Source organism: Erpetoichthys calabaricus, chromosome 8 (assembly GCF_900747795.2).
Source record: "Erpetoichthys calabaricus chromosome 8, fErpCal1.3, whole genome shotgun sequence".
In the NCBI taxonomy this organism is placed as follows: domain Eukaryota; kingdom Metazoa; phylum Chordata; class Cladistia; order Polypteriformes; family Polypteridae; genus Erpetoichthys; species Erpetoichthys calabaricus.
Genome location: NC_041401.2, coordinates 66,841,803 through 66,913,891, shown reverse-complemented (window position 1 = coordinate 66,913,891; position 72,089 = coordinate 66,841,803). Strand labels below are relative to the sequence as shown.

Here is a 72,089-nt window from a genome sequence, read left to right as displayed (position 1 = left end):
AAGTACAAGTAAAAAAGTAAAACATGATTAAACGTAATAAAAAGTAAATATAAAAATAAATTACATTAACGCCTTGTCAAAAATAGTATTATGAATTACTTTATCTTCTAACTTACATTCTACAAACATTGCTTTTTTACATTTCTGTTTGTATATTGTTCAGGATATTTTTCTCTTTTTTATTTATTGGACGATATTTGTTCTTGATTTTTATGATATGCCGCTCTTTTTTGTTCATTTTCTTTTTTTCGACATTCATTATCAGCTCTTGCTGCTGTTTTTCTATCACAATCTAAAATTTGACGTTCATGAATAGATCATTTGCTTTTCTGCCTTGCCATTATAACCAACTGCGTTGAAAGGCGAGTTAGAACTGAGAGAGTCACGTGGTGGTACGGAGAGAGGATGTGCGCAGTAGGAGTAATGGTTGGGTGAGCCATGTGGAGGGCCGTGGTCAAGGCTGGATAACACGGACACTGAGGAAAACATTTTTAAATATAACAGAGATTAAAAGTGGTTACCTGGGTATTATCCCAGCTTTTTTGGCTGTTTTCCATAGTCTGCTTTCCCAGCTATAATTACAGGAGAAAGAAAAACTCAAAAGGCACACAATAAAGGCAAAATGTATGAGAAAATGATGAAGTCAAAATGATACACAAATGTCAAAACCAAGATAAAACTTTTTTTTTTTTTTGCGAAATATGGATTAGAATTTATTACAATAAAATGCTGTTTCCAGACCTTGACCTTTCAATTTGTTTTTTTGGATTTTGTTTCTGGAATAAGTTTTGATCTTATTAAATAAAAGTTTCCTTTAAGTTTGTTTTTGTCATGATTCATTTCCATGTGTATTTTTTACTTTAAATTTAGTTTTTTGTGTTTGTACGTTTGTGACGTTCCATTTTGTTTGTAGTTTTTTACTACAGGTGACACCATTTTGTATTTTCCATGTCAGCAGCTATGTTCTCCACAGAGAGTCTAATTATTTTTATTATTTATTTTGTGGATTCCTCTGGACTGATTTAATTTACGTACTCATTATGTTTGTAGTTTTGGAACACAATGATTACAAAAATAACCTTTATGTATGTTGTCACACATGTGCGATTAGGGGACAGTCAGCAGGCTCTATTGTGCGTGAAACTACAAGAAATGGGGATCACGGTACTAATGCTTTTCTCTCCTTTTCATCTACAGAAAGACACCTGAATAAAAAGTCTGTACTTCAATGAATATACTGATCTCCACCACATTTCCGCACCATGAAGAAAACGCTCCATTCCGGCCCAGGGAATCACCTCACTTCCAGTCCCATCCTGGCGACTTCAGTTCCATCCCTGCACTCCTGACGTCATCTGCAGCTCCATCCGTCTTCGTCACTTCCATTATTTTTTTTTGTACCTCCTGACCCCTACGTTTTTGTCAAATGTGTCAAACGTTTTGTTGTACACTTGACCTTGTTGCTGATTACTGGAACCAACAACCAATATACGGGGAAGCTCCCCAACCCTTAATCGGTCCCATTTGCTTTATTTATCATGTCTAACTGGAAATTTGAGAAAGTTAGATTATTTTTAGCATTATGTCACTACCCAATCTTTGCTTTGCATACGGTTGCCACTATTTCCCCTATTGCCAGGGGACATAGTCACAGAGATTGCAATCTCTGACAACGTTAATACAATAGGTTAGAAGGTCAACAAATTTTTCATCCAAATCCCAATGTTAACATACAAATCTTTTGATAAATTGGTTCTTGGATTTAGAAATTTTCTCTCCTTATAAGGTACCTCAAATTTTGGTTAGCCTTTTAATCTTGATGACAGATTGGCCTAAATTTTGTGTTTGACTTTGGCTTGTTCCCTTACTGGGTTTCACCTCCTTCTCACTAAAAAATCTTACTATTTCACTTTGAATCGGTATTATATGCATATTCAGAGACTTAGAACTTGAGAAGTTTTTCTTCAAGTACAATTTCTTGTTTATGTTTTGGTAGTTTCAGTTTTGCTTTCACTTTCTGACTAGTGTTGATTAACGAAATTAATCAAAAGTGTTTTTGGCAGCAAATATTCTATATCCCCTGGAAACCTTGTTTGCTGAATATTTTTTTCTGGAAATTCACCATGCAGCTGATTGAGGTAAACATTTTTTTCCAAGCACCTCGTGTTGATTTGCAAAGCTAGCATGACATCACAGAGCTGTACTACCCATGCACACAACTTTCATGCATGTCTATTGTAAGAACAGAGTGTCCATCAGAGTGACCACAAGAAAAAACAAAATGCCATTTCAGCTACTAAGATGAACTGTAACCATCCACTGAAGCACTTGACAGTGCTGTGCAATATTTTTCCCAACTCTAACTGTGCTCGTTTCTTAAACCTGGTGATCGTTTCAAACCTTAGGGCTTCTCGATTGCTCTAAGCGGGTCATCAGTAAACTTAAAAAGTTAAAATTGGGACCCAAAGCTACAAAGGCAGGTTAGCTTCTAACCTGTTGTCTCTAACACCTGAAAGTAACCTTTGGATGAAGTTTAAACCTGTGCAGAACACAGAAGAAGAGCTAATCAGGCAGAAAAGATACCAAAACTCCAAGAGTGACAGAGAAACAGGGGGTGAGCAGCAAGTATTTTTTTGCTTTCTCTTGGTCGGTGGGCAAGTGAGTGAGCCATGACACTTGAAACACAGTGGTTTAAGACTGTGTGGAAAACAATCTAGGGAACAGTAGGTCTCTTATTTTATCGTTTTTGCACTTCTCTCCGGTGTTCTTCCTCACTTTACTTGATTATTTTTTACACATTTTGACTCCTTTGCATTACTCTGAGCGGGGAGCGCTCACCCATTAAAGTATAAAATGAAGAAAGCTGACATCAGGTATTGATGCAAAAAGCACACCGTGTATTTTAGTGCAGCATCATTCATTTTTAAAGAAAAGCACACTACTGACAGTTATTGCCATTGTAAATTATTAACTTTGAAATCCTTTTAGTTCAAAATGTCTCAAATCTTTATCATACTTGTATAGAAAACTACTACATAAATATTTTATTTTCCAGCGCTCAAAACACTGGAAAATGTTTGGGGTAGCCACCTTGTATATAAAATCAAGTATAGAGAAAATAATATCAAGTCTTTTCAGAAAGAGCTTAAAACAGAACTGATTCAGACTAACAAAGATGGAGGTTATACATGGTGGGAACCAGAAGTGAGGTCAGGAGAGAAGGAACTAGAAGTGAGGTCATCAGATAAGACTTCTTTCTTATGGTCTGCAGAGGACAAAAGAGGTGCCCACTTTTGATTTTTCCATTCTATTGTGGTATGTAGAACATGCACTATCAGACAGACAAGTCTCTCTTCTGTTTGCGAGGTCCAGAACACCCATATTCCTTATATACATTGTACTTCTAAGCAGAGGTGGGTAGTAACGAGTTATATTTACTCCATTACTTTTACTTGAGTAACTTTTTTAAAAAAATTGTACTTCTAAGAGTAGTTTTACTGCATCATACTTTTTACTTTTACTTGAGTACATTTGTGAAGAAGAAACGCTACTCTTACTCCGCTACATTGGGTAACACTCGACTCGTTACTTTTTTCCATTTATACATTAGATAAGAGAAGTCGCCAGTGGATCTGCTGCATGACTGTTTCACCAATCAGACGTAGCAACGATAATCACATGACTCCATTTCACCAATCAGACGTAGCCTTGCAGTCACATGACCACACACAGACTTCCTGCGTCTGCAGCCTGTGAAAGACTTTTAGTCATGTGGGGCTCCTGTTCACTGCTAAACGGTCACAGCTTCACTGCAAGAATTTTGAGAGCCAACTCCTGCTGAAGCTTAACCATCACTTCACTGAGTGAAGAACAAGCACGTTTTAACCAAACATGCACAGACACCGACAGTCATGGTAAAGTGAGACTTCTTGTATGTGCACGAGCTGCCTTGTTCTAATGTTATTTTCTATCAGCTATGCTATTTGGAGGGCAAGTGTTTGACGATGCCGGTCCCCTACAGACTTTTTTCTTTTCTCCTTTTCTTTGATTCCCCCTTCTTTTTTTTTGTGCTGACCTGTATATATACACTCCCGTCTCCATGGGCCTTAATCACACACTGCAGAAAGCCAATGAAGCAATTGAGAACGATCGCACCCACACGTGCAGGTGTGACTCGCTCCAACTACCTTATTAACTCCCCGCGGTCGTGCTATTGCGCCTACGGAGAGTGACACGGCTTTATGGATTTGAAACTTTTTTTTTTTTTTTGGAAGCTGCGAACCTGCTACACCACAAAGTGAATATACAGTATTATACTGTCAGTGTACTGTATATCTTGTCACTGTAAGTAGTTTGCACTGTTCAGACATACTTGTTACCTACTGTAGGTATTGGCTTCAAAAGCTTTGTAGTGAAAAACTGAGATTTGGAACTTTGTGTTATTTGTGCATCTTTATTTTGTAAAGATGTTATTTATTTTTACTCATTTTTTATTTTATTATTTGGAAATAGCAGAATTTGCACATTATTTTATATTTTTGTCTATCTTATTACAACGTTTCTAAAAAATAAATAATTTATTATGTTCAAACAGTTACTCAGTACTTGAGTAGTCTTTTCACCAAATATTTTTTTACTCTTACTTTAGTAATTTTTTGGATGACTACTTTTTACTTCTACTTGAGTAATATTATTTTGAAGTAATGCTACTCTTACTTGAGTACAATTTTTGGCTACTCTACCCACCTCTGCTTAGTAGGTGAGCACTCATTGGGTGACATGCTCTCTTCCTGATACAGAGCGTGTTTGATTTTGTTAAGGGGAGACTAGTTGGACTGAGTCAGTGAGAATGTCACACTATGCAAGTGCCTTGACTTGCCAAAATTATGTAAATGGAGCTTAAATTGCTTGAAAAGTGGCATAATGTGATATGGACATAAAACTAAAGACATCATATCAAAGTCATGAAGAAGTCCTCGACTTTAGCATCATTTAATATCACAATTCTTTTTTCAGATAAGAATAAAACAAAGTTATTAAGCATTACAGACTAGACAAGCAGAATAATATACATCACCCAGTCACATTTATCAGATGGCTACTAGCAGTCAGGCAGCACTAATGTGGAGTTTGCATGTGCTCCTTGTGTCTGCATGTCTTTTATCCAGCATTCCAAATATGTGCCTTTTACATGAATTGGTTTGTCTAAACCGGCTGGTCATGGGTGTCTATATGAGTGTTCCTTCTAAGTGTTATGCAGCCAGTCCTTAGCTTTTTTACATATAGTACAAATAGAAGTGACTCTGACTCTCAATTAGTCTGCAGGGGAAAGAACAGAATCAGAAAAATGTATAGGTATTTACTATGGATGCCTCTTTATTCCCACCTGACTGTTAGTACCAGACAATTGCCTCAGAAAATTGTATAATACAAGTAAATCAGAACTGGGGGGCATAGTTAAGAGATCACAAACTGAAAGAGTACAGCAGGCTTCAGAGGCATGTGCTAATGTCACTCAGGCCAGAGCATGTAGACAGGCGAGATGAGGAGGTCGAAGCCAACATGAACTCCTAGTTTTACAGCCCTGTGGAGCAACTCCAAGGAAATCTGATGTGCCGTGAGCTGACAAAGTGCAGAAAACAGAGCAGAAGCGTATCTGCACTGCATTTAAACTCTGATCTCAGCTGCACGCAGCCGTAGTTGAGCGTCATAAAGAAACAGCAGGCCAAAGGTAGTGAATGGCTTACATTAAGCAACCTCAGAATGCAGGATGCAGCTTTAAAAAAGGTGAAAAGATAGCCAGAGAAAAGGGAACCCACAGGTGCCCTGGCCCATCTCTTTGCTGCCCTAAACTGTTCTAATTTCTTGTTTGATCATTCTAGCATTTAATTTGCACTTGTAGACTTGGTGATGGTAAGCAAAAACTGAAGGAACTGAAGACTGAAGGAATCTCCAGCTGGAGATCTTTTTGAAATAGTAATATTCTAGTCACAGTGAAAAAGACATGGAGCTAATCATAGTGAAAAATCAGTCAATTCAAGACTGCTTATATTGCTTCTAGAATGTTAGTGGTGGTAAAAGTGTTTTGTCCGAGAAAGAAGGGAAGAAGGTAAAGTGTGAGTGCACCATATTGAGACTTGGGAGCAGGGAAATGGTTTATGGTGAGAATGCTTATACTCTTGAATTTGATGAAAGTACTTAGAATGATCTTTGAATGTTTGTTTCACTGATGTGTCTTTCATTGTGTGTAGCAGTTTCTTAGTGTGCTTCTTTAAGCAAAGAACTTGGTCTGTCTGGAATCATTGCAATATTGCATTTGAATCCAAGAATATTTTGTATATTGGTCTAGAATTTGCAATGTTCTTCAAATCAACTGCTAGGCTAATAGTTCAGCCATGCTCAGCTCCATGACTAAGAATGCCATGTACAGTATTTCATCAAATCAACAGAAAAAGTTGGCAGCCTGCTTTACCTTTGTTGTTGTTCAGTTTACTGTTTACTTTAACATTCTGCTTCACCTGCTTTTACAGTGCATGCTATAGCAACTATCTACAATATCTAGAGCAAAGAAGAAACCCACACAGAATAGGACAGATGAGACTTCGTTAAACAAAGTTGGCAATTTTCTAAATAATTCTGAAAACCATAGTCTTGAAGACAGTTGTTGTGTTTTAACTTCCTGTGAAATTAAAATTGTGATAGTTAGCTACATTAGACAACAGCTTCTGGGCAATAAATCTTTCCTTGCATGTAGCAATGTTTTCCATAAACCTGGCTTCTTCACTCAAAATCCAGTCTTCAAACACAGGAATGCTCATTTGAAAAAGTAAAAAAAAATAAGCCTTTTCTAGAAAAAAAGAAAACTCACATTGTGATCTGTAGAATTATGTTTCAGGTTCAAGAGGATTGAAGGAACAGCAGAGTCTTCTTTAGTTTCTAGGCATTGTGGTGTTAAAAAAGACCTAACTGGGTCTGGAATTATAAAAACACTGATATAGCTCAGGACAAGAGTTAGACCATAAGACTCCCTGGTAGCAAGTGCCCTGGCATTGGTAACATTGCCAGTGACAACAGGTCACCAATGGAAGGGGGCACAGTGCCCCAGTACTGGCATTGGGGGAGGGAGGGCAACAACTTGCAGTGGCAACTCTGCACAGCAAAGAGAGAGAGAGTTCAGCTGATGTCACCAGAAAGCACTTCACTCACAGTGTTCAGAAATGGTCTTTGCACAGCTGACTTGTGGAGCTCCCCTATTAGCCTACACTGCACAGAGACCACTTCTGAGCCAGATATTGAAGGTTCACGACTGACCACAAGCAGTTCACCACAGCTGCAGATATTCAAACTGACAAGCTTTGAGGTTTCAATCCACAGTAATTCACTTGGTGACAAGGGTGGGATTTGGGGTACTTGGTTAAGATCTCCATAATAAAGAGAATAAAAGGGGAATAGGGTCACTCTAGGACCCTACCACGACAAAACACTACCATAGAGTTACCCAGATGAAGAGAGATATAGGAAAAACTAGCAAGATGTCGGACTACCGAGAGAACAGAAAAGTATCAAAACAATAAGTTAATGATGAGAGACAGGAAGATGGTCAAAGGACAGAGATAAAGAGATAAATTCAGAACTCTAATTGTCTTTTTTCAGAAAATACAAAGGCTGAAATAATTGTGAGTAAGATTTCAGTGCCATCTATTATATGTAAGAGCATTGAGAGAATATTAATCACACGGAGCAACAACCACCTTGGTGGCCAACAACAATACAGCCATCACCACATAAAACAGAGCAAAAAAACCAAAAATCTCTACAAAATAACACTATTGAAATTCAGTGTAAAAGATATAATGAAAAGTATACAGAAATGACCAGACATAAATCTAGAGAGTCTCAAACAAATTATAACAGCAAGTAAAAATAAGGATTTCAAGTTTTGACTTGTGTGTTATTTTGTAGTTTTAATTCTTTTTTTCCTAGTAATGTAAATAAGTATAAATAACAAAGCCAGTCTATTGACTCTGCAAAACATCCCTGACTATTGTATTCTGGACTCCCAAGCAAAAGCCTTTTGGGATTTCTCTTGTTCACAACCACCACAAAAACAACAAAAACAAAAATGTGTTCCTTCAGACTTCCAGCACATCCTGCCAAACACATAAATGGGCATCTCTCCTCTACCTAAACAAGGGTGACCTGGGGTAGGCCAAGGCGTAAAGTACAGAATTGCAGGGGTACATCAAACCTCTATGAGGAATACAGAAGGATCTAAGTGAATGGTTCCCGAAGTTCTCAATGTCATTCCTGACCCTGGAAATGGTCTCTTCATTTCTCCTGGAAGTGTTTCCTGGCTGGGTCTTAAACGCCCCTTCAGGCCACCAGTATAGGAAACATGGAGTTAGAGGGACGGTTCAACTGGCAGGAGAATGACATAGAAGAGAGAGAGAAGAAGCAAAAGGTATTGCTGTAAGTAGATGAGGAAGGAGGGTAAGCATGCCAGGTACTCCATAACATATTCAGGGTTCATGCCTTTTAGCATGTTAGCAGTGTTATTTTAATTATTGTTTGTGTATTCTGTTTCCTAAACTCCGGTACCTTCTGCTACCTCTAATTGTTATAAAAATTCCTTTTTATTTCATATTTTGACCTCCTTGGCTCATTATTGGGTTCAGGGTCTGAACATGAATGCCCCTGCCCTACTGGCCATAATGCTTTTACGAATACTGTGTGCTTGTATGAGAAATGATCAAAAGTGTGGGACATGCTGCAGATATATGTTAAGGCACAAGCCCACAAAAGAACTTTCTTAGAGCTCTGTTGGCAGGTTAAAGGAATCCATTTCATGCCCTCAGTTTGAAAATGTATACAGTGATCCCTCGCTATATCGCGCTTCGCCTTTCGCGGCTTCACTCCATCGCGGATTTTATATGTAAGCATATTTAAATATATATCGCGGATTTTTCGCTGCTTCGCGGGTTTCTGCGGACAATAGGTCTTTTAATTTCTGGTAAATGCTTCCTCAGTTGGTTTGCCCAGTTGATTTCATACAAGGGACGCTATTGGCAGATGGCTGAGAAGCTACCCAACTTACTTTTCTCTCTCTCTCTTGCGCTGACTTTCTCTGGTCCTGACGTAGGGGGTGTGAGCAGGGGGGCTGTGTGCAGCTGCTTCCTGAAGGACATGCTGCACGGAGCTTCGCATACTTAAAAGCTCAAAGGGCACGTATTGATTTTTTTTATCTGTCTCTCTCTATCTCTCTATCTCTCTCTCTATCTCTTCCTGCTCCTGACAGAGGGGGTGTGAGCTGCCGCCTTCAACAGCTTTGTACCGGCGGTGCTTCGCATACTTAAAAGCCAAAAAGCCCTATTGATTTTTTTTTTGACTGCTTGCTTTGCACTCCTTTGAAGAGGAAGATATGTTTGCCTTCTTTTAATTGTGAGACAGAACTGTCATCTCTGTCTTGTCATGGAGCACAGTTTAAACTTTTGAAAAAGAGACAAATGTTTGTTTGCAGTGTTTGAATAACGTTCCTGTCTCTCTACAACCTCCTGTGTTTCTGCGCAAATCTGTGACCCAAGCATGACATTCTAAAAATAACCATATAAACATATGGTTTCTACTTCGCGGATTTTCCTATTTCCTATTGGCTCTGGAACGCAACCCTCGCGATGGAGGAGGGATTACTGTAATGCATAATTTAAATGTAGTGTCTATCTATCTATCTATCTATCTATCTATCTATCTTTACAGTATATAATAATAATATATGCAGTACTAGAGTACTACAGTATGCCACCTGCTCGCTTTGCTCACCCACCCCCGAGTTTGTTTTACCGGATATACAATTTAAAGAGATTGTTATTTTTATGGGAATTGTTACATATACATTAATTTCACTTTTACTTTAAAGCTTTAGTAAAAACAATACTTGTCCTCTATTTCCGGCCCCATGCGTGGGTACATCTCTTTCTCGCAGGACGTATAACACTGCTCGCGTTGTGAAGGGGGGGGGGTGGCTGAACGCACGCTAAGGCGATGCCGTCGGATCATGTTATCTTGCTGCTGTCGAGCTCCGTATTCTGCTTGTCGCGCTGCGCATCAATCATTTAAAAGCCTGTACAGCAGCTGTCCTTTTGCCACTTCGTGTCTCTGCCGCTCATGTAGTGAAGGGGGGGGGGGGGGGGGGGGGGGGAATAAGGAGAAGCGGTTGGATCACCTGCTGGAGAGCTGTGTGTTCTGCTTCTCGCTTGTCATTGTTTTAAGAGCTGTGAGCACATGAAGTGTGTCTACCAAATGCATTCCAATAACTGCTAGGTTAGATATCCGTGAACTTGTTTTAAATGTTCTCTCACTGCCTTGTCTCACATGACGTTAAAGTGTCTCTCACGAGATGTCAAATTGTCTTCCGAGAAGATCATGTCACTCGTCTCCCTAGTCTCCCTCCCAAGATTTTTTTTTTTATAATAGAGAGATATAATGCAAAGTAAACAGACTCATTATCTTACTCATTGGCAGGTACACCTAAGTTCTATATGTCCTAGAAAGGACATTTAGTTATACCAATATTTAAAGGTAAAAACCACCCCTACAACAGAAAAACTAAATAGCTCAAAAGTTCAAAAACGCTTGTCTGATTTGCTTGAAAATTGGTGACATCATAGAAAAAAATAAACTTTGCCAACCCGTGTTTTTTTTATTTTTCAATTTTTACTAACTTTATGCTAACATACATGCTCTGCAATGCGCTGACAGGGGGCTTTACGCAAATGAAGGACACAGCAGAAGCAATTCTCAGGCTACATGAACAGCACCACTAACCAATAGGGTGGACAGACAACTGAAGAAGGTGCAGTGTCCTGAACAGGAAAAAAATAAACAAGATCATATTTGGTGCATGCAGTCAGTTGTGAAACAGAAGGACAAAGTTCAATGAAGCTCAAGGAAGATGTAAAGCTTAGTGGTTCGCAAGTGCACTATAAACTTCGACTGCTGGTACCAGGCTCTGTGACTGTGAACATAAGTGCTGCTTTGCTAGATGCAAAAAGGGAAGGAGAGTAAAGCAGAGGCAGGAGGGTTGTCCTCAGATCCAATACAAGAACCGATGGTGTATGCTTAAACTTAATGGGTCCCCCACAAGCTACTCTATTGTATGTAGCATACATTCACATATATGGACTTTGACAGAGGTGGGTAGTACCGAGTTACATTTACTCCGTTACATTTACTTGAGTAACTTTTTAAAAAATTGTACTTCTAAGAGTAGTTTTACTGCACCATACTTGTTACTTTTACTTTGTACATTTGTGAAGAAGAAACGCTACTCTTACTCCGCTACATTGGGCAACACTCGAATTGTTACTTTTTTTCCATTATATACGCTGTATTCCAAGCATGCACAGCAGAAGGCGGCCCCCACGTATTCTTTAGCTAAAACTCCCTAAACCATTTCCCATTCATTCTCTATGGTAGTAGTAAACCACTACCAATGCGATCTATTTTCTACCACTTCCGTTTCGGGGGGCGCTGTTCTGCGTTTTCGCCGCTCTGCCTGCCTGCCTGCCTGCAGCATCTGCTTTCGTTGACGTGCTGGGGCGTTTTTCTTTTTTTTCTTAAGTAAATCGTTAAGTTTAAACTGTCGATCGCGGTTATTTATGTTGATTAATTAATGCTTTCATTGATTATAGCTAATACTGTTATCAAGTGGTCGCTATTTTTGCCTGTTGTATACAATCTATCTAGCGTCTTTCATATCTATCTCCACTCTCACTGCCCGCTTGCCTGCGTGCAGCGTGTGTCGATTGATATATGATTTAATGTATTTCTTTTTGACATAATTCTCTGAATTTGTAAAATACATATACATTATATATAAAACGAAACTACTATATAGCTAATACTGTCATGTATCTGTCTAGTGCCTTCTCTGTCTGCCTATTATATAAGTGCCTTCCCTATCTAGCCGTTTATCTAGTGCCTTTCACATGTGAATGTACTCTCACTGCCTGCTTGCCTTTCTGCAGCACCTGTCATATAGTGCCTTTCACATCTATCTATCTATCTATCTATCTATCTATCTATCTATCTATCTATCTATCTATCTAGCTGTTTTTTTTTCTCCTGACAGTTTTATATCTTCAATTATACAGTGCCTTCCCAGTTTATCTATCTAGTAACTTCTCTGTGCATTATTCAGTGATCTGTCTAACAGTGTATGTCTTACAGACCTTAAAAATAAGAACAGTTATAAGGACACTTGTTCATGTTAATTGCAGTCTCAATTTTTTATTTTTTTAAAAAGAGCATCCTACATCTATTATACAGTAACTGTGTCAACTATCTGCGACAGGCCCAGTCAATGTAAAGTGAGACTTCTTGTATGTGCACAAGCTGCCTTGTTCTAATGTTATTTTCTATCAGCTGTGCTATTTGCAGGGCAAGTGCATATGCAGAATTATACTGTCAATGTACTGTATATCTTGTCACGGTAAGTAGTTTGAACTGTTCAAACATACATGTTACCTACTGTAGGTATTGGCTTCAAAAGCTTTGTTGTGAAAAACTGAGATTTGGAACTTTGTGTTATTTTTGCATCTTTATTTTGTAAAGATGTTATTTATTTTTACTCATTTTTTATTTTATTATTTGGAAATAGCAGAATTTGCACATTATTTTATATTTTTGTCTGTCTTATTACAACATTTCTAAAAAATAAATCATTTATTATGATCAGTTACTCAGTACTTGAGTAGTCTGTTCACCAAATACTTTTTTTACTCTTGAGTGACTCTTGGATGACTACTTTTTACTTCTACTTGAGTAATATTATTTTGAAGTAACGCTACTCTGACTTGAGTACAATTTTTGGCTGCTCTACCCACCTCTGGACTTTAATAGGGGACCCCCACCCCACCCTCCAAAATCATTTACATAAACATTTACATCTGTTGACTTTAAAAGGAGACCAAATACAAATAATGAAAAACACAAAAAAGCTTTTTACAGAAGCTCTTTAAACAAATAAATACATAAATAGGTGGATAAGTAAGTAAATAAATAAATAAAGATACACACACCATAGTCTGAACACATAACAGAATGACTATAAAGCAAGAAAATTAAAACGAAAGAAAACATCTGACTTGGCACTGTTGGTGAGGCATTATGCAGACGTTGTGCTGTAGGTATAAAGAAGCCCCAGTTGTGTTTCTTTACACACTGCTGCTGAATAATTTGCTGGCTGAACGTCGTCAGTGTTAGTGTGTCAGAGGGAGGATGTGCAGCTTTGTTTGATAATGGCACTCAGGTTTGTTTTAATTCCCTCCTTTGTACTACCTCTGGGAGGACCAGAGTGCAACCAACTGAGCTTGTTACTTCAATTAGCCCATTGATTCGGTGGGCCTCTCTTGAAATGATGTGACCAGCCCAGCATACCACAGAATAGAAAATCAAACTGGCCATCACAGAGTTTTAAAAGATCTGAATGATGTCATTCCCCACATTATAAGTCTAATAAGGAAAAAGAGCCTGCTCTGCCCTTTCTTATATAGTTCCTCTGTGTTCCGAGACCAGTCCAACCTCTCATTAATGTGAACTCCCAAGTACTTGTAGGAGTGGGCCACCTCTACATCCAGTCCTTGAATAGTAACCAGTCTTAGAGGCTCTTTGGTGTGGTGAAAGTCAATAACCAGTTCCTTGGTTTTGCTGATGTTAAGATGCAGACGATTCTCTTTGCACAAAGAAACAAAGTTCTCCACCTGACTTGTCTATTGTATGTTCAAGATTAAGCAGTTCCAGTGACCTAAGAATATTATTATGTTTCTTATTGGTTGACTGATGTCTTTATTCAAGGCAACATACAAAATTTGAGAAACATAATTGGAGCACAAACAAGGGAAGTGACTTGCTCATGGTTTAAAGTCCTAGGTCCAAAGCCTTAACCACTACAACATACTTCCTGTTGTGGCACCCGGCTGGGGTTCATGCCCGGCCAGGATGCCCAGGAGGACTGGAGGAGGGCTTGTGCCTCCTCCAGACCACGAGGGGGTGACCGCCCTGGTTGCTTTGGGGGCCACAGGTACAGCACTTGGAAGCTCTACCCTGTAGGGGCCCGTGGCTACCACCAGAGGGTGCCCCGATGCCTTGGGGACCCTGGACCCCAGTGCTTCTGCCACACCCGGAAGTGCTGGGGGGAAGAAAAGAGGGGACACCCGGAGTGCTTCCGGGTACGCAGCCGGCACTTCCGCCACACTGGGGAGTGCCGGTGGAAGATTGCCGGGGAGCACCTGGAGCACATCCGGGTGTGTATAAAAGGGGCCGCCTCCCTTCAGATGGAGACAAGAGTCGGGTAGAAGTTGGATGATGTCAGGAGGAAGGCAAGGAGGCGGCCTGAAAAGAGAAAAGGCATTGTGTTGTGTGGCCAGGACTTTGGGGTCTTTGGGGTTTGTGAGCATAATAACTTTGTAAATATGTATAATAAACGTGTGTTGGGTGACATGAGCGTGTCTGCCTGTCTGTGTCTGAGCCAGTCTCCACACTGTCAATAATATTAGCCTTTGGTTACAATGCAAAAAATACATATATTGCATACAGAAACGTACTTAGTTACCTAGTACTTCTGATACACCTGATTAACTAATGGCAGTATACCATTTTCATAAGACATTTCCCAGGTGAAGCTGGATAATACAGTTAGTCATATATATTTTCAAATTTGGAAAATACAGTAGTGCAATTATTGTCATATCCAAAGTTAATCATTTATATACTGTATATAAATAATTTATAAGCATTGTAGTAAGGTTTAAAAAAACAAGCAAATTTAGCCCCTCTATTGTTTTTTACATCTCCCTCTTGGCATTTGACACTGAGGACAACCTCATCCAGTTCTAACAACTACACCCCAATATCCATCAGGCACTTCGAGACTCCCACGCACCCCTAAACCTAAGGCCCATTGTTCCTGCTCTTCTTTCAGATCCACCAACCTCCATTTTATTTTGTTAATTTTTGTAGTACGCCATTCCAGCTGAAATTATTCAAAGAATGTATGGTGAAATCAAAGTATAATTGGTAGGCTTACATTTGAAGAGATAAATGTATGATAGCATATCCTGTGCATAATTATGTGACATAACATAACATTCTCAAAGTTGCTCAGGTTAATTCAGGGTTGTAAAGCTGCCCAGAGCATATCATGGCGGCACTGTGTTCAAGGGAGGAAGCAAGCCTGTACAGAGTACCAATCCATTGGAAGGCCACCAAAACACACCTGCACAGAGGAAAATTTGGAATTGCCAGTTAGGCTAAAACTTTTTAGGGATTGTAACAAGAATGACCATAAGACATTGTGAAGGTTTGGGGCAGCCACCCGTATAATTTTTCCCAGCTGCAAAACTGATTCGAGATGACAGACATGTTCACACGACTGAGTCCAAAACAGAACTGCTTTAGTATCAACAATATGGCAGCTTTAAAGGCCAGTAAGGGAAGTGATGTCAACAGGACCAGAACCGGAAGTGACGTCGTTGGCTGCCCCAGAGCTGGGCGGGATTTCCCTAGAATGGTCTGCAAGTGATGGAGAGAGAGAATTAGTGCACTTCGCCACCACCTGGTGATGGAATTACATGTACTCAAGCCCTTTAGTTGTCTCCTAAACACGCGTGTGTGACAGGGTGAAGGAGGGAAAAACAGAGTATCTGGAGGATAATCCACACAGACACAGTGTGGGCAAGCAAACTACACACAGACAACAACCTGGCACAAGATTCACACCCACAACACTGCACTGAGGGACAGTAACACTACCACTATGCTAGATGAGAGCAACCAGGGGCAGATAAACCATCAGGGCATTCTGGGTGCACTCCCAGGGTCTTGTGATAGAAAGGAGTCTTTTCAGCAAAACACCACAACCCCAACCTCACCGCACTCGATGAAACAATAGAGTATCCACGAGTTGAAATGACCAAGGAGAACACCAACCCTGCTTGATGAAGCTGTTGAGTCTCATGCAGAAATCAACAGCAAGAAATGCCGTTCTGCATTAAACAACGCAGTGTCCACACTCTGCATTGTTATTAAAAGTATAATTAACACTCTGTCACCCAGGAGCATGTGAGGGTCTTAGTCTGGCCTTGAGAACAACTGACCACGTGAATAGTGACATGTAACAAACTGAATACCTTTAGTTGGATTCTACAATTGGCCGACACCTGCCACCCTTTGAAAGCTACAGCACATGGGTATTAAGGATGTTAAATGAGGGGTTGCAGCTTATACAGTATGTATGGTCTTAATTAGGACAGCTTAGCTATTAGCTGAGCAAAGAAGGTTGAGGGACTGAAAGGTCTACTCTCATTTGTCACATTTCTGATTGTCCATCTTATGTTTTTATTTTATAGTTTGCAGTTTCTTATATATTGATGTTATCCATCCATCCATCCATTTTCCAACCCGCTGAATCCGAACACAGGGTCACGGGGGTCTGCTGGAGCCAATCCCAGCCAACACAGGGCACAAGGCAGGAAACAATCCTGGGCAGGGTGCCAACCCACTGCAGGACACACACAAACACACCCACACACCAAGCACACACTAGGGCCAATTTAGAATCGCCAATCCACCTAACCTGCATGTCTTTGGACTGTGGGAGGAAACCGGAGCGCCCGGAGGAAACCCACACAGACATGGGGAGAACATGCAAACTCCACGCAGGGAGGGCCCGGGAATCAAACCCAGGTCCCCAGATCTCCCAACTGCGAGGCAGCAGCGCTATCCACTGCGCCACCGTGCCGCCCTATTGATGTTATATAATTAAAAAAAACACTCATTTTAAAACTAATGATTGAGAATGAACACGAGAGCAACTATTACTGGAATTTATCTGGAGAGAGCATGGCTTTGTCTTATTTGCCTGTTTAGGTGGAGCAAATCATATTGAAAAGTTAAAGTTTTTGTCTTAATTTTAACAGTGATTTTAATTGATATCTTTTGACTACCTCCCTGTCATTCAACCTTTCCAAGACATTTTGGATTGTTCTTCATCCACCATTTCCTTCTAAAGTTTCCCTTTGTGTCAGGAGCTAATCCTCCTGAGGTGGCAAAAGGATATGTTAAATTTTCTCACAAACAACTTGCATATCAGATTTATGTAAAGATTCTGAAGCTCATACAAACGCCTCTCACTAGCACGAAATAAAAAGCCTTTCTATGTCTTGATCAGGGAGTTTGTTTGTTAGCATGCATAAAATAGCTTGCTTTAGGAAGCATGCTTCGACCCCATCCAGTAACACCACCCCTCTACACCAGTACTGTTTTATTAAATGGGATTGATCTATATTGGCTTGTTTTAATTCCAGCAACACTATTAATCACAGAACAATGCCCTTCATTATTATAATGACAAGCCTCAATTAAACATTATATGAAACTGGGTATATGATAGTTGGTGTGAAATTATTACCCAGTGCTGGACTAATGGCAAAGGTAGACATTACTATCTGTCTCTGGTAACACTGTGATGACTTACTCAAGTGGGCAAACAAGCCACCTTTATACAGTGGAACACCATCTCCTGACACTTTATAATAACAGAGATAGCATTCAATTGCTCACAGACAGCCTTTTACAAACAAAACTCAGGCAGGGTAAGGTTATTCATCTTACAAAGTGAGTCAGACTTGAGCACAGAAGCAACGATATTGAGATTTAATGTCCATTCCTTTAACTATTACACTACACTGCCTACTTAAACATGCAGAGAGCATACACTTGTAACAGATATGATATTGTTTAATGTCTGATTAAAGATGGTTTGCTTAATGATATAACTAGCATATTGGATTGGACCAAAATATAAGGAATATTTACTTAATTTTAAAATACTGCATTACATAAAAGAAAAATAGTACTTCATTTGGACACTCTGTTCATTTGTTTTTTAGCATAACTTTTTTTAAAACTATGTTGACTTATACAGTCTCCTGTCATACTGCACATATCTTGCATATTGTGTTTTCTACAAAGATCCTGTCCTGCTGTGATAGCAAGTCTTTTGATCATTTGAAGATGACACTGTTAATAATGCTTTTAAACCAGCAAAAAACAGAGAGATCATACCTTCTCATAATTAGAAACAACCTCAAAGAAGACCAGATAATCTTTTAACAGTTATATTTTGACAGATGAGAATGTGTGACCTGGAGTAGAATCGGACATCGGTATTATCTATGGGCTTTGGGTTTGTTTAGATGGAGTCCATCCAGAAGTTAATGAAAATGTGAGATAAAAACTAAAGGCAAGCATCGCCCTCTTGTGAGGAAACTGAGTATGGACTTCAAAAATGAGTTTTGGCATGTACATGTAGGCCTACAGTGTGATCTTGTGGCTAAAACACTGAACTGCGTGCATTAGGTTTGTTAGCATTCCTGTTAGTGGGCTCTCTTGCCACTCAAGGTTGGTTTGTGCCTTGTGTCTGCTGTTGCCAGGATAGGCTCAGACTTCATGGACAAAGAACATGAAAACTGAGTATAGAAACATAATAAATCACTAACCTGCATAATCCTATTGATATTTGTGCAGGCCAAAGCCTAATCTGGCCACAACATGAAAAAGGTAGGGCCAGTTTATAATCACCAATTAATGCGATTTGCATGACATTGGAATATGGGAGAAAAACCTAAATACCTGGAGAAAAATCCATAAGAACACCAGGAGAACATGCAGACAACACACAGACAGCGCCTGAGTCGAGAATTTGAACCCAACTGTTACATATCTTTTGTTTTGGTAGTCTCAAAAATGCCTCACTGCACAGAGAACTAGGAAAATACTCTGGTGTGTATAGAAACAAGTCTCAACCAAAACTTTAAAAATAAACAATGTATTAAACAAAATAGAGAAACAAACAAGAAATACTCACAAAACAACCAAGGCCCAAAAACTCAAGCCAAAAGAAGAATCCCATAAACAGTGCAAAAAATAGTTAGCAAACAGAAAATACAAATGAAATACTACATTTACAAAAACTCCTTCCAAATACAATGCACCGCTATTGAGCTCCCTTTATCTGGGGCATAAATAGCCAGAGAGAATTCTCAGGAGTGTTGATGTCAGGGTGGCCCAGTCTGTTGGGGTACCACCCATGGAACACATGTAATGTATGAAAACATCAGATTACCCATGAAAATGAAATAAAAAATAAACAGAATACTATTAACATAAAAAACATAATTGCAATAAACATTAAAAACACTTAAAAATAAGCCAAGAAGATATTAAAAATGGAGTTTGCATGTTCTCCCCGTGTCTGCGTGGGTTTCCTCCGGGCGCTCCGGTTTCCTCCCACAGTCCAAAGACATGCAGGTTAGGTGGATTGGCGATTCTAAATTGGCCCTAGTGTGTGCTTGGTGTGTGGGTGTGTTTGTGTGTGTCCTGCGGTGGGTTGGCACCCTGCCCGGGATTGTTTCCTGCCTTGTGCCCTGTGTTGGCTGGGATTGGCTCCAGCAGACCCCCGTGACCCTGTGTTCGGATTCAGCGGGTTGGAAAATGGATGGATGGATGGATATTAAAAATGAATATAAACAAATGCCAGGTAGGAGCGTAAATAGGCTGTATGAGAACATGCAGTGCATAGGGAAGTTCAGCCACTAGGGGGCCCCAAGAATGTCCATACACATAGACATCATCTATGTGGGCTCAAATGGTGAACTGCCCCATACCTCTAAATTCTGCAGCAATACTTGAGCAAAGCTGCAATGAAATGAAAAGTTGAAAAGTCCATAGTCACAGTTAAAAGCAACTCAGTTATGATTTCTGGACCATATTAGTTTTTTTTTTGTTTGACTGAGTCACACATGTGCATCAGTGGATCATACTCTGGGTTCTTCTGAGGTATGTACTTCCACCCCAGGTTTAGAAGGGACGCTGGCACTAACCTTAGCACTAACCTTATCCTCTTTTTTTCCCCCATAGTGCCGAGAACATGGCGAGTAAGAGCCACTGACTTTGCCCCTTCCAGTTCACCTGCTACATATCCAGTGGTTCCCAAAAGGAGGCATCATTCGATATAAGAATGCACCGCAGGATGGAACTCCTACTGTTGTAACTATCACAGGCTTACCATCCAGGGAAATGTTCCTCATACTAGAATCATGCCATTTGTTTATTTAATGCCATCGAGCACTCATTTTTGTTTGGACTATTTTCCTAATTAAACAGGGGCAACAGGGTTGGCTCCCCAAAAGTTTCTCCTTGTGGACCTGCAGTTTCTTCCAACAATTATATAATTAATTTTGAAAGTGATTCAAATCTGATATGATGGTGTATCAATATTTACCATAAATCTTGAAACTGAATAAAAATGAATTCATCAGGCAGAAGTGAACTAAAAGACAACCAAGAATACCATCTACATGCTGACTGCTGACATGCTGAATAGTTTACAAACCAGACGTCTGAGAGTCTGTCAACTCTCAAGTACTTAAAGTTGAGTTGAATCGTCATTGTCATTATCTGTACATAGAAACCTGAGGACATTAGATATGAGCCAAAACCGGTGGGAACATGATGTGAAGGGGTTTAATGCAAAATATTATGAAAATTCCATAATTCTGAGGTGGCATTTGATTACAGCAATGTTTGACTGAAAGATGCATTCGTAAAAAATACATGCTTTTTTTGTACTTGACAACTTTCTGAAAATATTGAATCTGTCGTACATTAATGAAAAAAAAAATCGACTGCGTAAATGCTCTCTATTTAATCTACTAGCCTAGCCTAGCCTGGTGACCACATAATCACATGTAACCTCCTAAATCATAAAGAAGTATGTTTCATCAAGAGAGAGACAGAGGTTAAGAGCATGCGCTAACACAGCGCATTGAGGCACCCACCACATGACAAATCAACTCAGGATCCCCAGATATGACACCTCAGCACCACACTAGTTCAGATGGAATGGAACAGTGTGAGTTTTTTTATGGTGGCTGGAGTGCCAATTCTGCCACCAACCCCCAGGTTTTTCCCTTCAGGTTGGAAGGCCTACCTACAGGGCTGGATGCAGATTAACATCATACCCAGGATGAAGCAATTGCAGGTTAAGGGCCTTGCTCAGGGGCCCAACAGAGTAGAATCACTTTACATCGTTTACGGGATTTGAACTGGCAACCTTCCGATTACCAGTGCAGATCCCTACCTCAGAGCCACTCCACCTGTTTCATTAATTTCTCTAAAATAAACAGACTCTCCTAATATAATCAGAAAAATTCAATGATATCAAAGTATAGTGATAATATTCAAACATTTACTCAAGATTTGTGTTTAGATAGATAGATAGATAGATAGATAGATAGATAGATAGATAGATAGATAGATAGATAGATAGATAGATAGATAGATAGATAGATAGATAGATAGATAGATAGATAGATCCCAAGAGGAAATTCACATACTCCAACAGCAGCATATTGATAAAAAACAATATTAAATTAAAGAGTGATAAAAATGCAGGTATAACAGACAATAACTTTGTATAATGTTAACATTTACCCCCAAGAGTGGAATTGAAGAGTCGCATAGTGTGGGGGAGGAAAGATCTCTTCAATCGGTCAGTGGAGCAGGACAGTGACAGCCATCTATCTCTGAAGCTGCTCCTCTGTCTGGAGATGATACTGTTCAGTGGATGCAGTGGATTCTCAATGATTGACAGAAGCCTGCTCAGCGCCCGTCGCTCTGCCACGGATGTCAAACTGTTCAGCTCCGTGCCTACAATAGAGCCTACCTTCCTCACCAGTTTGTCCAGGCGTGAGGCTTCCCTCTTCTTTATGCTGCCTCCCCAGCACACCACCGCGTAGAAGAGGGCGCTCGCCACAACCGCAGCATCATATTACAGATGTTGAAAGACGGCAGTCTTTTAAGGAAGTATAGTCAGCTCTGTTCTCTCTTGCACAGAGCAACAGTATTGGGAGTCCAGTCCAATTTATCATCCAATTGCACTCCCAGGTATCTATAGGTCTGTACCATGTGCACACAGTCACCTCTGATGATCACGGGGTCCATGAGGGGCCTGGTCCTCCTAAAATCCACCACCAGCTCCTTGGTTTTGCTGGTGTTCAGGTGTAGGTGGTTTGAGTCATACCATTTAACAAAGTCATTGATTAGGTTCCTATACTCCTCCTCCTGCCCACTCCTGATGCAGCCCATGATAGCAGTGTCGTCAGCAAACTTTTGCACGTGACAGGACTCGGAGTTGTATTGGAAGTCCGATGTATATAGGCTGAACAGGACCGGAGAAAGTACAGTCCCCTGCGGTGCTCCTGTGTTGCTGACCACAATGTCTGACCTGCAGTTCCCGAGACAAACATACTGAGGTCTGTCTGTAAGATAGTCCACAATCCATGCCACCAGGTATGAATGTACTCCCATCTCTGTCAGCCTGTCCCTAAGGAGCAGAGGTTGGATGGTGTTGAAGGCACTAAAGAAGTCCAGAAACATAATTCTTACAGCACCACCGCCTCTGTCCAAGTGGGAGAGGGATCGGTGTAGCATATAGACGATGGCATCCTCCGCTCCCACCTTCTCCTGGTATGCGAACTGCAGAGGGTCAAGGGCGTGGCGGTCCTGTGGCCTCAGGTGGTGAAGCAGCAGCATCTCCATGGTCTTCATCACATGTGACGTCAGAGCGACAGGCCAGAAGTCATTCAGCTCACCAGGACGTGATACCTTTGGGACTGGGGTGATGCAAGATGTTTTCCAAAGCCTCGGGACACTCCCCTGTTCCAGGCTCAGGTTGAAGATGCGCTGTAGAGGACTCCCCAGTTCCAACGTACAGGCCTTCAGCAGTCGTGGCCATACTCCATCTGGACCCACTGCTTTGCTGCCACAAAGTCTCCTCAGCTCTCTGCTTACCTGGGCTGCTGTAATTGTGGGTGGGGGGAAACTCTCTCCTATGCTGGTATCAGCAGAAGGATGGGTGGAGGGTGCAGTACTCCGAGGTGAGAGTGGGTTAGGGTGGTCAAACCTGTTAAAGAAGTTGTTCATCTGGTTTGCTCTCTCCACGTCTCTCTCGATGGTGGCATCCCGCTTCGAGCTGCAGCCAGCGATGATCTTCATCCCATCCCAAACTTCCTTCATGCTGTTATTCTGCAACTTCTGCTCCAGCTTTCTCCTGTACTGCTCCTTCGCTGCCCTGAGCTGGACTCGGAGTTCCTTCTGCACGCGCTTGAGCTCATGCAGATCACCGCCTTTAAAAGCCCTTTTCTTCTGGTTCAAAAGGCCCTTGATGTCACTTGTAATCCATGGCTTGTTGTTAGCATAGCAGCGTACTGTTCTTACTGGAACTACAATGTCCATACAGAAGCTGATGTAGTCAGTAGTGCAGTCAACAACCTCCTCAATGTTCTCACTATATGATCCCTGCAGGATATCCCAGTCCGTAGTTCCAAAGCAGTCTCTCAGAGCCTGCTTTGCCTCAGGGGACCACTTCCTGAATGAGCATGTGGTTGTAGGTAGCTCCCTCACTCTTGGTTTGTAGTGAGGCTGAAGCAGAACCAGGTTATGATCTGCTTTCCCAAGTGCAGGCAGCGGGGTGGCGCTGTATGCGTCTTTAACGTTTGCATACAGTACGTCAATAGTCTTATTTCCCCGGGTGTTACAGTCCACATGCTGGGAGAAGGCAGGTAATGTTTACTAATATTTGTTAACATTTGCAAATAACTCAGTATCACCGTCCAATCAGTGCACGCCATTAGAGCATTTTAGCCTGCAAAAGTTAACATGCCAGGAGCAAAGAGTACAATCTGGCAAGTCATATATGGTGGTGAACAATGGAAGATGATCTTTTTCAGGTTTAATGCAAGTTTTACTGTAAACCTATGTAATAAAATTTATCTAATTTAATCTAATAATAATTTAAATAAATTAGCCTTAAGCAGTGCAAAAAGCAATGTAGTCCTGTTGCCAAATTGATCATTTAGGTTAACTTTTCTGCATCAGTGTCTCCAATGCTGCACCAGTTTCATAATAATTATTGTGAGATTGTTGTTTATGATGTAGCCTGTAATTTTTGCCCACCCTCCATGTTTATGACAAGTCAATACCCATGTCCATATGTACAGATTTTGACTCATATGAATATTTTGCTTTATTGCTTTATCCAATGTCTGTCTGTTCGTCTGTCTGTCTGTCTGTCTGTCTGTCTGCTTTTCACAAGAAAACTACTTAACAGATTTAGATCTGTCTTTTTTCTATAATTTGCTTGAACATTCCAGTTGATTTTGCAGTCTCTCTCATCACGCTAAGTATCATAGTTCGCTTGTGGTACAGATTTATTTGTGCGAATCCGAGAGAGGGGAGAGCCGAGGGGAGGGGGAAGCGTGATGTCAGGAGTAGGGAGCCAGGCAGGGTCCTCCTCACTGTCCTGTTTCACTTCTATGCGGGCGAAGCCGCGGAGGACAGCTAGTAAAATATATGCAGAATGGGGCGAAAAAAGACCAGGGAACGTACCATGGCTGACGCATAACAATATTTCAGGTCATAGCTAATGCTGATAAGCAGTCAGTCAGTCAGTCATTATCCAACCCGCTATATCCTAACAAAGGGTCACAGGAGCCAATCCCAGCCAGAACAGGGCACAAGGCTGGAACAAACCCCGGGCAGGGCACCAGCCCACTGCAGGGCACATACACACACACACACTAGGAAAATTTAGGATCGCCAATGCACCTAACCTGCATGTCTTTGGACTGTGGGAGGAAACCAGAGCACCCGGAGGAAACCCATGCAGACACGGGGAGAACATGCAAACTCCACACATGGAGGACCCGGGAAGCGAACCCAGGTCTACTTACTGCAAGGCAGCAGCGCTACCCACTGTGCCACCACCCTGCTGATAAGCTTATTTTTCAAAATGCTACAGTAGATTGCAAACCTTAACATTTGTCCACTCAATTAAATATTTAGCACATCTTCTTTTGTTCAAACAAATTGAGTTATCCGTAAATAAAGGTGCGTGTGCTAGCCCTAACCCTAATATTGTATACAATTACAAAATAGAAAACTTAAAAGAACAGAGAGAATCCAAATGATATGAAGAAGAAAAAAAATCATCTACAGAACGTATTCACACTCGAATCAAGTGTCGCAGGGCCCTGAGCCATTTCCAGACCCACTTAGACTATCACCGGACACGACCCACATTCTCATCCTCATCCACCTTCTGTCAGACTGGTGCACTTCATAGTCAGATATGTTTAGGAGGAAAACTAAAATACCTGGATTCTAATTCAAATACACAGAAAAACCCTGCAGGGCTGTGAGACTGCACCACCCTAAGTAAATCATTTACAGTTACTGTATATTCATAGCTGATGCTATTATGTGAAAAGACTTAAAAATCACATTGACATTTGTATACATATATTTCATAAAATCTGAGAACTGGCAGTCATGCAGTTAATGAACTTCCATGTAAACTCTCCATGTTCCTGAACAGACGTGGTAGCCAGGTGTGTCATTATGAAGAGAACATGAGAGAAGAGACAGCAGAAATTTTACCAATGACAAACAAATTTACAGTGTTTCACAGGAAATATCAATGGATTAAAGGTGACTATCACACATTCATGTTTCTCATGTCCACTCTTACTCTCCATGAAAAATATCAAATATAAACATTTAAGATGACAGCGGCTGACATATTAAACTCTGTATGCGTAAACACATTAATAACTACGCTTCAATGTTTTTTTTTTTCAACTTTTCAGAACTGTTTGTTTGACTTTCCTTAACAAGACATTCAATATGTCTGAATTACCATAAGCCATCCTAATTCTGGGTGTTCAAAAGAAATGTAATGCTTTACTTCATGAGGTAGAAGTATATTATGAACATGAATAGTTATGTTAGATATTTGAAATATTAAAATGTGTGCTTCATTTCACATGTTCAAAGTCTAAATATTCTCTATTGTAACAGAATTTTTTAATTTTTCACCCTCTGATAGAGGTGCATAGAGGACTAGATCCCTATAAAGAATCCAAAATAACACAATTTTTGTAATCACTGGTCATGAAACATTCTAAAATGAATTTTCACTTGCTTATGTTGGAAACTTGTTATTTTTTACCTTTTAGCAGTGACTTTTAGAGGGTTAGAACTACCCGTAAAGAGTCAAATATGACAAATATGATCGTATTTGTGATCAGCAACTTTGAAACTGCATAAATACATGACTGTATTATCATTTCCCTTAGTTTCGTAGATTTGTGAAAAGGAGTAACCATTAAGCTTTGTATCTCATTAGAGGGTGATCAGTCCTTCTGATCATTTTTGCTAGAAACACCTGTTGGTTTACTCTTTCTCATAAGGGGATGATTTCCTGCACAAAATATAGTCCAAAAAGACCTAAAATGTGTGGTTTCTCGGGTCTAGAGCGCCAAACCCCAAAAAGCTTCATGTCTAACATAACCAGACATCAAGATCTGCCAAACGGTATTATCCTATGAGGTTTTAGATAGTCAAGAACAACTCGACAAAAAACTGTAAAGTAATTTCAATGCGTCAATTCTTATTTTCTCTGTGTTCCTAAAGAGTTTTATATTAAAAACAACCAATAATTCCTAATTGTGTATCTTGCAAAACGCGGTGGAGTGCAATATTTAAAATTCTGTTACCTCCACACTTGTTCTACTCTCCTGCGGTAAAATGTGCGCACTTGGAATGCTGCCGCTCACCAGCACAGTAAAGTTGGGACTATGCGCCCTCCAGCCTGATGTGGCGCTGTGAATTAATCAGCTCCCGGAAGCCCCACTCAATCCCCACGGTTCGGATCTGTTTGCAGAGTTAGGATGGCAGCAGTTCGTAGCTTGCAGGTCTCGGTGAAGTCCGAGTCAGGCTCTGAGCGTTCAGATTCTGAGTCTGACTCAGAATCGGATCAGGACACTCGTGAACCCGAACCTATGGAAGTCGAAGAGGGCGAGCTGGAGTCCGTTCCAGTCTGCCGATCTCTTAAAGAACTGATCCCGGTAAGTGTGGCCTAGCAGACCGCGCACTAGATTTGGTGTAGCGGTGGGGAGTTCAAAGCCCATTGCGGAAGGAATACCGTGTATGGAAGTTTGAAGTGGGCGTTTGTTTGTGGGGAAGGGATCATGTGGTAGAGGAGAGAAATATCTGGGTCGGCCACTGGCTTTGTAAATGAAAGAAAACTGGGTAAAGACGGTTGACGAGTAATTGCAGTAATATCAAAATCTCATTCTTAATTAAACGTATGCATTTCTGTTTTAACACGTGTCATACCGAAATAGGTAACATGTTGGAATTTTTCTTTTTTATTGTCAACCTGTGTGCATTTTAGTTTTCTTGTTTTTTTACATTTCCTTTTTGCGTTTTTTATACCGTAGTTTCTGGGCAGCTCTTACTAAAGTCAAACTTTCATCGGATTATTCATCACAAAGTACATGTATTAGCCGCTTTTGGATTTGCAGAAGTAAATGCACATCATCTTTCCTTTTTTTTTTTTTTTTGTAAAACGTATTCATACAAATCACTGATGTCTGCTTTTGCCACTTAGATTTCGAGAGCTTAAATTTAAAAACACAAGGCTTTTAGCTTGGATGCATGAATGCAGCCCAAAAAAGAGAAGTTGTCTAAGTACATTACTGATGCCATTGTATCATTTTATGGTTCTTTTAAGTTACTGCACTGATCTCTGTCATGTTCATCATGACTGTCACTGTATAAATGGACGGGTACCAGGCACTAATTGATATGAGAAATCGGATAACATTTTTAAAAAATGCTTTGACGCTCACTTGCATAGGTGAATTTTACAAGACACCTTAACAGGCATCAGGCAAGTCAATGATACCTTAACGCTGTTTAGATTTCTTCAAAATTCAGACATTGTGTTTTTAACACCAACAGACAGTTTGGTGGAGATGTTTCTGCTGTTTTTGTTATCAGAAAATTTACTGTGGAGCTGATATAAATTTGTAAGGTTCTTCCGCCTTAATAAAAGGATAAGTGCCTGTGTGTCCCTCTGGTTGTTGTGTCTCAGTCATTCCAACAAATGGCACATCACGAAAATTTGTGGTAATGCATTGTATTTGTCATTTAAACAGATGGCACATCACAAACATTAGCACTGCTTTTATGAAGCACATACCAAATAGAATGCATATTTATGTATTATGTGATATTTGTCTTTGCAACCAATACTATCCAACTACACAGAGCACCATTCGTCACCGCAGGTCTTTGTCAGCAGTTCTTGACTAACAATTATAGGATGGAAGTTAAAGTTAGAGGTTAGTATGGTTAGCATGCGTGGTAAATGGTTAAAGTTAGGAATTAGTTAAAACAGAGTGGGGCATAAAGATCTCCCACATTTTGAAGGACTATTAAAAATGAACAAAGCTATCTAAAAAAAATTGCATATGTTTCTGAAAAGTATATAAAAGACAGTTCTGTTCTAATGGGTTTTAAAAATCATATCAAACAAATGGCGGCCATCATTGGCAATACATCGCTGAAGACATTCCCGAAGACGTTCCCGGAAGTTCTCCATCACTCTCTGGTCATCTCAGGCGGAATGGCATCGATTTCCTGTCTGATCCTTTCCTTCAAATCCTCCAGAGATCGAGGACGATGTTTGAAAACCTTTTCCTTTAGGGTATCCCCAAAGGAAAAAGTCACTTGGGCTTAAATCTTGTGACCATGCCGGCCACCCCACGTCTCCCCTTGAAGATATTAAATGCCCAGAGAATATTTCCCTCAACGCTCCGAGTGAACGTCATGCTGTGTGAGCTGTGGCCCCGTCCTGTTGAAATCACACATGTTCTGTCCTGGGTCTGCCAGGTGATTTTCTTTTCATTGTGGAGTCAGTTGCCCGAAGGTTAAAAATCCATAGCAAAATCATTTTCCTATCTCATACAGATGCATTTTGACAAAGCGAGAAGCATGTACAGAATGCTGTTTGCGTCGCTATCACAGAACAGTTGTTCTCATAATACGCTTGAATACCAAAGCCCCGATATTCACCGGTCCAACTCATGATGGGTACTGAAAACGATAGAGCCTAACCTACTGAATGAGACCTTCCCCACCTCTCTACCCCTACTACAGCCCGCACAGTTCTCCTTCAAAATGTGGGAGATCTTTATGCCCCACCCTGTGTTAGGGTTTGATTTTTGGTATTTGGTGGTTTGGTATGGTTAGTGTGGCAATCCATTTGATTTGTGATGACCCATAAATGTTTGTTACCAAACATGTGGTGATGTCACCTCTGCCCTGAAACTGCTGGCGTAGACCTGCAGTGACGTATGGAGCTGTGGCTGTGAAGGTTGATACATTTCATTTCAACAGATGGCGCATCACAAACATTTGTAATAATGCATTTGAGTATTTCAAAAGTTTGTAATGCACCATCTGTTGGAATGACAGGTGTAATGCATTATAATACTACAAGCGTGACGAAATACATTCCAATAGATGGTCACTACAAATGTTAACACTGAGGTCTGTGTAGATTACATAGACCTCTTAACTGGGTCACAGCTAGTCATGAAAATAATCCAAGAATCTGGAAGCTTTTTTTTTTATTCTCCAGTTTGTCTTGTTGTCCAAGGAATTATGAGTGAATGATCTTGGGAACAGCAGAGCTGCCACTTTGCGCAAATGATGTTAAGTATTTGTGACAAATTACACAGGTAATACAGGAGGAGAAACACTGACAAGTTAATTGGCTTTATTATGGGTATAGTCAGTAGGGCTAAAATAACAATGTGACTTACAGACCAGAAACGTAGCTTCTAAGCTGCACTACCTGAAGTTTTAGAAATATGTGCTAGAATACATTTTCTATCCATCTGTCCATTTCTTATCCCACTTATCCGGGGCAGCTGGAGCCTACCCTAGCAAGTGTTGGACACAAGGCAGAACAGTCACTAGACAGGGCATCAGTCCATTGTAGGGTGAACACACGCACACACTAAGACCAATTTAACAGTGCCAGTCCACCTAACCTGCATGTCTTTGGAAGCCAATGTAGACACAAGGAAACAAAATGCAAGTTTTACTCAGGGAGGACACAGGGCTTAAACCCCACTGTCTTTATTGCAAAGCAGCTACCACCATGCAATCCACAATGACTTTTTTCCTTGTACCGTATTGTATTCTAAAACAGAACCAAGATTCTCAAAACTATTAGTGTGTTAAGCTGCATCCTCATTAACATCAAAATGTTGATGGGTCATTGAATAAAATATCATTGCTAGGTTAATGTTTAGGACTACTTCTTCAGCATCATGAGCACATGTAAGACTACGTTTAAGTAGTGCTGTGTGAGGTGTAATCAGAAGGCATTGAGTCTGACCTATTAAGAGAAACACCAGTAAAACAAAACAAGATTATTTTTCTACATGATACATGTGAGCAGTGTGCACTTGTCATAACTATCTCAAAGCTTTGTCTAAGCCACGCAAATCAAAGGTTTTGTCTTACTTGTATAACCACTCTTCTGTAGCTGACTTGATGCCATCATCATTGCAAGTCCTGTGGAGGTAGCAGTTCAGATTGGGGAGCAGGTAGTAGTCATGCTTAACCAAGAATGGAGCACAGGATGGTCGTGGATCCTGTTGAAAGCCACAGTTTTGCAGAGCAGCATTTGCAGCCTGTGAATTGTCATGAAGTAAATCGGGATGGTAGAAAGCCTTTTTTGCCTCTTCTCCCTGATTGCCCACCATAAACACAAAAGCAAGTCAATCTAATATTGACCAGTTATGAGGGCTTTTTGAGCCATGTGATCAATATGGACTATAGCCTTTAGCATCATAGAAATGTGCATCTAATCCTGCTGGCATTGATTTGACCCTTGGATTTCTTTGGTGTTGCAGAATCATCATGCATTGATCGTGTTTGGAATTTAAGTCATACCAATTTATCCAGTTGTCATCCTACTTATGAAATGCTTATTTAATTACACCCAGCAAAAATGTATTATCTCAGTGTTCTCCATAGAATGTTGAATGTAGTGTAGAATGCACTGTTAACACTCAGTTCTTCATAATGCTTTGCTCCATGGTGGCAACATGTTCTTGTCTTCCTCATGTCGACGACTAGTCAGATCTTGACTCATCTTCCAGAAACACCCTGCCACAGCTGAATTCTACAAAAAGGGGCCTGGCACACTTTGATTATGTGAATATGAATCACCAGAGGTGTATGGTCCTCAAACATTCTCCAAAAAGTCTAAAAGTTTGTAACTTGTAATTCTTATATGTAGCTCTCGGGTCCCTTACAAAATAAGCACCATAACATAGCCCTTTCAGATATAGGTATACACATTTTTATCACCCCTTGTACCTTATGCAAAATTCAAGATGTTGTTTATTTCAATATAAACTAGTTGGGTTCATCAGGGTGACGCTGCAGTTGACTGCATCTTCTTAAATACTTTTGATACTGGAGTGTTTGAACCTGCTTTTAATTATTTTTCAACTGAAGAAAGAAATTGCTTACTGTCGCGTTTGTTCATTTCTATATGGCATTCTGTTCAGGTAATAGATGTTGTTGCTATGATAAGCAGCTTTCTGTGTGTCCCACAGAGTCACCCTTGTTAGTTCTTCACGCCGCGACTTCTGCCCCATTTGGTAGTGAGAAGCCGAAATATTGTGTTCAGTTTCCTACCCCTAAGTTTCATAATTGCAGCCATGCCCAGCTTCAGTTTTACACTTTTTTTGGTGCGAAAAGTTAGTAGGTACCCTTCCCTTCTTTTCATAGTTATAGTTGCATTCATTCATTCTGGCTTCTGGTAAGAAATGTGATTATAGACACACAAATGAGATATAGACAAAAATCAGTGACAACTCTAATTAAGTTTCCCTTCTCTAATGGTATTTAAAAGTCATACTCTCTATTGCAGTGACGGAAAAGTTTAAGTTCTTTGAGACAAAAAAAATCGGGTTCTTGAACTCTGGGGGCCCATCAAGAATGCAGGTTTTCATTGCAGCCATTTCCTCCTTTTACCTGAACTGCATGCAGTACGATTTCACCTTGCTGTCTAGTAACAGTTTCAACATTTATTACATCATTTGAAATAAAGGCAACAGGATTTATTTTTTTAAGTATGGTTGTTTTATACACAACATGAGCACAATTTCTTGATTTTGTTTTTATGCATTAAGATAATTGTCGCCTTATGTATTCTAAAATGCTTCTGCATGTCATTTTTGGTAATAATGCAGATATTACAGTGGCTCCTGTTTAGTATTAATTTTTTTTTGTTGTATTTGTATCTGCCACTGTACTTAATACAAGTAAGGGAACAAATATTGCCAAAAGAAAATTAATTTAAATGCAGAATGCTTAAGTCATCTATATACAAAGCTAAGGCAAAAATACACATTTTTCTAAATCTAAATCTAAATTTTCTAAATCTAAATCTAAATTTTCTAAATCTAAATAAAAAATAACACCTAGCCATATTGCACACAAAGCAGACCGGCCGGCTAACTAATCAGGTTGTTTAATTAAAGCAGAAAATTATCCTTGCATTATGAAGATGGCTGGAGGTTGCAGTCTCTGGGTCATTAGAACCATTAGAATAGTAACAATATTACTGAAACATCCATCCATCCATTTTCCAACCTGCTGAATCCAAACACAGGGTCACGGGGGTCTGCTGGAGCCAATCTCAGCTAACACAGGGTGCAAGGTAAGGGAACCAATCCCGGGCAGGGTGCCAGCCCACCGCAGGACACACACCCCCACACACCAAGCACACCCACTAGGGCCAATTTAGAATCGCCAATCGACCTAACCTGCATGTCTTTGGACTGTGGGAGGAAACCAGAGTACCCGGAGGAAACCCACGCAGACACGGGGAGAACATGCAAACTCCACGCAGGGAGGACCCGGGAAGCGAACCCAGGTCTCCTAACTGCAAGGCAGCAGCGCTACCACTGCGCCACCGTACCGTCTTACTGAAACAATAAAAAAATAAATTGTAATATAAACCAGGTGTATAGGGTCACTATATCCTGTATATAGCCTATAGTGAAATTTTTATTTGCACTTGCTTATAAACATGCAACACATTGCCAGTCTCCAGTGTCATGATTAGTGTGTATAATGCATTCAAGTAAAACCATGTTTGTTTTTTCATCATATAAGCTAATATAAAAAACATTCTGCTTATCCATTTTTGTAACCCCACCTCTCGCGTACATGGCTGTGTTCTCAGTCCCTATTGCTAGTGGCGTCCAACCCATTGTGGGGCACCAGCCCATTTACTGGGTAAATAAATGTGTTCACCAACACTTAGCTGAGTCGACCAGTGTAGAATAGCCAGTTTTCATAACCTGCACATGTCTGGAATATGGGGGATTAACAAGAGTACCTGGTGGGAATCTTCACAGACACAGAGAACACACATACATTACCCCAGGAGTGCCTAGGCCAAGATGAAAGGCTGTGAAATTAAAAAAAATAAAAAAATCTAAATTTGTATTTGTGTTTAAATAATTAATCAGACTTTCAGGAAAAGTCATGTTTGATGGTACAGTGTGCTATTAAGGGTCATTAATTATTCAAACAACAGCTTTACACTGACTTTTTTTGGCTAAACTATATTGAAGTGAGGCCTCCATTCTCCAGTATAAACTACATTAGGTTATTTGAATAGCCTTTTTGATATCTACTCTCTCAAAAAGAAAAGATGGGTTTGAACACTTGGCTGCAGTATTCACCCTTTGGTGAAGAGTTGTGCTGAATAAAGACTTGAAGACATGGGCCATGGTAGTTGCAAATTAAACCTTTCCCCATACACTATATTGGCTGTTTTTCAGTGTACTACATGTTAAGAAGAAACTCTGTAGCTCTGTGATCTTATGCTCCAGACAATAAATGCACTATCTTATCTAAAATATTATAAGTGGTCTTCAGTTTTGATGCCTCGGGTACAGGACAGGTCAAAAGTGGTGCATTTATTTTAAAAATAAAGTGAAAAAGGGAAAATTTTAAACCTTGCAACCTTCTAAAATGGTCACACCAGTGTCCCTGTAACTATGATTTAGACCACTTACCTAAGTAACTTCAATATGTTTTATATCCCATAGTGAGTTATGACGAGTTCAGGTATAGTAATATTTGGGTACTGTGAAGAATCGGCTTACATCTCTTATTTCAGACGCTATTATAATGCTAGATGGGTTTGATGAGACAGAGTAGAATAAGCAGGAGGAAGACTGTGGATTTTTGTGACTGTGCAGTGATGAAATAGTGAACACAGTATAATTAAAACTAAATGTGTGATCCAGGTATTGAATTGTGGACAGAATTTGTCCATGTCACTTCCAGGGAAAGTAATTTACATCATCTGGCTGACTTGGAAATTATTTACTCTGTATCAATGACTTTTTGATCAATCATTCTTGATGATGGTGACTTCAAAGAGGGAATTCAGGCCTATTCATGGACACTGCTCTATCCAAATGTTAATATTTTTAAATATGAACCTGTGGCACAATCTGAGCAGCATTGGCCTCATTTTACTGCTGCCTACAAGCCTGTATTGACAGTAGCTGCTCTTTGTTATCCAAGACAGAAGTTTTTATGTGTTTTTTTTTTGTAGTTTGTTTTTATCATATTTATTTTATTTATTTTTTAGAGCTTTTGTAAAATTTTAATTTCCCCTTGGGGACAAATAAAGTTTTTATCTATGTTTTAAACTAGTATGGCTTGATCTTAATGTACCAGCTGTTGGTCATTAAAATCTGTTGAGTGTGACTTTTCCATACGAAGATTTAGTTGTGTTAGACATTAAGGTGATTCTGAAAATTGTGTACCAAGAAGACGTCGTTTTTGCTTGTCTTGAATTGTGGTACCACAGACCTTTAGTTTTATTTATGAACCAACACATTTAAATAAATCGGAGTACTGAGCAATTTTGATGTTAACAAGTACAATCCCCCTAGTTGTTTTTTGTTAAGAAAATATTAATGCTTAATGTCATGGGTAGAGAAACTGTTGAAATGTTTCATAATATTTAATCAGAAAACAGCTTAAACCTTTATATTTTTGCTGTTTTCCTCTATTATTGCAATAATGATCCAAAATAAAATTACATGTATATTTCTGGGCTGGTCACATGAATAATAATAATAATAATAATCCCTTATTTACAGAATTTTTATGTATATGATAGATAACTGCATTGTTCAAATAACTGAACCTGTTGCATTGATATGATAAAGCAAAGCATTGCACATGCTGTAGACACTGTTTGAAGAAATGTCTTTTGTCCCCCACATCTTCAATAGGGCATTGAATAAAGTAAAAATGCTTACATCCAAAAATGAAGCACAGATGGTAGTATATTTAGTTGCCCGCCACCTTTTTGACCTAACTTCAGGACCACCCCCAACAAAAGCAATTAGTCAGTTATTAAACAACGTTTTCCTAGTTAACAAATCATTTACCTACATTGCTCATGGTTCTTGCCATTTCAGCTTGCTTTTGCAGATTCCACATGTTTTGTCTTGTCAGGCGGCATTTCTTTTCATTTCCAGCTATTCGTTAAGTTGTGTGATCTTGTTCCTTCAGAGATCAAACATGCGACATCTCTGTACTTCTGTGTAACACTCTTTTACTTTAATTGGCACAAGACAAGCCAATGGTTTGTTACTTTCTTTCAATGCTCGGCTTCCTTAGTTTGTGCCATTCAAGAAATTAGTTTGTTCAGTGGTTTTGAATGTGTTTGTGTTTTTTTTTTTTTTTTACCCACTAATATTTGGAGATGATCCAAATGCAATTAGGAATGAACAGCAATACAGTACTGTTTATTTACCTATCATCTGAAAGGCACTTAAAGTCTACATAAAACTATAATTTCATTCTGTAAATTACTAATCAATTTAGTTTATTTTACTTTTATTAAAATAAGAGGAATTTTTGTTGTTTGACTGAATATTAATTATATGCCCAACAGTTTGTGGATGACCTAACCATGGGCATTAATATGAAATTGCCCAAACTCCCTATTTTGTGGCCATAACAGCCCCCACTCTTCTGGGATTTCTTTCCACAAAACTTTGGACTGTGTATGTGAGAATTTGTGCCCATTCAGCCAAAAGAGCATTCATGGGGCCAAGTACTACACTGATGTTGGACAAGAATGTATGGCCCGTAGTTAATGCCCCAGTTTATCTCAGAAGTGTTCATTAGGATTAAGGGTCAGGACTATGTGCAGGCCACTTGAGTTTCTCCATACTAAACTCGTCAAATCATGTCTTTATGTACAACAGAAACTATCCAAAACTATTACCACAAAGTTGGAAGTGCACAGTTGTCTCAAATGTTTTTGTATGCCGTAGTATTAATAGCAACCTTCACTGGAAGCAAGTGTCCTAGCAGAAACCCTGAAAAACAATTATAGACCATTATCACACCTCCACCAAACTTTACAGTAGACACTTTGCAGTCCAGAAGGTAGCATTCTCTTGGCATCGGGCAAATCCAGATTCATTCATTAGACTTCCAGATAGTGAAGTGTGGTTTATTACTCAAGAGAACATGTTTCCTCTGATCCAATGTCAGCATTCTTTATAAACCATTCCAGCTGACACAGCATTGCGCATAGTAATCTCATGCAGGTGCTTGGCCATGGAAAGTCAATTTCATGAAGCTCCCAACGCACAGTTCTTGTGCTAATGTTGCATCCGGAGGTACTTTGGAACTCCGTTGTGAGAGATCCAATAGAGTACTGTGGAACCTCGGTTCACGACCATAATTTGTTCCAAAACTCTGGTCGGAAACCGTTTTGGTCGTGAACCGAAGTAATTTCCCCCATAGGATTGTATGTAAATACAATTAATCCGTTCCAGACCGTACGAACTGTATGTAAATATATATATTTTTTAAGCTTTTAAGCACAAATATAGTTAATTATACCATAGAATGCACAGCGTAATAGTAAACTAAATGTAAAAACATTGAATAACACTGAGAAAACCTTGAACAACAGAGAAAACTAACACTGCAATAGTTTGTGCTATAGCGCTACCAACCGCTGGCTAAAAACACTTTTTTTAATGAGTTTTAAGCACAGGGAAAAAAATTTACATTTGAAAAATCCGTAATTTAATAAACCACCAAGAAAAGTAACATTGCAACAATGCACACTACGAACCGATCGCTGTAAACAGAAGTGAAAACAAAAACAAGCCCAGTGCAATTTTTAACTGCCTTTCTACCTTAAGCATCCAGCCCTATCTCTCTCGTGTGTGAGTGTCTCTCTTGCGCGCTTGTGTCTGTGTATGTCTCGGGTTTATGTGTGTTTGTGTCTCTCTCTCGCGCACCTGTGTGTGTGTGTCTCTCTCGCTCGCTCGCTTGCCCGCTACACAGGAAATGCACAGGGAGAGACTGAACACGTACAAACCGAAAGGGAAACTGGCTTGTTTGTATACTGAGTGTGTGGTCGTGAACAGATGCAAAAGTTTGGCGAACTTTTTGGTCGTAAACCGATTTGTACATGTTCCAAGACGTTCATGAACCGAGGTTCCACTGTATAGGCAATTTTTACATGCTAATGCGCTTCAGCACTTGGCGCCTCTGCTCTGTGAATTTGGTCTACCACTTTGTCGCTGAGTGGTTGTTGCTTTTTGACGCTTCTACTTCACAATAATATCATGTATGGTTGACTGAGGTAGATCTAGCAGAGCAGAATTTTCACATACGGACTTGTGGCAAAGGTGGCATACTATACCAGTGCCATGTTTAAAGTTGCTAAGCTCTTCAGTACGACCCATTCTACTGCTGATGTTAGTCAATGCATGTTTTTATGCACCCATTAACAAATGTTATGGCTGAAACACTTATTTACAAATTGCGTTAATTGGAGCATAGGGAAAACTTGACAGTCTCAGGGCAGTCCAGAATGGATTAGCTTCAGACGTCTTTGTTCCATATGTCACTAAGCCAACTTTAGGATAAAGTTTGGAAGCATCTTAAGATTGATAGATGAGCCTGCAATTCTTATTTTCCATTTAAAGCTTTTTGACTTTCTGGGTGTTTATTTGGGGGGGGGGGGGGGGGGGTGACACATTTGTTTCTCTCTAATCACTTTAAAAGATTAGTGTGCAAGTACTGGAAGATGCATTGTTTATATATCATAAGTACAGATATATTTGGGCTGATGTTGAAGGAGTGCTTACCAGTATTGTAAAACTGAAGGTTTTAGTTTAATTGGAAAAAGATCATATCCCAGTATACAAAGAAGTAAAGATGTTGAACTCTCAGCACAAGTTGACTCATCCTGTGGCTGAGAAAACACCAGAATAGTGCTGCAGCAGACAAGAAGTTTTTACTTGAACCTTTTTGGCAAAGGTGCTGTTTGGTATTTTGGAGCAAACACCTGGACAGATCATTGTTATGGCCAGCTCTTCACCTTTCCCAAAAACTGTGCACCAGGTGCCAAGTTCAGAGCAGCGCCTATTTGTAGTAGTTTTAATGCATGTACAGAGCAAAATGGTCTGTAAAGTAACACGTGTAGTTGCACTGTGTATTGTAGCTGTCAGTTTCTATGGTTGAAAGGACACCATTATTTGCCGTCTCATCCATTCCAAATTTGACAAAACTGACTTTTCAAAACATGGTATTTAGAATTTTTTTTTTGGCTGAGTACTATAACAGTAAATAATGCACTGTGGAATTTAAATGCTTTCTCAAACTCTACCATATTTATTCTGTGTTGAATAATTTAATACCTCTCACTGGTGTTCTTTGGTAAGTATAGCAGTGCTCATAATTGCTTGATCTTTCATGCAGGACATCAGCAGAAGATATGAAAACAAAGCTGGGACTTTCATCACTGGAATTGATGTCACCTCTAAGGTTATTTTTTTTTCTTTTTTCTTTTTGATAAAATTTTTGATGACTTTTTTGATATTGTACAGTTTCTTTGCTGTAACATGGCAAGCAGGTGGCAATTACATACATTATTTATACACTAGCCAGCTGCATAATCAGGCCGCTTTTTTAATGATTTTTAAGCACAGGGAAAAAATTAACATTTGAAAAATCCGGAGGAGAGGGGAAGGCCACCCATTACGCCCCATCCATCATGCTAGTCTGCTGATTTCTCGTTCAGTAACCTGTGAGTAGTGATGGGCGGAGTGAAGCCTCACAAAGCATCAACACGTTTGAAGCAATTGTGTCGGAAATCGTATCGAAGCTTCGAAGCTCGCCTCTCTCGTGACACCTCCTGGCCATTTTCATTAACGTTACAGAAACTTATGATACACTTCAGTGACGTCTGTTAAAAGTCGTATTGCTTTTATTTTTTCGTAGCTACAGACTGACAACAAAGAGAAGGGTTCGTCAGCAGCGTCTAGTGTCTGATGTCTAAAAAATATAAATATAACTAACGCCGACAGGCAGAATGCACTATACGATAGCAAGAGTTAAACAAAATAAGACGCCTCACCTCATGCATTCCCGGCTCTTTCAGTTAGTATTTACTTTTGCACTGTATCATTATAATCGCTCCTGTTATTAGTATTATAATTAACCCTGATCTTTTCTTGAGATCACATTTAATAGCCTTAAATGTTTTCTTTGGTCTGTCTTAATTAAAACGGAGTAGACAGAAAATAAAGGTTTATCTCTGTACTTTGCCATGATGTAGGTAAGCACATTTAAGAAAGAAAATGTGAAATCCTTAAATCACAGATGTCATTATTCGATCAAGTATTAAAATCTGCAGTGCTTCGAAAGCTCGACACAGTGTCGAAACCTTAGTATCGAGCGGCCCATCACTACCTGTGAGTCACGTAGAGTTTTCATTGTTGTTTGCGATTCTGGCCGCTTTTCGCGTACTGAGTTGTTCCGGAGTCACAGTTGAGAAACAGTTTTTTAATGTCTTTTAAGCACAGGGGAAAAAATGAACATGTGGCCCGGTGCATTCTTTAACTGCCGTGTGGCGCTGTAGTAGTACGGCTGCTTTGCAGTAAGGAGACAGTGGAAGATTGTGGGTTCACTTCCCGGTTCCTCCCTGTGTGGATAGCAAATTATCCGCGACAAACAAACTGTTTTACACGCTGCAAACCAATCCGCGCCGATTTTTCAATGTTTTTTAAGCAGAGGGAAAAAAATGAACATTTGCAAAATCTGTAACGCTGCTTTCAGTAAGTACAATGCACACGCGTTTAATTTGTTAGCCACTTTTTGCCATCAGTCTTTTCTGGTTTGGGCCGCTTTTGCAGTGTTACCTCTTGTGTATATTATATCTTGAAATCCTTCTAGTTGCTAATTAACTAACTAACACCCACCCACTCAGCTTGTGTGAAAAAAATGCGCCCGTTCTTTCATCATTTTGTTGCAGCAATATACATTGTGTTTTCACTCAGTGCGGGGGCGTGCATTCATCTCGGATTATTACATCCTGCTAATCTGCTACACGACTGCGTTTGAAAAACCGACTTATCCCTGATGAGTTTCAATCATCGCACTCACAATGTAGCGAGGGGCGTGGAAGTGTGGCTGAAACGGTTTCCGTTCGGGCATTTCTCCCCTGTGCAGTGTGTGAGCGAGTGAGGAGAAAGAGAGAAAGCAGGTACGTTAGAGTGAGCGAGAGCAGGCTCGAAGGCAATGTGTTCCTGTGGTATAGCGGGTCCATAGCTCCCCTTCAAAAGGCCATTTTTAATCAGGCGACTGACAGTAGTGGAGTCAGGCACAGAGAAGTTCAGCTGCAGAGAGAGCGTCTCGACTGTTGCAGGGCCTGAAGCAGGTGAGACGCTAATGAAAAAGAGGCACAGAGCTTATTGGTTTTTAAAGACTGCTTCCTTCATTGTGTTTTAACTTCAGTTTTAAAGGATTGCGCGTCTCTCTCTTGCGCTGCCTGTGTGTGCCTCTGTCTCTCTGGCGCTGCCTGTGTGTGCGCGGCTCTCTCTCTCGCGCTGCCTGTGTGTGCCTCTGTCTCTCTCTGGCGTTGCCTCTGTGTGAGTGCGTGGCTCTCTCTCGCGCGCTGCCTGTGTGTGCCTCTGTCTCTCTCTGGCGTTGCCTCTGTGTGTGCCTCTGTCTCTCTGGCGTTGCCTCTGTGTGAACCAAGGTTCCACTGAGGTTGACTAATGAAAAGTCAACGTGGCTCAGAGCTGCAAGTGGACTGTGGCACAGACAAACAGAAATGACGGCATGTTTTCCGAGGCGTCGCGTCTGAGTTGGTGGGTGTGGCTGTGATTTTTTTTGTCGTATCCAATGGTCTAAGAGTTGGTGGGCGTGGCTCCTTCCTGCATGTGCCATTGGCGTCTTACTTGTCGACAGTTTAGTGAATCCACGCCCCTTCCGGCGTGCTTTCCATGGGTGGCTACTTGTCTCCCGGCTTAGTGAATTATACATATACATTATGTAAAACAGTATAATATGACTGGGTCTATGTAAATGCACGTGTCGTAAGAAAGGTCACAGTTAGATGGAAGATTAAGAAAGAGAATGTGAGCTTTTGGTTTGTTTTTTAATTAGCTGAGTGGAGTGGGACACCATGAGTCTACAATATTGAACTTTTTCACAATATTCAAATTTTCAGAGATAGTGAATTTTGAGTTTACAATACATATTTTCATGTAGGCCATAATCAGCAAAATTAAAAGAAATAAAGGCTTGAAATATTGCTGTGTGTAATGAATCTATATAATAAAAGTTTCACTTTTTGAATTGAATTACTGAAAAAAATTAACTTTTCGATGATATTCTAATTTATTGAGATGCACCTGTACATGAAGAGCAAAGTTGTTGTGGTTGACAAAGATTATTTGGAAAAATTAGGAGAGCAGTAAATACTGCTCTTGACTCTTATTAGTATGGTGAAGCAGGTCTATAATACATAACAAGCAATAAAAATATTACATAATTATGTTAAATATTATGTTGCAGAACACTCTGGGCAGCCCTGATTTTTCCCTATGTTCTGATTCACAAAATTTGCAAATTTTAAAGTCTTAATCTATAAAGTCTAATCAGCCAGTTATGAAAAGCTGAGTCCAGTAAGGCTTCTCACGTCTTGTGTTTCTCTTTGACTGACAGGAAGCTGTTGAAAAAAAAGAACAGAGAGCCAAACGCTTCCATTTTCGCGCAGAGGTGAATTTAGCGCAAAGAAATGTTGTTTTAGACCGAGAGATGATGAGAAAAGGTAAGAAAAGGCACGTTGATACAGAGGGAGGCACTTTAATTCATATATTTCTAATATGTTGTTTACTGTCTATGCTAAAATTTTCAGGCATTGTTTGTTTACTGATGTAAATTTGTTTATTGTATTGACTTCTAAGAAATGCAGAATGTTTTATCTCTGTTTACATTCTCTGTTAATATATTCTTCATGTATTTATGTACTCTTTACAAGATAAATTGAGAACTCAAGCAAAATGACACCTTTTATTGGCTAACTAACAACAACCTGAAGAAGGGACCTGAGTTGCTTCGAAAGCTTGCATATTGTAGTCATTTTAGTTAGCCAATAAAAGGTGTCATTTTGCTTGACTTCGCACTACATTCATAATGGCTAACACGGTACAACACCCTAGTACTAAAGATAAACTGAGAAATCTATGTATTTAATCTTCCAAGGAATATAGCATACTAACTTATTTATTTTTTTCTTAACTCCAGCTATTCCAAGGGTACGCCTGGAAGCACTTCGTGTGAGTGGAGTAGATGAGATGAGCACTCAAGATATCTTTGGATTTTTTAAGGAATACCCTCCTGCACATATTGAATGGATAGACGACAGCTCGTGTAGGTATACAGGCTCAACCTTTAGACATTCTTTTTATTTATTTACCCTCTTTGAACACATGTTTGTGGAAATTGTGTGTGTTCTTGTTTATTCCAATAGCTGTTTTACCATTTAGCATTAAAACCTTTTTTGGTAACTGGCAAAGCTTTAGGAGCAGTCCCCAATTAAACATTGGGTTTGGTGTAAGCATCTAGATACAGTAGCAGTTTGGCAACTGACAAGAAAGCACAAACTTTAAGCATTCAGGGAACAAAAAAAAAAAAAAGCTGAAGTTTTTAGTTATGATTTGAATGTCCATTAAATTAAAAGATCAAATATAAATAAATCACATGGGTTCCTTCAGATCAGAAATGAGATGCTGTTATTGTTAGTATAAAGGCTATTTATTTTCAGTGGTGCAAAACAACACATTTGTGAAAGGCATGAAGCAAAACAGCTCTCTAATACAATTGTTCATGAAGAACAGATTAAAATGGGCCATCACTAATTCATATAGTGACTACTAGTGACTACTCTTCCATGCTCAGTCTCTTTATTTCTCCACTACAGTTTGCTCCAAGATGGCTTTTTTCTTTCTTTAATCCGTGTCAATGGCTGCCCAGAGCTTAGGTCTTCTTCATAAGGCTTTCTTTCAGTAGAATTCTGTAGTCTATCTCTTGGCTTGTGCATGCATGTAAACAGCTCTGAAAGCTTATTGCTCTAGCTTCTGAACTTCAATGATAGCATAATACTTGATTTTGTGTTTTTAGGTGTCCATGTTGGCTGTGAAACAAGAAACATAACCTGTAAACCAGAAACATGTAATTTACGGTTTAATACTCAGAAAGTAATCTTTGTTCACTTACAAAATCAGCAAGGTTACAATACCCCTCACGGTTTCAGCCTGAAAACATTTTGATTAACCTTCTTAAATATATACTGTAGAATTACCACCCTCTAAAACTTCTCCATTGTGTTTTTTAGTAGTGTCTTATAAAGAGGTTTCTTATAATGCATAATACATCCAGTTCAAGCAGACCTGTAAGTTTTAATAAGTTATCAGGTCACTAGATCACAATTACTCTCTTGTAATTGGTTTTAGATATTAGCTTTATCTAAAGATCCTTGCTGTTGATTTTATTATTAATTGTGGTCTTACATTATTTTGTTCTTTTAAGTTTCCGTTTTTCACCCTATTCCCTCTTGTCTCAGGTAATGTGGTATGGCTGGATGATATCACTTCTACCCGTGCTTTAATTAACATCAGCCGAATGCCAGACCAGGACATCATCGGGAAAGCCAGTCATCAGAAAAATACATCTGAGCGACCTAAAAGAGGTAGGACAAAGCTAAATGATCTTTTGTTAGCATAGCCACTAATGGAATGACTTTCATTTTCTTCTACTAATAATCTAAAGACATTATTACAACCATCATTTAATCTCTAATTATTAAAGCTTTTAACTTTTTTAGAAAAAAAAATGGGTGGGACGTGGTAGCATGGCAGGAGGAGCTTCAGTGCGAGTTGTGGGAGCTGGTGGACCTGCATTTTGTGCACTGTTGCAGGATCGCCCATGACCTTAATTAGGGCTGGAGCTGCGATTGCCACAGCTGCACCTAACACCTGCTTTAAAAGGGAAACGTATTAGTAGAAAAAAAAAAAGGAAAATGAGGAGAAGATTGAAAAGGGAGATTTGAGGAAGAAGGTTAAAGTAGTGCTGGGTGGTATACCGCTTCATACCAAAAACCGTTTATTTTTGTTATGATATGGATTTTTCTTATACTGCAACACCGGTTTAAACAGGCTAAACAACGTTCAGAACGTGGCGCAGCAGGAAACTGTTTAAGGGGGGACCTTTTTCAATGCTGCACCTCTAAACACACATGCAATAGAGTACATGCGTTAGTGGAGGTATTGAATGGTGAAAATGGACAGAGAACATTCTGAAACTGAAGCTGTAGCAGACGATAAAGTCGAACATGATGACACAGAAGAACTTTTGCTGAAAAAATGCTCATTCTCGTGTCTTTTGTCTGGAGATGCTTCGGTTTTAAAAGGTTGGATTTGGACCATTATGTTCAAAAGTATTCACACTGTTTCTATACTACTGGATAATACTGAAAGCCAAGTTGTACTTGTTTTATTTTTTTTCAATACTGTGTAATGTACTTGGGTACTGCGTAATAGTGTGACGACATGTTGGATTTATTCTCAACATTTCCACTTTAACCTCAACGCTTATGATGAGAATAAAGTTGACATCTTGATTTTATTCTCAACATTTCTACTTTATTCTCGCCATTTATGTCGCGATTAAAGTCGACATGTTGACTTTATTCTCGTAATTTGTCATTAAAGTAGAACATCGTAAACTAAACTTCATCTTAAAATGAATATTTAATTTACTAGATTTTCTCAAACCCCGTCATAAGTTATGTAGCACATTAAATGCTTTGTGTTAAGTGTTCCCCGAGCCATGTTAATTGCTACGTGCTTCTTAAACTGACTTCCTCTTGCACTAAGAGGAGGCACAGGCAGCGATCACCACACAGAACACATTAATTTCATGATATTCCTGCTCCCTGAACAGTTAGAATGCCAAGATAAATACTTGATATCATTTTCATGATGAAATGCATTAAAGCATGTATTAATCATGTAGGGGCATGGTGGCATGCAGGGTGCACTGCTGCGTTGCAGCAAAGGGGTCCCGGGTGTTCCCTGCCTTGAATTTGCATGTTTTTCTGGTGGGTTTATTCAGCGTGCTTCAGTTTTTTTCAAAGTCATGTAGGATGTGGGGTTTTGTTCTGCTATATTAACCCTGCTAGTTTATGTATTGCTGGTATTCACCCTGCGATGTGCTGGCGTCCTGTTCAGGATTTTCTCCTGCCTCACACATAATGCTTACTGGGATGGGTGCAACCCTGAATGGATGGCATAATGAAACATGTACAACGAATATTTTTTTAAAGTTCTGAACACTCTGTGATCTAAGTTTATAACTAGTTTTAATTTCACAAAGACGTTTATCGTGTGGTGATTGGTTATGTGGAGAAAGAAAAAGGGAGGATAGGAATTGGGGATTTGGTATGTCAGACAGACAGCATGCATGCAATAAAGAAAGCCCAGTCAGAAGAACATCCATTGAATTATGTGTTTGTGTCTCCAACCATCAGATCACAAACCCAGCATTTACACAATATTTAAGTTAAACCTGTGTGATACCCATTCATACATCTAGTTTTCTGGAGCCTGGTCACACCTGCCATAAAGTTCTGTACACTGAACGTACACCTGGGGACCCCTTACTGCGAGGGAGCAGCACTACCATGCATGTTTAATACCTGCTTTAATGCATTTCATCATGAAAATTTATCTTAGCATTCTACATTTTCAGAGAGCAGGAATATCATGAAGTGAATGTATTCTGTCCGGCGATCGCTGCCTGCGCCTCTTCTTAGTGCAGAGGAAGTCGGTTTAACAATTAGGTTCAGGAACACTTAACACAAAGCATTTAATGTTCTACATTAACTTATGACGAGGTTTAAGAAAATCTAGTAAATTAAACATTGATTTTAGGATGAAGTTTAGTTTACGACATTCTACTTAAATGACAAAATAAACTATGAGAATAAAGTGGAAATGTCGATTTTAATCTCAACATAAGCATCGAGATTAAAGTGAAAATGTCGAGAGTAAAGTCAATATATCGACATTATTCTCGACAGTTTTTTTTTTTTTTTCTTCACTGTGTCCGTATTTTTTTTTCTTCACTGTGGCCCTAATACGCTTCCGTAGGGCTATACCACAAATAGCATTATAAATGCAAGTTGCAGTTTTATTATTTATGTATATAGCTTAGCTTGAAGCAAGGTCCGTATTAAGGCAGTTTGCCTTAATGACAGTTCAGTATGTAAAGATGTCATCACTAAGTTGCACTTGTTTTATTTTAATTTGGTGAATACTGTGTAATGCACCTGGGCTTGAAGTCTTGGAAGTAATAGTATTATTACTGGAAGTTGCACTATTATTTATTTTATTGTTATTATTTATTAGTTTAAATATTATGCAGTTTAATGATGGTAAAGTTGTTTAAAAAGTCACTTTACTGTGTCAGTGGACAGAGATTGTTTAACATTAACAAAGTGTAGTTGGTTTACAAAAAATATTACTATTTATTCCTTTTCTAAGACATATTCAGTGCAATACAACTTTTGACAAGCACCTCTGGATATTTTACTAATTCTTAATGCCTCTTTGGATGGTTGAAAATATGTTGTCAAAATTTTAGTTTAAGTTGTTTGCAAACTTTGTTTAATAAAAAGGTTCTATATTTTGACTGCATCTGTCATGCAATGTGATTCCTTCTCTTCATTAGTGCCACCTCCTTGAAAATTATCACTTTATGGGACCATGCAAACCTGTATTAATACTTGTATGCACATTAGAATGTTTTTTTTGTACAATGTACAATTCTCATGACAATGGAATAGGTTATTCTTAGCCAGTGATTGTAGTAGAAAATGTGGTTAACATCTACTCATGCATGGGAAAATAATACCGTCCAATACCGTGAAACTATAATTTTGAAAAATACCGTGATATAGAATTTTGGTCATACCGCCCAGCACTAGATTCAAGGAAGGAGAGTGAAGTAGGGAGGAGGTGAGCAAGCGAGAGATGGTGCAGGAGTGATCTCAAAAGAGCAAGCTCAAGTGCGAGAAAAAGGAGACGGCCATGAGGTGGAGAGCCATGGAGACAATAATAAAAGCATTTGGCACCATTATGCACCTACCCCTTGCTATGTGTGTGTTTTGTCCTCATCTGCCTGGCTCATCTGGTTACATTATCGACAGTGTCAAATTCAAGGGGCTCCCAGAACTGAAGTTTGAGTGTGGAGCCAACCCACACCATCACATTTCCTAGTTTCTTTTTTAAACTTTCACACCAGTGGTATAATCCATTGACAGGGTGCCAGTGCTCCATAATTCGTCCTTCTGGTGACCTAAGATGGGTCTACATAAGTAATGTTATATGTGGTCCCACATCCCTAGCATATATAATAATGCACCCTGTTTTTGGAAATCCTTGATACATTCTGGCTTGAATTTCAGAAAAGCATCGTGAAGATTCGGATGAAGAAACTGAAGAAGGAGAGGTGGAAGATGATGATGATGATGATGATGATAATGACAATAGCATCGAGGAGGAAAATGAAGGGAGAGTGAGTGAAAGTGATGAAGAAACTGAGAAGAAACCCACACAAGAGCTGGAGGTCAGAATACTAGACAGTGGGGAAAAATGTTTTCCCAGAAGCCCTGAGTGTGTGATCTAGTCTGTTGTTAAACCAGTTTTATACTTTTAATCACTTTTTCTTTCCCCCAAATCATATAATAGAGAGCCATTTCATGAGTTTCACAACATTTTATTATCTCAATCAGCAGTCATCCCATTTTGCCTCAAAGCAGTAACATTTTTGTGTACAGTACGTACATCATAATTTGTGACACTAGTGTGTGCAAAGTGGTAGCTTCTACAAATATGAAGAGAAAGTTAATTCAATATTCATACAAATCTTAAATAATGACTGGCTGATAAAATTTTATTGAACATATTGTATAAATATTTAAGATGAAGCTTTACATTTAGTAAATGCCAGAACCTCCTTTAGCAGCAGTAACCTTACCTAAGTACTTCTTGTAGGTCTGATCACGTGCAACACAGCATTTAGGAAGTATTTTGTCCCATTTCTTGTTACGGAAATATATCCGTTCCATTATATTTCTGTTATGTCTTGCATGAACAGCTTGCTTCATATCATGCTACAGGTTTTCATTGTGACCCAATTCAAGAATTTGACTTGGTTTTCCTAAATGGTACATTTCTTCGATTTAAGGCCCACTTCTGTTGATGTACTGTTGTGTGGTGTCCTTGGCATACTACATTGTTCATCTTTTTTTGAATTTCAGATTCATCTGAAAGTTTTTCTTAATAAAACTTGAATTTCATTGTTCCCTCAGTGATTGAACTCATTCAGGCCCTGAGGACATGAGAATGTCCTTAACACTTTTGCCAAACCTTTTAACTCTCTTATGTCTGCTTAACATTGTCAGTTTAGTGTTGTGGGTCTTCCTGATGGTCTTTAGTACTTTTTACAGCATTGGTTTCCTGTATGGAAACTTCCCTTGAACTCCACTGCTGCTTGGTGTTTTTCTTATTGCTCACTCATAATCACAGACAGTATCAAGTAGAAGAGTTACTTGAAGATCCTTAGTTGTGTCACCCTGTAATCTACTTCCAACTGCTTAAGCATTTTATGGTGTGATCTTCCATTGCTCTCTGCAGCATGCCCACTCCTTGGGTGAGCTACAAATCTATTAAACATGCAATCCATTTTCTATTTAAATATGGATTGATGAAGTTAGTAACTCTTCTAAAGTGTGCTGAATACTCATAATTGTGGCAAGTTGAGTTTTGATATAACACTGTTTTGAAGAGTAGGAAACCAACATTATTGGATTGATTTAAGGGGCTAGCTGTCTCCAGTTACCCTCTTTCAAATTTTTCTCTTTCAGTGAGGTTCATATATTTGTACCTGATGACTGAAATAATATGTTCAATAAATATGACACTTTACAGAACTATTTATGCACTTTATTTATTCAGACTGTCTAACTCTTCGATGAAGATCAGTCATTTTAGGAGCTATTCATGTATGAATTCTGAAAAAATCAAAGGTGTCACTAACTTTTTCTGAGTTGTAAGGTTTACTTGTTTTTTTTAAGACATACCCACAAATTCACTAGTTCTGAGTTACTTTGGTTATTTTAATGATAGACTGTTGTTACTTGTCTTTAGACTGACGTACTCTCCCAGGCTGAGAAGGAGTCTCTTCTGCGAAATGACCTTCGTCCTGCTGTGAAAACCTTCAAAGGAAATAAACTATTTCTAAGGTTTGCTACATATGGTGAGCAGTACTGAAAATCCTCTTTGCACTGTTTTTAAGAATTCGATTAGTACATTAGACTGTAAATATGCCAATCATGACTGTTACTCAAGGCTAAGGAGCAAAAAAAAAAAAGAAAAACTTGAATCCAGAAGTAAGTATGACCAGAGACGGACAATTTTAGGGAATTTTAAAGAGCGATGATTGAATACAGAGGAAAATAGCTTAAACTGACTTTCTGAGAGTGAAATCAGAATTCATTGGTAGTGTCGGAAGTTCTTAAATAGAGTAACCTTTTTTGCTTGGTTTTAGTTGTGTTTCAGATTGTAATTGGTCAACTGGCAAGACATGAAGTTAGGACTTTGCCAGTTACATTAGAGTAGTACATTGCATAAAGAAGGCAATGAATATATTTGCATATTTTTAAAAGAGGCAGTTTTGTGTATTGACTTTCCCAATACATACATGCAAAATAGCTATACTATTTAACTGCATATTTAATAGTCTTAATGTGTTTTTTTTCTTTCCAGATGATAAAAAGGAACTAGGAGCTGCCAAGAGAAGTCAATATTACATGAAGTATGGAAATCCAAATTATGGAGGCATGAAAGGCATTCTGAGCAACTCTTGGTATGTGATAAGTAACAAAATACAAATGACTTTTCAGTTTTAGATATGATCAGTGTCTATTGGGTTGATTTCTAGGTCTTTGTTAAATGCCATTAATAAAGTATTTGACAACATGAAGTTTAACAATAAACCATAACCACTTACACATGTTAAAAGTGTTTTTGAAAGTCTGAGTTGTGAGATGCAGGATTTAGAAAACAAAACAGGATGTCAAGTAATCTTTCACAGATAAATAAAACTTACTTGAAGTACACATTCCAGTCACTTTAGGGAAATATAGAGCTATAGTTCTGCAGCATAATTTTCCACCAAATTATAAAGGTATACTGTTTGAAAATTAAACATCTGATAGTTATTACAAACACAAAGAAGGTCATGTAAAGTACCTAGCAAACTAGTAGCAATTGCAAGCTACAAGGGGGATATTGTTACCATCGTCCACAATTGGATGGATTGATGGATGGAAGGAACTTTATTTGTCCCCAGAGGGAATAAATAGGTATATAAGTAAATACCTTTATACACACACTGGTCTAAACACACACCCAAACAACTATAAAGCAACAGATTTAAAAAGAAAGAAAAGTTCTGACATGGCTTTCACAGTCACAGTGAGGCATTATGGAGGTATGTTGCTGTTGGTATAAAGGAGCCTCAGTCACATTTCTAGACACAGTTCTGCTTTATAATTTGTTGGCTGAAATTCCTCAGTGTTACTGTGCCAGACAGAGGATGTGCAGCATTGTTCATAAGGCACTCAGTTCTGTTTGTCATTCTCTCCTTTGCTACTACCTCCAGGGGGTCCACCAAATTAACTTCTGGTAGGGATTGTGCAAGGACAGCATTCTGTAATCTCAAACAGCAGTACATGAATAACATTTCTGATAAACAGAAAAGTTCTTTGCCTCAAGGCAGAACAGTTGCATATCTTTTGTTACAAGCCAGCTTCACCATCTACCTTCTTTAAATGCTTTATCTCTGCAAAAGAAAAGATAATCAGAATGCTCATGCCATCTGTTTCACTAACAAATCTAATTCCATTGTCTGCCAGGAAACCACTTGCCCTATGCACATCGTGCTGTCGCTGTACACTCTTTGTCTTTCTTATGAATCTCTGTTTTTACCCTGCCATTGAAATTAGTGCAAGAGCCCCTCAGTAATGACAATCAATCGCCCAGTAATCCATAGTCTCTGTAGAATCCAATCTTGAAGTGAATTAAATTAACTTATTAAATATCTGGGAAAACACTACAACCAAATCGTCTATGGTGTTTGTCTGTTTACATATTCACTGTGTTCTTGTTCTAATTCTGATGTTCTTTGTGTCAGTTGGCTGCCAAAATATACAACCTGGAATCACTGTGAACACTAAGAAACAATTCTGTCACACACTGTGATTCACTTAAGGTGATAGCCCCAGAGACTGAGTAGTGACCAGTGCCTGTAGAAATGAAATCTAAGCTGAACAATCCCCTCTCCCCCAGATGTATGTCATAGTATGAAAAAGGCAACACAAACCCCAGTGTTACTTCTTTTTTTGGGATGGGACTATTGCATTCTGGGTGAGTAGTCAAGACAAGGCCCACCTCTATAATTTAAGACAAATTCAAAACAATCAAACAGAGCTTGATCGCTTTGAACTAGTCAGAGTGTCTAGAAATGTCAAACTACTGAAACTGGTTGGCCCTGACTGGATTAGTATTTCCCTATTTTACTAATGAGAGAAATGGCCATTATGGTTCCATTTTCAACATCAAATTAAACTGAAGACAAAGCAGTAGAATAGAATAAAATGTACCTAATATGAGCATCACCTTCTCACATATAGAGTTTGAATAGGTCTAAACTTACAAAGCATACTTGACCCATTAGGAAAGCAGTTATTACTTTTTGCTGTTGAGGTGTTGTACAGAGTACAGTAAAATTCTTACTTTTCTGAAGCACTGCAAGAAAACCCTCTGATTTTTCTTGTTCTTTTGGCAGCTACTCAACCACATGACAACTATTGTGCAGCAGTTAAGTACTAGAGACATTTTAAAAGTACTTATTCCACAATAAGATCTGTTTGCACTTACCATAAATCTTGCGTATTATCACATCAGACTTTTTTCCAGAGCAGAGCTTACCCCAGTTGCCTAGGCATCCACTCCTGCCTGCTGGGGGAGGTCGCTAAGGTCTATTTATTCACAAAAGTGAGTCATCGGGGAAAAATTGTTTGAAAATACTATATGATGCCAGGTTAAGTCACCTTTCATAAGAATATCATTGTTTGATGTGTCACATTTCTTAAGGGTGTACATAATTCTTTGGTAAAAAGTGTTTATGTGAGCATTGTTGGCTTTCATGTATACTGATGTATTTTTAAAACATATAGGTATCGCATTTAAATTGCGCTCTCTGTACAAGATGACCTAGTTTTTATCACTGAAATGTACATTTTTTTTCAGGAAACGAAGGTACCATTCTCGACGGCTGCATCGAGACCTTCTGAAGACAAAAAAGAGCATTATTGGGGATGATGTTGGACTGACTCCTCCATATAAACACCGTCATTCAGGTAGAGCTTGCAAGTGTAAGATACACAGTTATTGTACGCTAGATAATGGCTCTACGTTTACTGTAAACTGTATATGCATTATAACTGAATGGCTTTCAGGGTCAGTTGTGAGGGGAGCATTGTGGCAACAACCAGCTTCTGGTTTGAAACAATCTCTGTCATTAATTGAACACGCTGTTATTTCTGTCTTTTTAATGGGTTAGCTCAGTTAGTATAGGAGTGTGTTACTCAAGAGTTAATTCACTTTCTGTATCGTAATTGTAAGATTTGCTCTCCTGTTTTAAACTATGGCACAGGTCACTACAACACCGAAGCAGCTGCTCCCCATAACATTTACAGTATTTGCACCTTTGTCACATCTGCTTTTTAATGATCAGAGTTTCAATTCACTTAAGAGACTAAATTAAAAAAGTGACTAAAGAGACTTAATTATTTAAAGCTTTGGCAAAATTACCAATGTTGCTCACTCACTTTCTTGTAAATCTCACACTGCTGTTCGTTTCTAAACAGGAACAAAAAATGGCAGCTAATGAAACTTGCAATCAGATAAAAAAAGGTTGATTAACTGATCGTGAGTGCATAAATTACATTTATTGATAAAGATTGCTACTTTTCTGGCCAACTTATATACTGTATCAGTAGACATAAAAAATAAATGCATTAATTAATAAATGTTTTTAATTGAATGCTTGTATTATCTGTAAATTTCCTACAGTGATATTGTAGTCATAATTTTAAAAAATTGAAATTTGTGGATTTTTTTTTGTTTTAGCTATATGAGACTTTTACTGAATCATTGAGTGGTATTAATGGGGAGCTAGAGCAGATGTCAAATATTTTTGAATCCTAGCATAGGTTTGAACATGGAACACGTAGGGTTAAGTAGCTGATGTACATCTTTTTTCTGAAATTGTTGACTGTTGTATTTTTGTAAGCTCTGTTTACACAATCAGATACTAATTATGTTCAAAATGGAAAAAATGTGTGCATTTTTATACAAATACCATCTTTTTTTGCCCTAGCCTATGTCAGCAAAAGATGCCAGTGCCATGCTTTGCATTCCATGAGATGTGTGCTGTTACTGTTTTAAAAATCATCTGTGATCCCACAGCTGCATGTATCTTGTCCAGAACATAACTTAGATACCAAATGGACGAGCTTCTGTTTTAATCTGAAAGTGTGTTTCATCTTAATCCCTCTACTGTTGTATCAGAAATACAGTCAAACCTGGGTCAAGGATGGGGGGTGCAAGTGTAAACAGATAATAAGATACTGAGGCTGAACTGTGAGAAACTGGTCTGTTGTGCTGCCTAGCTTTATAAATTACTCCGTGCCCAACAGTGAGTTTGCGAGAAAACATTGTAACAGAGTACAGGGAGCTCTTTATAGCCGGGATTGAAGGATGGCGGTCTGTAAGTGATTCATATTCTAGACTGGTTGAGATTAGTGTCTGGGAGCAGACTGGGCAAGGCAAGAGGTTTAAATGGCAGCAGTTGTCATCCTTTAAATCAGGAGGGTTTCAGAAAGATGACAGAGACTTTATTAAGAAACTAATAAATCAGAATCCTGCACAGACATTGCAGTGCTGTTGTATTTAGTTACTCAATAAACAATCCGTTATTTGGAACATCGTTTGGCAGTGGTATCGTGGGCATTCAGCAGAAGTGTGCCATGGCCGAATGGGATATCGCTGCACACTTTAATTGATGTTATTCAACTCCGCAGGAAACAAAATGGTTTAAATGTAGCCACAGCAGTCTTTGACAGAATGCAATTCAGTTATATATAAAAGTGGCTTTTCTGTGTAATGATGGCATGTTCTATATCCATATATAATGCAATTTGTGTGCCTAACATATGCATATTTTAACAAATAATAATCTCTATATCTAATTTATTGTATTTTCTATAGTACCAGAGTATGATCTGAGTGTTCAGATAGTGGGACTCCTCTGATTCCTAGCCTTACTAAAATACATCATCCTTGGTACAATACCTCAGGGAAACGCACCATCTCACCGTGACTTCTGCAACTTTCTTTTCTGTCAATGGATGAAACCACATTACCATCAGTATTGGTGCTGACAATTTTGATTTACGGTGGAGTGAGTGTAATCTGCCAACACAATTTTTCTTTTCATGTGCTTCACTGTGGAGACACTTCTTTCTCAAATATACATTCTCCTGACTGATTCATGTTAACAGCACTGGAGTAATATTCTACAAAATGCAATTCTCATTTTAAAATTCTTGACCTGGAAAAGGGAATCCGCTTGTATCTAACACACCTCTGTTTGCATTTATTTGTGTGCTTTTTGATGAGAACATAAAGTGGGTTGTTGAAAGCCCCGAATGAGATAGGGAAGATTTCTTGTAATTGCCTCTTAGGTTACATCAGTAGCTTTTCACATGTGTAGTCTACCCATTGAATGATGTCAGTAAGTAAATTGACTTGTAGCACAGCTGAGTGCATACAGGGATATCGTAGAACAGAGTGGGCAGGTTTATCTTGTAATTCATTAACATGGCCATAAGGATTTGTTTTATTTTGGTTACTGACTTATGCTTTAAGCATTAGTGGTGTGTTAGATCTGTTTAAAGGTGGAAGTCACAGAGAGAATTTTCATTCTACAGCCAGAGGTGGGTAGTAACAAGTTACATTTACTTGAGTAACTTTTTAAAAAAATTGTACTTCTAAGAGTAGTTTTACTGCACCATACGTTTTACTTTTACTTGAGTACATTTGTGAAGAAGAAACGCTATTCTTACTCCGCTACATTGGGCAACACTCTACTCGTTACTTTTTTTCATTTACACATTTATATACGCCATATTTTAGTTGGAGGGAAGTTGCTAGTGGATCTACTGAATGACTGTTTCACCAATCAGACGTAGCAACAATAATCACATGACTCCGTTTCACCAAACAGACGTAGCCACGCTGTCACATGACCACATACAAACTTCCTGCATCTGCAGCCTGTGAGAGACTTTCTAGTCATGCGGGGCTCCTGTTCACTGCTAAATGGTCAGAGCTTCACTGCAAGAACCTTGAGAGCCAACTCCTGTGAAGCTTAACCAAACACTGAGTGAAGTGATTTTAACCAAACATGCACAGACACCGACAGTCAAGGTAAAGTGAGACTTCTTGTACATACACAAGACAAGCTGCCTTGTTCTAATGTTATTTTCTATCAGCCGTTCTATTTGGAGGGCAAGTGAATATGCAGAATTATACCGTCAGTGTACAGTATATCTTGTCACTGTAAGTAGTTTGCACTGTTCAAACATACATGTTTCCTACTATAGGTGTTGGCTTCAAAAGCTTTGTTGTGAAAAACTGAGATTTGGAACTTTGTGTTATTTGTGCATCTTTATTTTGTAAAGATGTTATTTATTTTTACTCATTTTTTATTTTATTATTTGGAAATTGCAGAATTTCTGCATTATTTTATATTTTTGTCTGTCTTATTACATTTCTAAAAAATAAATCATTTATGATGATCAAACAGTTACTCAGTACTTGAGTAGTCTTTTCACCAAATACTTTTTTACTCATACTTGAGTAATTTTTTGGATGACTACTTTTTACTTCTACTTGAGTAATATTATTTTGAAGTAACACTACTCTTACTTGAGTACAATTTTTGGCTACTCTACCCACCTCTGTCTACAGCTTTATGTGCAGTGTTCACTATATCTGCGATAACACACTCTTATAAAAACATAAAGATTCCCTTGTGCAAGGGTAAATAAATCTTTTCCAGACATTTGACTCTCATTTCATTTCACTTTTAAGAATCATCCATCACCTCACCTCATCCAAAAAAACTACCGGTCTTTTTCTTTAGCTTCATCTTGTATCAGACGCCCTAGTTAGTTACTTGTACAACGTCCATGACAAGACTATGGTACAAGAGCTTTACACACAGTGATTGGTGCAGGACGTCTTGCATCCATCAGATAATTACATGGCAGTAAAAACATCAGACCCAGAGGTGATGTGAGCCAACAGAAAAATAAATAGCAGAAAGTGAAGATTTGGAGTAGGGGATTTGAGTGGTCAGCCTGCTGTGGCGTTCTGTGCCAGTCAAAGAGGGAAGGGATGCCCCCAGTGGGGTTTATTTAAGAAAAAAAGAACGCTATATTGGGGTCCTGCCTGGGGAATGTTTCACCTTCACCTCCCTCTTGTCGGCCCTGATCTGACCCATATAATCGGAATATTTTTAAAACTTATTTGTGTACATCTAAAGTTTTGTTAGCTAGTTAGTATAGTAACAGGTCACTGCTGCACATGTGTATCCTTTCATCCAACACACAAATTACCGTAAGTCATTCAGGACTTTTCTTTTTTCAGTTTAACATTCTGCCGAGTTTAATAAATAGGCCTCTGCCAATACAAATGTTCATTGTTACACATTTTCCTTCATTAGAAAATGTTTGTTGGTGTTTTTTTGTGCCTTTTACCAGTTCAGGTTAAACCAGGCATGATGCAGTAGCACCATACACTTTATTTAACATATTGCACATGTTAACATGCACAGCTGTCTCCAGAGCGAAAAGGCTATGTACTGTTGTATTAGAACATCATAAATAAGTGAAGCTAGAAACACATGAACTTAACTTTGGGACAGTGATTTGCTCAATAGGGTCTTCTGGTGGCCATAATAGGATCTGCCTTAATTTTGTTAAATTATTCCATCTGTTTCTACTTTTGCTTTGTAAGAAGCCAAAGGCCTTCAATCAAGTATAGATGCAAGGCAATGGACCTCTCGTTACAGGAGATGCAAGTAATCAGTTGATATTGCCTGTAATACTCACTTGTGTTTGTGCTTTTCTTAAATGTTTCATCATTTTTCCAGACCTACTGAATGTGCCTGAGGAACCAATTGAGGAAGAGGATGAGGGAGAGGAGGAAGATGAAGATATGGATGAAGATGAGCGGGTTGTTGAATATCGTGAGGAGCCACGCAATGTGGCTCCACTGCGCAGGACAGGTTCAGATTCTGACTCGGATGAGATGGACTATGACCTTGAGCTTAAAATGATCTCCACTCCTTCCCCAAAGAAAACTATGAAGATGACTATGTATGCTGATGAAGTCGAGTCTAAACTAAAAACTATTCGGTAAGCTAGTACTTTGTATTTCTTTCTGTAAACAACAGTCAGCATTTGAAATTAGAAGAAACCACTCATTCCACTTTAAAAAACATCCTGTCTATGAAATTCTAAGTGCGAACATTGTACCTATTTGATGATCTATAGTTACTTGTAGTCCAGTGAGACTGAAGCGACACTGTATCTGAAATAATTTTTGTTCTCCTCAGGAACTCTATGAGAGCTGACAGCATACCAGTTAGCAGTGTTAAAAACCGAATAGGAACAACTGGAAAAACCTCGAAAGAGAAAGTAACAGATGTGCGCATTTTATTAGAAGAAAAACGACAAAACTTGTCTCAGCAGCCACTGCCTTTCACCCCAACTAAGACAGGTAACTAATTGAAACATTCACGTTGGCATAAACATTTGGAGAGAGTTCCCAGGTTCATTACTTCTCGTAGAATAAAGTCAACCACATTAGACTGGCACAAGCACACATCCACACCAAAACATTGTACCCTTCATGCCATCCAGTTTTGCCTCTGACTTGCAAACAAATTGTGGAGAGCGGACACATTTAATGGGATGCAAGACAAGGATTTGGGAACCGTAATAAAAATTAGCTGATAAAGGCAAGCAGCACTTTTGTACATGTTGTTTACTCCTGTTGTTACCTAACCTGCTCAGTCACTAAAACAAAATACCAAGGTATTGTTTGAGGAAATTGTAAGATGAGCTAGTTAAACCACAAGAAAACCGATGTATGAAAATTTTTTAAACCGCCTTACAAAAATGTGCTTATTATCTCCAGAAAGCAAAAGTAACATATTGACCTCTCAAACAACTTAACATCTTAATTCTGTGTCTTTTTAGCTGAAAATTCTTGGGCTTCTCAGTGTCTAATTCAGTGTCCGCTGGTGCTTTTTACTGTGTTGCAGATGTTCGACAACGGTTGGGTAAGAGACCACGCTCTCCTGATAACAGGACTGGTAAGGTCACTGTGAGTACAGCTCCACTTCCACGCAGAGAGCCGCTGTCTGATGTGCACAGTCGTCTTGGGTTCCCCAAGCAGGATTCTCAAAGACTTTACTCTGATGGTGGAAAAGATAGAAAGTTAGGTGAGTATGTGACACTTATACAGGCTTTTATTCTACCAAAATGATTTGGGTTTAAAGCTTTGATTTTATTGTCATGTATTTTAGATAGAACTTTTATTTTTGACATTTCACAATTATTTGACTGACGCCTTTATCCAAAGCGACTTACAACATTTGAGATACAATTGGTTACATTTCTTTTGTTTTTCCAATGGGAGCACAGGCGGGTGAAGTGATTTTTTGCTCAGGATCACACCGTGTCAGTGTTAGTATTTGAAGGCCAAAGCCTTAACCACTGTTCCACGCTGTGTTAAAAATGTGAAAATTATAAATTAATTTAAATTTAATGCCTACCTCTTTTTTTATTTGTTTATTTGTCCCTAAGGGGAAATGTGGCCAATCAAGGAATGAGATCTTGTAATGAGAAGAATCCAATCAGGGAAGGGCTACGTACAAACAAATCAAAGTGCAATTAGAGTCTGCATTTTTGAAAGTGTGCTGAGGCTGGCTTTCCAGAAATACAAGGCTCTGGAGAGCATTTGTAAAACTTTTTAGGCGTTGAAAATGCCAGGGTTGTGTTTCATTTGTAAATGAAAATGTAGTAGTGTGGATGGGGCCTGACTTGCATACTGTAAGGATGGATTCTTGATTTGTGCCTACTATTATTAAAAAAAAAATCATGACCCCAAACTGGATAAGCTTGTTAGAAGGTGAATGGATGTGCTTCAATTATAAAGTCGTAGGGATGCTACCTGTATGGAGAGCATTTTAATCATCTTGGCAGATAATGTCAGTTCTTCATAAGACACAGTTAAGCCTTCAGTAACTGGGACACATAGACAGACAGACGTGTGTGTGTGTGTGTGTGCATTTTGCTTTTGGGGATTTTGTACTTTTAGGAATACTTCAGGGGAAGATATTTTTTTCCTGAGTTTTATCAAGTTCTTCATTTAACTAGTCTTTAATGGCGAATAATGTCATTAGAGGAATTGCTGCAGTGCCATTGACATTTACCCAAGCTAATTCTAACAAACTAAAATTAATATTTGATTGCATTATAACACTCATACCTTCATTGCCTCTAGAGCACAAGACGAGACTTTTCTATTTGTGTGTATTTTTTTTTTTTTGTTCATTTTTAAAATCTTTATAACCACTATTATATGATGGTGTGTTGCTCCTCTTTTATTTCACAGCAGGAAGCCTTTGGAGTCGACTTGGGACAACGTCATCTTCCTCAGGTCAGAAGGAGAAGTTCTTTGCAGGGCGATCATCAAACAAGTCAACAACAGTAGCTCCTACAGCAGCAGTAGCAGCAGCAAATAGTTCTGGCGAGGATGATGATTCTGAGCTCCAAAGGGTGTGGGGGGCCATGATCAAAGAGAAAGAAAAGTCACACAAGAAAAGAAGTCGGCTGGACAATCTTCCCTCTCTTCAGATTGAAATCAGTCGTGAAAGCAGCAATGGCTCAGACAGTGAGTCGTGATAGGACAAGAAAACAATGACTTGTTAAATAGACAAAGCTTTTGTTTAATGGGTTGGCACCTCATGAGTGACCAGAGTTTGGACTGTAGTTTGTGGCTGAAAAATACAAGCGTGAATTTACATTTCTTAAGTTTTTCAGGATGTGCTATGCTGCTGACTGTATCATGGCTTTCACCTGGGAATATCATGAATAGTTCTGTAAGGGTAATGTTTTGGAGACAGAACTAAAAGGGTGTTACAGTTGAAGATCCTATATAGCTACTCGTGTGAGGGGAAAAAAAGCAACATATAAACCTGAAGGTGAAGAAATTGCATTATGAAAGAATTCAAAACAGACTTTATGTCCCATACAACCTCTCATTGGACACGATGTTCAAGCCAAAACACAGATTTCAACCACTGGAAGTAAAATCTGTGGCCAGTATTTAGAATGTAAAATGTGGAAATGTTCTTTTAAAATAAGAATTTCTCGCCAGAATTCCAAATAATATGAGGATAGTAAACTACCTTTTACACATGTGAAAATTGTATTTTTCAACATTCCTGCCCTTTAACATTTTATTTGCAGTTGACTTTTAAGGCACATATCTGGCTATATTTGGACATAGTCCTTTAATGCACTGGTTTTGTTCCCAGCACAGGGGCCAAGAGTTATCTGCCTGGAATCCAGAAGCAAATGGGTTTTTTTAAAAATGGTAGTTTGTGTATGAATGAGTCGTTCTCCACTCATCAGCCTGTCAGTTTGTCACATTTACATGTTTTTCTCGCCTAACCCTCAATTGATTCTTCTTAACATTAATCATAGGCTTGACTAAAGATTGGGTACCTAGTAGTACATTTCGGACATTTTTTGTCATTGGTACATCATTCCACAGGGAGAGAAACCTGCCATTAGGTGGAATTGTGACTGTTGAGAAAACTGCTTATATAAAAAGATGCCAGAAAGTGATCAATGTCTGTGTGTGTATGTGTGTCTAAATCTATATATTCCAAAATCCACCCATAGAATAAAACTAATATATATTCATATCATTTACACAAAATGCATGAATATATATATAAAGGTTCAAACCTGTGTGTGTAGATATGTATATGCTGTATACTAATAAGTTTCAAGTTTTGCAGTTATAATGTGTTCATGTATGTGTAATCTGAGCTCAAGACTCATTTTGCACATACACTGATTTATGGTATAGTATATATTAACTCTGATTTTTATATATATTTATATATGTATGTGTATATATATATATATATATATATATATATATATATATATATATATATATATATATATATATATATATATATATTTATGTATGTGTGCAGTATATACAATCTATATGTAATATAGACATATACTGTATATGAAATGTATACCTTTCTATATACAGATGCACACAGTTTGTCCATTTATGTATTTTCTAGAGTATTGACAATCTTTAAATAGATGCTGCTGTTAACAAGGACACACAGAAATAGTTGGGGTGTGAACAGTTTTTTGCAGAAGTTTTCATTTTGTGCTTTTGTTCCTCTGCAAAATGCTGAAGGCAGATATAAAAAGTCTTCTTTACTGAAGGTGACTTAGGACCAGAAACCACTGCTGTGCTTCTTGGAAGCAGCCAGCCTGAAAGCCGGTCATCGCCTTACTGCTAACTTTACAATCATTCAAGTTTGTTCTTTATATACAGAATCATAAGCTATAAATGCTCCTTGTAGATGAATGCTCAGTGGCAATATTCCAGATCATTAAAATTCAGATTTGAGTGTGGTACAAGTAAAGTTGGGCGATGGAAGGGAATTTGGAAGAGAAATGTTTTAACCTGCAGAGTCTCATTTGGAAATAAGTAAACATTGCAAAGAAAAGAAAAAAAAACTAGTTGTTTTAACTTCTACGTTACCTGTATATTTTTTACGAAATTATGTTGTAAAGAAATATTGATGAAAACTTACAATTTTGTATTTGTGCAACTTTTGCTTTAATGAAGATGGGCAGCTGTCAACGGCATCTTTTTATAAAATATGCTGTTAACTGGCAATGTAGCGTTAAATGCAAAGAAACCCAAAACAATTCTTTATTTGGTGTCCATGTGTTTCAGCCTGTTCCACAGTCTCCCTATTCCCCTTAATAATGTGATCCATATACATACAGTAAGTGATGCTTTGTTTGTGTTCCAAGCAGTACGTAATGCACATGCCTGTGCTGTACTGTACCCGAAAGCTTTATTCAAGTGCATGGACTGCAAATTCAGTACCCAAAGAAACACACTTTCTCTAATATGTATACAAGTATAAACCATACTTTGTTACTGGTTTACTCAGTTCTTCCATCATCATCTTTGATCCATCTGTCCATCGACTCTTCCTTCCTTTGTTTCCAGTTTTCCCTTTTTACCTGTATTAGATGTGATCATATTTTACTTCATTTCACTACCTCTGCAGTTTCCCACTGTTTTCAAAATTTGATCTGCTCTTTGTCATAACCTTTAAGTATACAAATTCTGATTTTCTTTGGGTGAAAAAAGGAACCAAAAATGCAGTGTTTGTTCTTTTATCAGTACCTTAACTCCGTTCATTAATGTCTAATGAATGACAGCATCTCACGTTTTACTGATATTGTGTCTACAATAATACTTCTTATAAAGGAAGGAGTTATTCTCAAACTAGAATCCTTTGTCAGACTTGTTTTTCAAAATCAACATTCAGTTTGTTAATTTGGAAGTTTGCAATATTGTGTTGCTTGTACCAAAACGGTTTAACCTTGTGAATCTATACAGATGTTTTGAGCTGTTGTTTGATCACTAAAGCCTGTTTCATATTACTTCAACTTCTTGTACTACCTTTCATAGTCATTTAGTCTTATATTACATTTGATGAAATTGGGTTGACTTTGTGGTCATACAAAATGATTTTTAAGCCTAGAAACTCAAAAAATACGTAAACATTTAATTTAAAAATGAACAATAACTGTTCTTAATGCATTTTCAATAGACCCTCAATTTGGTGTTGCTGATATTTGTTTGACTTCCTGCCACAGTACCTACCTTGTGTGTCTTTACAGGTCGCATAGTCTCAGTTGTCATGACCTGTACCAATGCCACCTACCCAAATCAATCTCCATTAGGAAGATGGACTGTTACCAAGTTAGGTATACATGTATAAAGGGGCTTAATTCAATGTAACAAGTGAAATGTGGCTTGGTTCTACTGTTGCTTCAAATACAGTAAGTAACTCCACCAGGCTTTAGCAGCATATGGAGAAAGGGCATTACTAGTGACAGATTACCAGTTCAAGCCATAGGTAATGGCACTGTAATGACGGGCATCTTGCAGACATTTCTGTACTGTTGGCTGCCCCTAGAGTGGCTGGCTTACATTGTCCAGGCTTTCATTTTTGCCAGATCCATCCAAGATGATGGATGCCATCTGAAGATTTTATTTTCTCTCTCAATTTCAGCTTAAAAAACAAAATGCATATTGTATAACAGATGGTTTTATTTTACTGTTTGTGAATTGTTTAATATGTGTTTTTTTACTATCTGGTTTTTCATTATTTTTGTATGTGTGGTCTGTTTAAAAATGACAACTGTTCTACAGACAAGAGTGCTGTATAGGAGTATGTTGCATTATACTGAACTTTCTTAATTTTCTTGTTTAATGTCTCATAAAAACTTTATGTAGAAAAGTTTCAATAATACTAATATACATACACACACACACACACACATATGCACCCAAAGGTGCAAACCAATCCATGCCCTTCTGCCAACCTAGGATTACATTTCTAATATCTGTTTCATAAAATGTTTACTTTCTTATTTTGGCAGACTTCACGGTGGATAGGCACAGACTATTTCTATAGCACATTCTCATACAAATAATGTAGCTCAAAGTGCTTTACATGATGAAAAAAGAGAACACTAATTAACACAGAATAAGAGTAAGGTCCGATGGCCAGGGAGGACAGAAAGAACAAAAACTCCAGATGGCTGAAGAAAAAAAATAAAATCTGCAGGGGTTCCAGACCATGAGACCATCCAGCCCCCTCTGGGCATTCTACCTAACATAAATGAACAGTCCTCTTTGTATTTAGGGTTCTCATGGAAGGACTTGATGATGATGGTCATGTAGACGTCTGGCTTTTAATCCATCAGTGTAGGAACGTCGCGGTGCTTTGATTGGGTGGTGATGGCGCAGGTCGCCACCACAGAAAACGGGGAAAAGAAACAGAAGAGAGAGTAGAGGTTAGTACGGATTTTAGAGCCACCATGAAGAGTTACAATGATTGAATATACAGAGCATCGGGATTAAACTAAATTGAAGTTATGAGAAAGCCATGTTAAAGTAATGTGTTTTTAGTAGTTTTTTTTAAAGTGCTCCACTGTGTTAGCCTGGCGAATTCCTATTGGCAAGCAATTCCAGATTTTAGGTGCCTAACAGCAGAAGGCCGCCTCACCAGTATTTACTCATTAACGTAACAGTGGTAAAATAACGCAAACTGCAATATGCACACATAATCTGTACACTTTCTGATCCTTTCCAAAAAGTAGTATGTGCTGAATTTATAAAATAAAAATGCCACCCACTTTAACCCAATCAGACAGACAACATGAAGGAGGGAGTGGGCTCGTCCATTCTAGAAACTTACTGATCGTGTTTGACAACTCTTGATTTCTTACCCGTCAAGTTATTTGTTGTTCTAATAAAAGACTGAGAGTTGCATTTACATTTTCACTTATTTTCGTAATCGACGTTTTCTTTGTAAAGCATTTTCTTAATGATTTAATTCGATTAACCAGCAACTTTAGCCAGTAAGTGTTCAAAAGTGTTTTCCAAAACGAAAGTAGGCTAGCAAGTGAGACTTAACAAGACCCTGCTATTGAACATTTAGAATTGTCGAGCAACAGGAAAGAAATCTTCAGTGCCTAAAGTCTATATAAAAGCAAATATTATATATAATATATATATATCTTCTTGCTCGATCCAGCACAGATGCGCGGGGCAGGGATCACTTCTGGATGTGCGCCTCGTGTACGTTCGCCTACATGGAGTCACAGACCAAGTTAGATTACAGGCGACACACACTATTACGTCTTTTCATTTCCACGGTTGTGTGCGGTGCTGTACAGGAATTTGACAATAACATACTTAAATACAGATTATATCTATCGTTCGATTTAAAAGTAAATCCAGCGCGCGCCCCCAAATCGCTAGTGTTAAGCGCACACATCATTAAAGACTGCAGTCTGTTTATACTGTACGTTAACCGTTTCAGCCGATATGAGTCCGTTAACGCAATCCCTTCAACGATTGTTCAGGATCTGGAAAAAAAAATCAAACTGCAGTAGCATAGTTTTTCCCTGAGCGGATTGTTTAAGTATTTATTTTAACATTTCGTAATGTGTTAAGCTAAAAATGTTCCAGTCGTCTTTTACCCCAGCACACGTCTTTAAAGGCCTTAACAGGAAAAAAGACAGAAATGCAGTGTTTTTACATCCGTGCCTCTTTAAAATGTTAGACTTGTAAAATTAAAGAGATACACACTGATTATTTCTAAAAACAGAATTTCACCTCAAAGTCCATGTTTAGACTCTCGGTATTTCTGCGTCTTAAGGTTTTAACCAATCAACTTTACCGCGTTAAAATGTCCTTGTCTGAATCTGTCGCTAAGACTGAATGACTTCCTGTGACGTCAAACCTATCAAATTTACGCGCTCAAAATAGAGGCGGGCCCAGCGGCGCGTCATTCGTATTATATAAACGGGGACCGCGGCGATATTTCTTTCTTTTCACTTCTATTAGATAGTCGCTGGATGTATATGTATTCTGTGTAAAATGTTTTTAGCGGTATTTGCTACCACATTAAAATCTTTTCAGTCGTATTTATTATGGCTCGGACCCGGACTAAAAAATGGTGCGTTGAAGAGAATAAATCACTAATGTAAAACGAATGTATTTGCTTATCTTGTGATGAGACCTCTACATAGGAAGTGCCGTCAGATGCGATAACTGATGAGTGTAGCTCTCTGAAGTCCAGCTTTTGCCGGCTCTGACAATTTCTTACTTGTGTGGATATTTTTGAGTAATTTGTTTTCTTTTATTTCAGATGGTTTTGCACATAGAGACGAAACATGAAACTGAAAGAGGCTTTACAGGTAAGTTATTCCGCTGTTATAATTGGCCTATATGTGTTGCGAAAAGTCTCGTAAATCGCTGTAATCCGAGCTCACGCTTTTCTCCCTGTATGATGCTCCTCTGTACCCGGTTAATGGATTACAGGCTACCAGAGGGAAGCAAAGCTGAAGGCCGATATCATCCAGCGCAAAACGAGTCCATCCGAGAGTCGATGCAAGAGATCTATATACAGCAGCGGGTGTAAATTATGGGCTCTGTGGGAACAGCCAAAAAGAATTGGGGGCAAAATGCACGACTAGAGTATGTGGAAACCCTAGCCATGCTGTCTTGCAGCTGGGATTAATGAAACTCGCCATTGTGAACCACGTGGTCGACAACCTATCGACTCCACTTCATCCGGTTGCACCCACGTGCTGTTAGAGGGAGTGTAATCTCTCGCGTTCCCATTCTGTGTTCTCGCGAGTTTCCCGTCGATTATTTAGGAGAAATGCGAGGGCGCTGTTGAGCTGCTGTTCCGTCCACGTAATCCAGTTTACTTTTGATGTTGATTGTTAACGCGAAAACGAGCCGCACGCGAAGGTGTCTTGCATTTGGTTTGAACAGACGTTATTACATAAAAATGCATGGATGAATGTAACGTTCCGACCCAATTTAATATTGAAAACTTATTCCTGTATTTAGCTGGACGCCTGCTAGCAGGGGCTCCAGCCGACCCATGTCCCTGCTGACTAGATACGCGGGTTTAGAAAATAAATGGAGCTGGTACGGATAGGCACGTATTTTTTTTTTTATAACCACTTAATTAGTTGAGCAAAGAGTATAGTTTTAACTATTATGGAACTTGTTTAAGATTCCGAACCCTCAAATTTTTATTTTTAAAAACCTAACTGTCTGAAAGATGTTGATTAAAAACAACGCTTTTGATGTTCTATGGAAAAGTTTTGGCACTGCCTCTGGAAGAATGAGAATCATTGCACTGCAGTCAATTGAATGAACGGACTTTTAATCAAGCGTTTGCTTTGCGTCATTTGACTGCTGGTTAAAGAAAAGGGTTTTTTTTTTTTTTTTTTTGAAAGCAAGTCATTTCAGATGAGGCAAAATTGTAAGTTTTCCTTCGTAATTTGGGTGCTGAAAGCTTAGAGTTTTGACACTCCTATTCAAGATCCTGCTTTGCTGCCAGGTTAATGCATATTTTAATTGGCCTTTCTATGAACTACTCTAACCATGTTAGTTTGTTTCCCCAACTATTTAAATTTAACCTTTTTATTCTATCTGGCTTTGTCCGTGCATGCAATTTGGCCTTAAGGAGCTTTGTATATTGTGGTGTATTCTTCTGATCTTGTTTTAATCAAGAACTTGAAACAAACTGGTGACTAAGGTAATGTTTTGCCAGCCGGCTTAGGAGTTTCTTTAATCTCCCCAAACGCCCCACACCCAACAAACTGTTGGGGTGTGCAATGCATTCAGTGATGCATAGTCTTGGTGTACCAAATATTTAATCTCTTGGATTTACAGGGGCTTGTGTTGGCTTACCCTGTGGCTGTAAATGGTAGGTGTTGCGATGTGTTTGATTTAGGGAATGACTCTCCTTTTAAAGGATTTTTTTTGTGTATTTGCTTGGTGGTTTAGTAGAGATCATAAGATGCCAGTGTTGAAATTTGATACTTTGGGGGGGAGGATATCACTTTGCAATTGTCATCTCATTGTCCACAAGTGACCATAGCCTGTCTGGATACACAAAAAGGGGATTTTTACAGGTTAATGCGACACATGCAGGTCTACGGGACCAAATTCCCAAACCTGTACAATTACAACTTTTAGAATAGCTGCTGTGTGATGGCTTCATTTTACTGTGTTCTGGTGGGTTTGGTTTGGGTATGGGTTTTGACAATCTCAGTGATGATATACCTGAATAGGAAGTGCCGTCTGATGCGAAAACTGACGATGTTTCAGGTTTAATCTGAGCAGGATTGTTCAGTTTGTGGTAGTGCGTGTAGGTGGTTTTTTTTTTTTTTTTTTTTTTTTTTTTTAAAAGGTTCTAATTACTTGTGCTGTTTTGTTTTTAGGTTAAGAGGAACACTTTTCCGTTTGAGGATTTAGTTGCCTAAAGGTATGTTCATCCAGTTTTCTGGCTTTTTCTTCCCAGAATTGCTTTTAATTTCGTATTGCGTTTAATGCTTTGTGAAGAGAATGTTTTGCAGAAGCATGACGTTCTTGCTTTTGTACTTAAAGATGGTGTTTGGGGTCAGAGTCCTTCAGAACAATTTAGGTGGGGCCACATGATATCTTGGCTTGGGCTGCTTTCTAAAAGTTCAGTTACAAAATACCTTGTTTGGTGATCCTGATTTTTAGTCCTATGTAACAGAAGACGAAGCTGGGGGTGGCAGAGTTAAAGATGTTAAGGTTTGTATTGGGCACAAGGATGGTCAGGATTAGAAACAAGTACATTAGAAGGTCAGCCTCAGGTTGGACAGTAGTGAGACGATCAAAGAGAATTTGTGATAGTTTGGACACGCGAGGATACCCAGCATCTCTCCTCTGCACTTGTGTTCTGATCCAGTTCTCTGTATCCTTGATTAGCCCATTTGAGCAAAGCTTGTGTGAAACTAAACAATATTGGATACATGAGCATCTTGCCCAGCAGTGTATAGATTAACAGTATACTGGAGTGCAGTTGCTTTTTTACTTTTGGGATTTCACTGTAAAGATGTCTATTTAAAATTAACTGTAGTCATTGTAAGTGGCCTTCTGTCATTTGGTGTGTTGCAAAGATGGTATATTGCATCAATGTGGATGTTTTATTCCCGTTTCATTTATAAAAGTTTTATCTTCAGCTTCTCCAGTGGGTAGCTGCTTAAGGATGGGAGATCACTGTCTGGAATGATACAGGGACTACATAATACATAAGGTAAAGTTGGCTTTGTTATTAAGTAATTGTACATATTCACATGCAGATGATGAAAGTTAAACTGAAAATAGCTGGAATTACCGGCAGATTGTCAGTGGTGATAGCCAGTTTTCTGAAAGGCATGCTTCTGTAAGAGTGTATAATTAATTGCATTGGAAATTTGTATTCTAACTTCCCCCTTTCCCCATGACAGGAAATAACTGCATCATGGAGAGAAACATCAATTGTGATGGCCGGAGTCTGAATCTCAAAATGGCTTTCTATGCTTGGGAAGATGTTGAATGTTTAAATCCTTTTTAAATGCAATGTCTGTGCATAGAGTGGTTACATTTGTTGGAGGGCTGAATAAAATGGTTTGTGGGGGATGGGATTTGTCATTTTTGTCTAATAAAAAAAAAAAAATCACTTTTTTCTTGTGTTCAGTTTTTGTAAATGCTGCCTCACTCCCTGCTGCTTGTGTGGCCTTCATTGATGTTACAGTTGAATTGTAATGGAGTTACTGTGGACTTTCCAAAGCAGGTTCCTCAGTTTTATGTGAGCCTTTTGGGCTAAAATCTGGGGCAATGCACAGTTGTAACTAAAGTGTGGTGTTTTTTGTCATTGGAAATTGACCGTGTATGTGCAGAGGGCATCAGTTGTAAAAGGCACTTGGCTTTGAAAATGTCATCATGTTGTTTAGGCCCCAATTTGACTGGGATTTAAACTCCCACTGGTAGAATGTGTGCTTTTTTCTTTTTAAGCCACTTGACTGTCAGGCTTTGCCTCCTTTTGTTCTTAATGTAAACTGATTAGGGAATTGCATCACACATCACCAGTTACAATTCATAATGCTACAATGTGATTTTAAAGATTGTGACCCTTCTCTGCTTGAAATCCATCCTGAAGAATTATGGTACTTTTTACATCCACATGAGCATTTTCAGCTTTTTTTTTGTGTAAAATTTTTTGCCCCTAAATCAAGCACTTAATTGAGAAACGCTGCTTCTGTGGCATGAATTTCATCCACTCTGTATGGGCTGTAGGTGACTTACTAGAGGTGTTGGTGAAGGGTGCTAATTTGCTGTTGATGCCTCTTCAGTAGTGTTTAATTGTGTACCAGTATTGTGGATTATTTATTACAACAGATGGCATACCTGAAATGTTGGTACCTCAGCACAGCTTCTTGGATGTATGCAGCACATGGTGCAAAATACGGTCCCAGTACTTGGTGTCCCCTGCAATGTATCCATGATTTTGAATAAAATGTTGTTGCTTGGCAGATAGTTACTTGTCCTGTTGTGTTTATCCAAAGCAACTTACAAAAATGTAACCGAAGTCTACCATGAAGTCATTACAGATTTTCAATTGTGGCAGCCATCTACCAATCGGGCAGTTAAATCGGCCAACAGTAAGACCGAGCAAAGTGTTAACTGTTCTGTGAATGTAATGGAGAGATGTTTAAGTACAGATTCCTTCTAACTTTAATGATGTACTTACAGGAATGATTCAGTTATCGAGTTATTCCATACTAACACACTTGTGTATTATATATTTCTATCCCAACCCCTGAAAGTCTATGCAGAGTTTTGGTTTAACAACAAGTAAACTGGCTTTGCTAGGCGATCACTACCAGGGCTAAATATTCAGATGAAAAGACAAAGTGCTGCTCAGGACAAGTATGCTAGTAGAGCTCTGAGGTCATCCTGGACAGGGATATCCGAGAGCTTCCATTGTAGAGCAAAGAAATCTGCAGACTCCAGGCCTTCTTTCCCTGATATTGATTCTAGCTTCACCGCATCATTCCTGTGAAAATAGGTATAAAAAGTGCATTTATTTTACAGGTGGGGGGATATGGGCATTTTGCTTTTAGGCAAATTCCAGTTTTGTGCAGATTGTTGATACAGGTTCATTGTTTCACAGGTGAGGGGTGGAAAAGTAAAATATTAATGTCCTGTTTGATACACAAATGCAGCCAATTGCTGTGAATCATTGCCTGGCAGTGTTTTTGTTAAGCCTAAAACAGACGGTGATTCACATTTTTCCTCTTTGGTTTCATTCCATATGTTTTATTGATTGTACATGCAGGTGTAGATGGAGTATTGCTGGTTCCTTTGTCATTTCCATCTTATTACGAATAAGGAACAATTGAATAAAGTTTAAAGTAAGTGAATGCAGCTGCTTTAAGGCTAAAATAAGCAGTTAAGACATCCAAAATTAAGCCTAAAAATGTTACTTGAGCAATAAGTGCTTTATCAGCAATGCTTCACTTCTGATTAAGAAATGGGTTTGGAACAAAATCCTTCAGTTACTGCAGCCCTCATGCTGTATGTACCAAACTCACTGCATACTTGGAAATGTTCTAAAGCTGCTAGTTGATTCTCCATTACATTATAGATTCAAAAAATGTAAAAACTGCAAAGGTGAATGGATGTAGAATTAGGTGGAAGTAAGAAAATGGTGAATTATGATTAACATTCCAGTAATGGGGAGAC

The 72,089-nt window shown here is 38.8% G+C and overlaps 1 protein-coding gene, 1 long non-coding RNA gene and 3 other non-coding genes across 6 annotated transcripts; all 5 read left to right on the top strand.

Moving 5' to 3' along the window:
- Nucleotides 1-26,802: 26,802 nt before the first annotated feature.
- ncbp3 (nuclear cap binding subunit 3) lies at nt 26,803-61,525 on the top strand. 2 transcript variants are annotated; one of them, XM_028806684.2, is made up of 13 exons: nt 26,803-27,023; nt 38,821-38,886; nt 42,073-42,178; nt 42,655-42,780; nt 43,973-44,098; nt 47,876-48,036; nt 49,620-49,728; nt 50,238-50,337; nt 52,785-52,894; nt 57,757-58,021; nt 58,222-58,385; nt 58,933-59,112; nt 60,291-61,525. In XM_028806684.2, exons 1-13 carry the CDS (start codon nt 26,847-26,849, stop codon nt 60,575-60,577), a joined length of 1,977 nt encoding a protein of 658 aa, XP_028662517.1. In that variant the 5' UTR covers nt 26,803-26,846; the 3' UTR covers nt 60,578-61,525. The 2 variants fall into 2 exon arrangements, with proteins under 2 accessions (XP_028662517.1, XP_028662516.1); XM_028806683.2 differs by having other exon boundaries at nt 60,288-61,525.
- Nucleotides 61,526-66,161: 4,636 nt separating this feature from the next.
- Nucleotides 66,162-70,007, top strand: LOC114655586 (uncharacterized). The gene is made up of 5 exons (XR_003716924.2): nt 66,162-66,489; nt 66,682-66,730; nt 68,777-68,820; nt 69,545-69,618; nt 69,812-70,007. It is a non-coding gene; the product is annotated as an uncharacterized LOC114655586 (long non-coding RNA).
- Nucleotides 66,539-66,607, top strand: LOC114656819 (small nucleolar RNA SNORD49). Its single transcript, XR_003717107.1, has one exon. It is a non-coding gene; the product is annotated as a small nucleolar RNA SNORD49 (small nucleolar RNA).
- LOC114656818 (small nucleolar RNA SNORD49) lies at nt 68,603-68,676 on the top strand. The gene has a single exon (XR_003717106.1). It is a non-coding gene; the product is annotated as a small nucleolar RNA SNORD49 (small nucleolar RNA).
- Nucleotides 69,663-69,736, top strand: LOC114656826 (small nucleolar RNA SNORD65). Its single transcript, XR_003717113.1, has one exon. It is a non-coding gene; the product is annotated as a small nucleolar RNA SNORD65 (small nucleolar RNA).
- Nucleotides 70,008-72,089: the final 2,082 nt, after the last annotated feature.

Bases quoted from the DNA above. Each gene is read 5' to 3' on its own strand.
- ncbp3 (XM_028806683.2), top strand. From the start codon at position 26,847: ATGGCAGCAGTTCGTAGCTTGCAGGTCTCGGTGAAGTCCGAGTCAGGC. The intron at 58,022-58,221 runs GTAAGCTAGTAC...TGTTCTCCTCAG, and splicing joins TCTAAACTAAAAACTATTCG to GAACTCTATGAGAGCTGACA. The intron at 58,386-58,932 runs GTAACTAATTGA...ACTGTGTTGCAG, and splicing joins TTTCACCCCAACTAAGACAG to ATGTTCGACAACGGTTGGGT.